The 72,089-nt window shown below is 43.0% G+C and overlaps 1 protein-coding gene across 1 annotated transcript; it reads right to left on the reverse strand.

Annotated features, from left to right (window-relative positions):
- Positions 1 to 11,574: 11,574 nt before the first annotated feature.
- CLDN18 (claudin 18) lies at positions 11,575 to 30,077 on the reverse strand. Its single transcript, XM_002923330.3, has 5 exons — positions 29,858 to 30,077; positions 20,009 to 20,173; positions 19,267 to 19,384; positions 14,948 to 15,058; positions 11,575 to 13,761 (listed from the first exon to the last, which is right to left on the reverse strand). The coding sequence occupies exons 1-5, from the start codon at positions 30,075 to 30,077 to the stop codon at positions 13,590 to 13,592; spliced, it is 786 nt and encodes a 261-aa protein (XP_002923376.1). The 3' UTR covers positions 11,575 to 13,589.
- Positions 30,078 to 72,089: the final 42,012 nt, after the last annotated feature.

Genomic DNA, 72,089 nt, shown 5'->3' on the forward strand with positions numbered 1-72,089 from the left:
TTGCCCATTGCTATTATACATAAACAGATATTTGCTTCTTAATGTGGCTCCATTGATACTCCCAGTTATGTGGGGGAGTGTGGATGCTGACAGCTGCCCAGACCTGCTGGGGTGGTTATAGTGGAAGACCAGATGCAGTGCTCTGACTGCTCAAATTCTCAGGCTTTGACTGGCATTATACCTAGTGATATGTAATGTTCTATTTAACAAGGTCTGTTTCTGATGCTCTTCATTTCTTCCTGAAGATCCTAGTTTCCATCTGGCATCATTCCCTTCAGCTTGAAGAAGCTTCTTCAACATTTTCTGTAGTGTGGATCTGCTGGCCATAAATTCTCATGGTTTCCTTTGATCAGAAATCCGTATTTTGCTTTCAGTCTGGAGGGATATAGAATTTTAGGCTGACGGTTTTTCTTTCAGCATCTTAATAGTATCACACCACTTTCCTCTGGTGTCCCTTGTTTCTTTTTAATATTATCCTATAAGTCCCTGAGGTTTTGTTAATGATGTACTATATGTTGGCTAATCGAATTTTAATGAAAAAAACAAAAAAACCCTTCTTTGTCTCTGTTCTTGGATATTTCTATTGATCTGTCTTCAAGTTAATTGATAATTTCCTGTCATCTCCATTTTGCTTTTAAGTTCACATAATATATTTTTAAAAATTTTAGATATTGTATTTTCAGTTCTGGAGTTCCTGTTTTTAAAAAGTAATTTCTACTTCTCTGCTGAGATTTCCTATCATAACGAAAATTCATTATGAGCATGTTTTCTTTTGTATGTGTGAGCATAGTTACAATAGCTGCTTTAAAATCCTTATCTGCTAATTCCAACGCTGGAGTTATTTTGAAGTTAGTCTCCCTGATTGCATTCTCTATGAAACATGGGGCATGTCATGTGCATGTCAAGTAATTTTTATTCTATTCTGGATGTTGTGAATGTTATGTTTTAGGAGACTCTGGATTCCATTATGTTCTTCCAAAGAGTGTTGACTTTCTTTGTTTGCGTAAACGGTTCACTTGCTTATACTCTTACTACAAACTCTGTGTCTTGGGGGCATCTCAAATCTCTGTTCATTTTTGAATTCTAAGCAAGCTGTTTGTAAGTCAGCCCTGTATTTGTATAGTTCAAAATTTAATCAGAGATTTAGGGGAAATTTTATGCACAAAATTTCAACATTACCTCTCTGGGTCTGTTTATTCCAAGATTCCGTTTTCATTTTACGGTGGCTATCATTGCCCCGAACCCTGTTCTTTGATTCCTCAGCCCACAAAGAATGCAGGTTTTCTAACAGGTTTTCTAACAGAATGCAGGTTTAGCTGCTCCCGCTCCATGCAGCCTGACTTTGGCCTTCATTTGGGCCAGAAGCCACCAAAACGGGAAACCTGTCTTATGCCTTTCTTTTCTTCTAAGTGTCACCTATCCTCCAGAATATGCCTGTCTTCGTTTGCACTTTGGTGGCTTCAGGTGGTTGTTTTTCATATATATATATATATATTTTAACAGAGTTTATATTTGTTATCTGCAGGAGGGTTAGTCTGGCAGGAACTTTCTAAGTCATACTAGAAGCTGAGCTCCCCAGACTACTTTTGGTAATAAATTCTGTGCCATGCAAAACCCCCAAGCCAGGAAAAACTGGGAGAAGCACAGATGGTAAACCACGAAGTCTTATACACAGCATGGAACGTGGGTTCATTTTCCTCCCAGGTGATTCCTCTTCCATCGTTCGTACACAATCAACGGCACATTCTGTTCAGTGTTTGGGGGCTACTGAGGCAGAATTTCTATCTCCTTTATGTAGTGAGCTCAGTTCTAATAGCTGCAGGCATGGGATCTGATGCTTCCCAAAGGAGGTCAAAATACAAAGCTCGTGATGCGTATCTAGTGGAAAACCCTGCGGGCCACGTGGCACCGGCTCCCACTCATCACTTCGGCTTTGGGTTCTTTCTTCATTTCCAGCACTTGGGGTTGCCATGCTCTAGTTTGGCTGAAGATTTTTTAAAAATTTTGTTCAGTTTTATCCAGCATTCCTGTGTGTTTGAACTGGCTGTGGGGCGGGGGTAGGCTTCCCCGGGTCAGCTCCCCTTGCTGTCTTGAGTGGCAGGCAACCACCGGGAATCCTGATGCTCCAGGTGTCAGTTTGCTTAGCTGCTTCTGTCTGAGACTGGGGGGAGGGGAGGCTCTCACCCATCATGTTCCAGACTCCGCCCAGAGTCTTGTCCGAAGCTCCCAGGGGCTGAGACAAGGGGCAGTTGAGGAATGCCACCCTGTGTTTGATTTTAAAATGTTCCGTGCTGAATATGCTGAACCAGTGTCCCAGGACCACGTTGGGGCCCTTGCCTCTCCTGCTTCGGACTGACTTTCTTCTATCCAAGTAGAGCCCCTCCCTTTTTACTTTTGGAAACAGACTTTGTTCTCTCTTGTTGCTAAAGACTTTTTTTTTTTTTAAGATTTTATTTATTTGTCAGAGAGAGAGAATGCAAGCAGGGAGGGGGGCAGAGGGAGAGGGAGAAGCCGACTCCTCCCTGTGCAGGGAGCCTGACATGGGGCTTGAACCCAGGACCCTGGGACCATTACCTGAGCCGAAAGCAGACGCTTAATGGAATGAGCCACCCAGATGCTCCCTCTTGTTGCTAAAGCCTAAACCTTGTGTGTCATGATCCAAGCGTCAGTTAGTTGCACAGGCATCTGCGATCTTCCTCCCAGATCTTTCTGCAAACAGATCTCCCTCATGGTGGTATGTTCTATTGTGTGAGAATTCCCAAGGTGGGTATATAGGCGCCATTTCTCCCGCCCCCCCCGCCCCCCCTTTATTTCTCCTAAGGCCCTATTTTCTCCTCTAGACACACAAAACGTGGTAATTAATTTTTTCCCTTCAAAGCTGTCTGAAATTTTACTTCCCTAAAGAGTTTGCTGTGGGATTGGCACATTTGCTGTAGCAAAAAGGTTAAAAGAAGGAATTTAATTTGCTCCTTTCCCATTCCTTCTGGCTGGTGGGCGGAGTATTCACCTGGGAGGAGCGTGTCAATGGGGAGAGAGCTGAGAGGGCCGCAGGTGCCAGCCCCAGCCTGGGAAGGGGAAGGGAGAGAAAGCCCGCTGATTCCATAGGGAGCCAGGTCCTGCTGGCTATTCACCATGGCCTTAGTACAACCTTGCTTCTCTCTGCTCAGTCTTCCTCCCTGTCCCCACTTTTTTTTTTTTAAACAGCAAAAGAGGAACCAAAAGGGGAATGTGTTAGAGAGAGAAACACTGCTTTAAACATAGTTAACTCTAGCTATTTCTGATGGCAGGGCTTCCCAAATTTCAATGAGCATACAAATTACTTGAGGATCTTGTTAAAGTGCAGTTTCTGATTCAATAGGTCTGGGATGGCATGGAGATTCTGCATTTCTATTTTTGGTTTTAAAGGTTTTTAAAAATTTTTTTAATTTTTATTTATTTATTGGACAGAGGGGGAGAGAGAGAGAGAGAGGGAGAGAGAGAGAGAGAAAGCGCACAAGCAGCGGGAGCAGCAGGCAGAGGGAGAGGGAGAAGCAGCCTCCCCGCTGAGCAAGGAGCGCACCTGGGATCATGACCTGAGCTGAAGGCAGACACTTAACCCACTGAGCCACCCAGGCGCCCCAAGATTCTGCATTTCAAACAAGCTCCCTGGGAATACCCAACCCACTGGTCCTTGAGTAGAAGTGTCCTATGGTTTAGAGGTATAGCCAGGTACTAACATCAAAAGGAGGGCGTCTGGGGCTGGGGTTAGAATGCCATGTGAGATTTTTGTGATGCTTCATGGTCTCTGCCGCAGGGGGGCAATACCAGCAGAGGCATAGAGGGAATGAAAGGGCGTGAGGTCTTAAGTTTGGGGTCTCTGTCTTGGCAACAAAACTGTACTTTTATATACTTTCATAAATCTGGTCTTTGCTCGGGTGTGATTTCAAAGGGGGAGAAGTCCACACTGAGCAACAGAAATATCTATGTGACTACTATGTGCTATGGAATTTTATCGGTTTCAAACTCATACACGTACACACCTAGGCCAGTCTTAAGAAACAGTACCATTGCACCAGTTAGGAATACACCCAACTTCCAGTAACAGAAAATCCAGTTAACGGTGGGATTGATTGGTTTCACATAACGGGAAGTCTGAAGCATTGAGTAGTGTGGTATTATTACTCTGACCTGCTTTTCTATATGCCTGCAGAATTGGGTTCTCGACCGTGGCCAAACCACCTGGGGAACTTTAAAAAATCCCAATGTCCTGTAGACCACCTAGACCAATTAAATAAAAATTGCCAGGATTAGGACCTGGGCATCAATATTGACAGAATCTGTCCACGTGACGGTAACAGCTGAGAACCTCTGCTCTTGGCCTTGCCGCCACACAGCTTCCTTCAGTACTTCTCATCATGGTCTTAACAACCTCAGCCGCGGGCGTTATTTCAGGGCCTGACAGTGTTACCACCAGCCTGTGATCCAGCTCGGTTCCCAGATGGCCGCTGTGGCCCCACTTGTTCCCTGTGTCTGCATTCTAGGCAGGAAGAAGGTGAAGGAGAGAGGCAAAGAGAAGGCAAAGACGGAGCTCAGACTTCACTCACATCTCATGGCTGGAACTGTGCCGTGTGGCTTCTGCTAGGACAAAGGGGGTTGGAAAAGTGGCCGTATGAGCTTTCCCAGCCTCTACAGCAGAAGCAGGCAAGAGCCAAGAGGGTGGGGAATGCTAGGAGGTAAGAGAACACGTGCAGGTCTTTCAAAACTTTTCCTGTCATTGCAAACGTAAGAACTACATGCCCCTTACAGAAAATTAAGAAAAACGAATAGAAGAATATAAACATACCCAAGTCTCAGCACTTAAAGACTGGGACTGTGAATAGTTTGATGCATTTCCTTCCAGATTCTTATCTGTTTCCCCCATGATTCAAATCATAGTGTACTTATAATGATGAATTTTACCCTTTCTTGTAACATGAAAGGATGAGATTTTCTCCATCTGTCATGACGATTTCTTAAACACAATTTTATCTTCTGCCTTATATTTCATTATGCTAATGTGCTATAGTTTAACTTTTCTCCTGCTGTTAGGATTTTTTTTTTTTACTTTTTCTGTTTTTACAGAATTAAAAACAACCCTGCACTGAACTTCTTCGTGCCTTTAGACTTTTGTCTCCTTTGTTCTATGTATATCTTTTTTTTGGTGGGGGAGGGGAAAAGGTAAAAAAAAGTTTGATGTTTGCCTCAAAGAGCTTTCCCTAATAGCAGTGATTCATTTATATTACACATCATTGCTGATGAACACTATACTCCAGGCTTTCGTGACAGTTTGAAATCAAGATAATGTGTGTAATATGTGTTTTTCTGAAATCTGCTGTACTCATTTACACCTAATGAGGCAGGTTGCTTGTGTTCTTGTTCTCAGATGAAAGGTATTGACATTTTGGTTTTAAGAACAAATTAAAAAAATAACAAATACAACCTGTATTTGGGTCTGGACTAATTACTAATCAGCAATAATAGTCTCAAATATTCAAATACTTAGTGAAAATGTAATGAATTGAGGGACTGTTGGTTGTAAGAACGAGGCAGCCACCAGGGACTGAGGGAAGGATTTTAAGTCCGAACACCAAGTTCAGAGCCAAATGTCAATAATCTCATTTTTGCAATATCTATAAGTAAGGTGGAGGGAAAGGATAATAAGAATTATCTGAATAATGTTAAGTAATAAATACATACAGACCAGGGGAATTTTTTTCCATTAAATTTGCCATTCGTTCCACTTCTATAAAATGCTTGTAAGGAGAACAACAATTTAAGGCAGAAGACTATATTGCTGTTGTTCAGAACTTCTTGAGAGCAAAAGAATGACTACTGATCAACTTTCTTGATTTAAACTTAACTTTATTTTTTTAAAACATGTTATTTTTGGGACACCTGGGTGGTTCATTGGTTAAGCGTCCGACTTTGGCTCAGGTCATGATCCCAGGGTCCTGGGATCGAGTCCCTGAGCAGCGAGCCTGCTTCTCTCTCTCCCTCTGCCTGCTTCTCCTCCTCCCCCAGCTTGTGCTCTCTCTCTCTCTCTGACAAATAAATAAATAAAATCTAAAAAAAAAATTATTTTGTGACTTGAACCTCTATGTTATGCCTTCAAAATCCCAGGAAGAAAGTAAAATCATATAGAAATCCAGAAACGTCACCAATACACCTAGACAGACATTTGTGGTAGTTTTTGGTATCTGAAACCTTTTCCCCCCACATCACACTGATGCCCCTTTTGTAGGTGCAGCCCTGGAGGGAATGGGAACCCAGGTGGTGCACAGAACTTTTACAAATTCTCCAAGTGGGGAACTTATTCTTTCCATGTGGATCAACTCCTGCTCTTTTGAAGTCAAGGCTTTATTTTTGTTCAACTTTCTTCTACCACTTTCTGTGGTATTCCTTGGACATGTCAAGACATGTCTGGAGTGATAGCAGTATCGTTTCTTTTCACTTTCTCCGCACCCCAGGCTTCCGCCGATGGCTCCCTCAGCAGCAGGACCACAGTCAGGCTGGCTTCCAGGAAGCAGATTCCCGGGAATGGAACTACTGGGTCCCAGAGAATGAGCCAGGTAGAGTCTTGTGTATGTTGCCAGAGAGGCTGTGAGGGTCATTCTGACATCAACTCTCCGCAAGCCTTCACCGGGTTCTCTCTGCTCTATCGGCTGTGCCCGTCTGCACCTGGATGGGACGGTCTGTCTGCGCGAAAGCTACCGGCAGGAGGGCTCTGCCAGTCCTGGTGAGAAGATGCTCACATGCATTCACCATTGACATTCAAAGTATCTCCACCCGTATTTTGACCTCCCACTCCCACATCCTGTTTGTTTGCACCTGGACATTTTTGCTTCTCTCTCTCTAAATTATGACTTAACTCCAGAGACTTGGGCAAACACTCCCAGTATCACAAGGGGCTGGCTGGTCGGGCAGTCTGTGCCCCGTTATGGTATTTTATTCACCCTTCAGCCTCACTCCATCGTCCTTACCAGAGCCATTGCCATGGCAACTGTCCTCTTTCAGCCATTAAGTGTGGGTGGCAAAGTCCCACATGCTTAACATGTTTGATATTTCATCTTTCAAAAAATTCTTTGGGGAAATTCAAGTTGGCTTGTCGAATAAAACAAATAAGATTTTTACAGTCAACAAAGACTGAGGGCGGCAGCTTTGATAACAGGGAAAGGCTGGACTGGCCAAAAACTTCTTGTCTCTCTTGAGACAAGAGAGGAATGGGAAGTCTCTAGAAGGTTGGGGGAGACTGACTCAGACCCTGGTGTTGGGGGCTTCAACCTAAGAGTAGTGCTGAGATGACATGAGCCTTGGCCCAAACCCAATGTCAAGGACCTATGGGTGGCTTAGCTACCACCGCTGGAGGAGTGCACTTAGAGACAGTGCACTTTGGGGACTCTGGGGTTTCCCTGCCCTTCGCACAGCATCACACCACAGTGCTGTCTAGCCCGGGAGCTCTTAAAAGCACACACACGTTGCATGGCCCCCTGAGAGCTTTGCTGAGGCGAATGCATCGGCTCGGAAGGGACCAGTTAGCCTGATGGCCTCCTCCATTCCCACCATCTGTCCACCATTTACAATGCATTTGCTCTTGTTCTACATATTTTTAAACTTGAGAATTAAAAATCGACTTTACAGGGGCGCCTGGGTGGCACAGTGGTTAAGCGTCTGCCTTCGGCTCAGGGCGTGATCCCGGCGTTCTGGGATCGAGCCCCACATCAGGCTCCTCTGCTAGGAGCCTGCTTCTTCCTCTCCCACTCCCCCTGCTTGTGTTCCCTCTCTCGCTGGCTATCTCTATCTCTGTCGAATAAATAAAAAATAAAATCTTTAAAAAAAATCGACTTTACAGTGTGTTGTTCTAAGTATTATGCTTCTTGGATTCATAGGCAAATACCTTTTTCTTTAAGGTAGATTTGTTCCTCCCCCCTCCCTCCCTCCCTCCCTGTCTTCCTTCCTACGTATGTATGTATTTTGCCTGTTTAGTGGGATTCACTCTGGTATAGTAGGAAGAGAATGAGATGTGGAGCCAGACAGACCCTGGTTGGAATCCTTTTCTGTTAGCTATGTAACCTTGGCATAGGGTGACCAGCTGTCCTGGTGTGCTGGGGGCCGAGGGGTTTCCTGGAATGCAGCACTCTCCGTCTAAATCCAGGCTTGTCTTGAGTAAACCAGGATAGGTGACAACCTTACTTGGGCAAGACACAACCTCACTGAGCCTTGATTTCTTTCTTTATCTATGAAACGGGCAGTGGCACCTGTCTCCTGGGTTACTCTGAGGATTGGGGCTAGTGTACAAAAGTGCCTGAAGCTCTGAGATCTCCTAGATCCAAGCAGATGATAGTGATGGTAAGGTTAACATTCATAATTATCTGTATTTTTTAGGCTCAAAGTGATCTTTCACCATCATGCAATGCTTTTTTCTTCAATTCTAATGTCTGTTCAGGAAAAGGGAGTTTATTCTGGGTATGGGTATAAAATGAAGATAGTCTTGGAAAGCACTGAAAAGTATAAAGAAAAAGTATCATTATTATATCCCAAACGAGAAGCAACCACTTTAAAAATACTTTGGATCCAGGTTTACTATTCTAAACAATAGATATATATCTTGGGGCATAAATATTTATGATTATTTCCTTAGGGGAAATTAAAAAAAGAGGATTATGATTATTTCCTTAGGGGAAATTAAAAAAAGAGGAATTGCCCAATTAAAGGACAAACATTTTTAACCTTCTTTTACAGTAGATATAACATTATCTTTACATTCCTCCAAAAATCTAAGTTGACAGAACAAAATAAGATGTTTTCTATGAAGGGAGTTACGTGTTTCTTGTCTCCACACAGGACCCAGCTCTCCCTGGAAGACTTTCTAAGGAAGAAGTCTGATTTCTTCCAGCAACCCCTATGGTAGTGGTGGCTAAGAGATTTCATCGTATTTAGTCATTAGGTAGTAGTTGCTTTTACTATTGAGTATTGTGGTGGTGTGCACACTAAAAACCATCACTGTCAGAGCTTTTTTTTGGATACCTAAATTAAATACTTTAGTAACATCTTGTCTCCATGAAACAGTATCTTGCACTCAATATTAAACCAAAAGGAAACTGTCTATCTTCAACTCTTAATACCTTTTAATGGTTATTTCATATTAATTTGAGCTACTATAAAGAGAAGAATCTCTTTCCTTTCTAACTGTGGATTCGTAGATATGAAAAACCAGCCTGGCTTCAGCTTGAGGAATGGAATAGTTCAAAAGCAGTTCAGAGGCACTGCAAATGCCTAAGAATTGAAAAAGCAAAGAAATTATGGTCCCTGTTGAGGATCCAGGGATATTAAACATGGCGTTTGAGTGTGTGTATCTGTGAGTGTGCATTTTTGTGTGTGAGTGGGCATGTGTGTGTGCGTGTGTGTTTGTGTGTGTGTGTGTGTGTGGTTGCTGACGAGTGTCTGTGAGCTTCCGGCTGCTTACTTAGACTGGGCATAGGTTGGAGGTTAGTGGGGTGAGATCAAGATTGTTGGAGGACTAGAGATGAAGTAGGTAAAGCATTAAATGGAGTGCTGATGATGACAAGGAATCAATAAGAAAATAATGAAACATGCTGGTGAGTTATTGTAAATGAACTTTCCGGTTCACAGTGCTGGTTGGTAGTGGAGTCAGGACCAGAAGTTCCAGTTTCCGATTCTGAGTCCAGTGTTCTTGCCGGCGGAAAGCATCAGCTTGGAGATGCCAGGTGCTTTGGCAAAAACTGGCTATTGCAGTGGTTGACTCTATGTAACGTCCTGTGGAGGCGGGGCAGGGCTGACTATTAATCTAGAAAAAGCTAAAAGAATTGGCCATCCCATGGAGACATGGATTAAGCCTCCTTTCTTTTGGACCTCCAGGTGGTGACAGAGGAGTATTCAGTGGTCAGTAGCTTGGCTGCTGGGATTTTTATGGATAATGGTGGTGAGTCGTATTTTGAGCACATTATGTTATGATTTGATTCCTTCATTTATGTCTTTGCACGGGAGTCTTCAAAATGCCCCTAATCTTAGGAAATCTAATTTGAATAGCTCAAAATTATATAACTGAGGGCAGTTTTCTACTAACAAGTTTTGTCATCCCATTTGTTTAAAATTGAATGTAAAGTTTTGGCCATTTTTAGGTTTTAATTATCCATTTTCTGTGAGAACCAGAGTAACCTCTCAGATCCTCCCTCTCTGTCCTATAAATACTATGTTGTTTGGTAACTGGACAGAGAGGTTCAGAGGTTGCACCTCTGTAGTTTTTCTCGGACATCAGGTTCAACCAAATGGGTAACAATGAGGCAAAACAATGAATTTGCCTGATTTCTAAGGACTCTGGGTCCTTTGTGGCATATAACAACTCTATTTTGACTGTGGGACCCAGGCTTGGCTAAGCTAAATACCACTGCTCTTGTTATATGAAGATGTGTAGGGGTGCCTACGTGACTCAAATAGTCCAATAAGTTTTATCAGAATTTTTTTCTCCTACAGATATCAGGAAAGAGATACTTGCTTTTGGCAAGGTACCCAAGCTGAAAGATGACATATGCCTAGAAATTTGAGCAGCCTGTGGGGACATCCTGCTTGAGAAGCAAACCAACAAAGAGGAAAGCAGAACTGAGGTATGGACGGAAAAAAAGTAGAATCTTGGTCATAGCCCTTGATCCAGCTATGCCTGAAGCCAATGCTGGCCTCAGATGTCCTAGTTACCTAAGTCAATGCCCTGTTTGTCTTAAAGTTATGCAAGTTGAGTCTTTGCCTCTTAAATAGGTCCTTTACTTGCATTATTCCATTATGCTTATTATCCCCATTCTATAGAAACTGAGACTCAGAAAGATTAAGTGCTTTACTCAAGCTAACACAGCTGGGAAGTGGGGAACCCTGGGTTTGAGGTTGGGCTGTTCTGACTCTATAGCTCATGTTGTTTTAAATTTTATTTATTTATGTGTCAGAGAGAGAGAGCACAAGTAGGGGGTGCGGTGGCAGAAGGAGAAGCAGGCTCCCCGCCAAACAGGGATCCCAATGTGGGGCTTGATCCCAGAACGCTGGGATCATGACCTGAGCTGAAGGCAGCTGCTTAACCCACTGAGCCCCCAGGTGCCCTGCTTATGTAGTGTCCATAGCTTGATTCTGCCTCAGTGAGTTCAGCTAATTGAGCTGGTGAAGCCAGCCTTTGACAGCATTACGAGGACAGGCACTGACTTTCCTGTTTTACTAGCTCTTGGGTAGGCCAGTGACATTAGACACTTTAGGCTGGTGCACTGAGGGTCAGACAGGCTAAATGTGGTCCCTGGATTCCATGCCATATGACTGCCTGCTCTGGAAATCCCTTTTGATTCAGGCTTCTCGACTTGCAGGAACCACTAAGTGCGCGGGATCAGACCTCATTGGCCTCCAGGCAGCCAGGCTACTGCTGAGCAGACAGATTCTGCAAGCAGAAACATTCCAGAAGATGCCCTCAGCTTTGAGGTGCTGCGACTCCAGCCCCCCTCCCCCCACATCCCAAAGCTTAGGACAAAAGAACAGGAGCTGTTTACATGTGAGATAATAGTAATTTTAATATTTAGTTCACAAAACACGCAGGTCAATAGTCAATGCATGTACAACAGGACAGAGCAATAACAAAAAAGTTACAAAGCACAATCTAACTACATGGAGGCTTTCAAACAACGAAGTGTTGGATAGAGAATGTGCTAATTAAAAACCCAGCTGAGCCACACCTCAGTGCCTCAGACCTGACCAGGGACTGTCTGGTGGTAGAAAAGAGAGCTCATTGTGCCCATGACCTTCACATCAAATCCTGAGAACCTTTACAATCTCCATGCCCTGGATCGCTCAGTTTTGTCTTCCCCCATCCCTGCTTTTTTTTTTTCTTTCTCTTCTTGAATTATCTATCCATCCCTTATCCCATCTCAGACAATGAGTTCCACGAATACTCTATCTGATGTAGCCTAGAACCGTTGCTGTCTCAGTGAGAAGGGTCTCTGAGTTTGCTTTGGCTGTTGGTGAACAAAATTCCTCTCTGTTTAATGGGCTGTGATCTGGTTTTCCCCAGACATCATCTGTGCAGCCTGAAGACCCCTAGGAATAGTCACCCATCTCCCTGGAGGCCACTTTCATATGCACTATTGGTGTAGGGACTTTTTTCCCCAAATAATAACCCGATAGTGAGATTCCAATGCTGCTCCCTGATTGGGTACTTTTGAGAGACTGCCCTTATTTTACTTCCCAGGGGGTCTATCCTGGCTCTGGTGCTGAGAAGGAATTCTGGTGGCCTGGAAGGAGTTTAGGTTTTCTGCAGCAGGGATGTGAACACAGGGAAGGTGTGTGGCTGCCAAGAACTTTCAGTTCTTGAACATCCAATGGTTCAACCACTGTAGCTGAAGTTAGTGAAGGGAAGAGCTCTCCGGGTAACAAAGCTGGCCACAGCGCCTAGTAAGCGCTCCTGTCAACTGACAGTGACCTCTAGCCATGCAAACGTGCACAGGCGTCACCTGCCATAACATTACATCCAGGCTCACCACTTTGTTGTTGCTGTTGTCTTTTGAAAGAACTGGTTTCAACTCACTCCCTCGGTTTCATCATTTGGTTTTTACAGGGTCACACTCTATCTGTCCTGTGTGGTCATAGTCCCAGAGAGCTCAAAGGGAAACAATTAGGATCAGTGAGCATTTCATGGGATTCAAATTTACATGTGATTTTACAAAGTCAATATAGACAATATCAAATATAGACAATATAGACAATATCAAAATCATTTTCATTTTCTTCTATTCATGTGCAAGGGTGAGGCTAATTCAGAGACAGTGTATCATTTCACTAACATATTATTTATTCTAACTATATGGAGAATACCATATATATTCAGATTACCCACAAATATCCTTTTCTCATTCTTCTAGGGACACTTTCTGGCCTGTGACAGAAAGAGGACCTGCAGTGGGGAGCCCAGGAGACCCCTGGGGGGGTCTTGCTGGAATTAGCAGATGCCAACAAAAGCAGAAAGCTTTCCTTAAACTGAAATCGCTTTGGTCCAGGTAATGTCAAGGTCACAGTGTAAGAAAACTCAGATAATGAGCTGGAGACATTACAAATATCTTTCCCCAACACTTCTTCAATCAGTGTTTATTAGCAGCCAAGTTGGCGGGGGAGGTTGAAATCAAATAGCAGGAAATGATGTCTTTTGATGGACTCTCCTTTTTTCCTTGCAGAATTGTTCTGGGGGACGAGTTGGGAAATAGATCATCGATGGGCTATTGTCTGATAGGGATTCAAACCACATTCTATCATCAGATTAGGAAGGTTAAATTAAAAAACGAAGAAATAGAGGATTGGAAACTGAACTGTAGCCTCTAATTCATATCTGATAACTCAGCTGTTTTTGTGATGGAACATTAGAGACATAGAGACATGTGGCCCAGACCATCTGGCCTCCTCACGGGTGAAATCAAGGTTTTTCTAACTTCCAACTGTGAGTCAAAAGCAATCAGGAGTCAAGGTAAAATTTCCTTGTTTTTCAGGTGAGCTCTAACCGGGGGGCTCTTGTGCCCATGCCGGAGTGTCTTGGAGCGCTACACGTAGTCGTACTTGGAAGGGTGAGATTGTACCTCGTCCTCTGTGCGGGCACCCCCATCGTATATCTTCTTGTTTTTGCTGTTGGGCCCAAAGCCAGTGCTGGCCTTGAAGCCTCCGGGCTTGTAGGCGACATTGTGGCCCGAGGCATGGTAAGACACAGCTTTGTAGCTGAGAGAAAAAAGAAACATTCCATGACTACGGGTGTACTTGGTAAGAGGGCAACCCATTCCATTTACCCTGGGATGTCTTGGTTTTAGCACTGAAAGTCCAGCATCCCAGGAAACCCTTAGTCCTGGGCAAACTGAGATGGTTGATCGCCCCCGGCTTCGAGACCCTGGATTTTCTGCCTCTGCACTGGAGCAGAATTTCTTGCCTTGTATTAGAGCTGGTCATTTATGACTAGTGATCTCCCTCTGTTAATCAGTTAAAATGAAGCTGAACCAGAAACAATGTCCAGGGGAATATGGTTATGCCAGAAAAATCACAGAATTTGTGAGCGGGAAGGCACATACACAGAGCCTATCTCCTCTAATCTGCTCAGTTTATGGATGAGCTAACGGAGGCCCAGAGAAGGCAAATGACTTGCTGGAAGTCACAGGACTAGTTAGCAGTAGCCCCGGCCCGGGATCCAGGTCTCCCAGCTCCAGGTCCATGTAGGGGGTACAGTCGGGTTTCTCTGCTGCAGGACTCCGGCATTTTGGAACAGGTGCCTCTTTGTCACGAGGGCCTCTCCTGTGCATCGCGGAAGGTTTAGCAGCATCCCTGGCCCCCACCCACTAGATCCCACTATCACCCCCACCCCACCCCAAAGCTGCAACAGTCAAGAGTCTTCAGCTGTTGCCAAACATCCCCTGGTGGGCGGAATTGCTTTCAGCTGAGAACCACTGAGTTACAGATTCCTGAAGTCAGAGGGAACCTAGGACGATAGTTTTTTCTCTCAAACAGGATCATTCCTAAATCTGCACAGCTGAAATATTCCTATTCTGTTCTTTAGGTTCCCCATAAAAGAGAAGGTTCAGGATCCTTTAGTTTTGTTTTTTTTTAAAGATTTTATTTATTTATTTGACACAGAGAGAGAGACAGCCAGTGAGAGAGGGAACACAAGCAAGGGGAGTGAGAGAGGAAGAAGCAAGCTCCCAGCAGAGGAGCCTGATGTGGGGCTCGATCTCAGAACGCCGGGATCACGCCCTGAGCCGAAGGCAGACGCTCAAGGACTGCGCTACCCAGGCGCCCCGTCAGGATCCTTTAGTTAATAAGTTCTTCCATAAACCTAGGCTGATCGTTCTGGCTGCAAATTATACTTTAAAATGGACTCAGAGTAAATGTCTGATTGCACTGGGATGGGGAGACTCACTTGGTTTCCTCGGGCACCAGGCCCCTGCAGGCGATGCACATCATCACACCCCCAATTAGTGTGAGGCCACCGGCGACCCAGCCCACGAACAGAGCCGAACCAAAGGTGTACCTGGGGGGAAATGAGGCGATGAATGTGGGCGACTCAACGCTCCAGGCTCTACCCACTGCACTTGGCCACGCCCATCCTCTCTGTCCGCTCTTTTGGGTTCCACACCCATCCCCGCCCATGCCACTGAACACACAGCCCTTTGGGTCACGGCCAACTGAATGAGGGCCCTAGAGAACAGAATTGGGACTGAAGCTTGTCAGCAAAAGAGCAGTGGGATTCTCGGGGCCCTAGCATCACTCAGGCATGGAATTAATCATAAGTCTCTAATCTCAGAGAAACAGCTCTGGAAATCCACCTCCCTCCCTGTTGGCATTGGGGAGTGTCTTAAAGGTTTGGCAAGAGGAATTTGAGAGATGTGGAATCAGCCTGAAGTTATTATTTCTGAAGGAATTTTGGCCCCTTGAGTTCTCCCTGTGGGCCAATAAGCTCTCATCTTAACTAATTCAGGTACCCGGGTAGCTGTCCATGCAGGTAGGAACGTTATCTTCAGAAAGAACCAATATGAAGTGACCATTCATTCTTTCATTCATTGTTTACACATTTGTTCAATAAGTATTTATTGAGCTCCTACTATGTGCCTGACACTGCCCTGGCACTGGGACACAGGGGGGAACAAGACAGACACAGACTCCACTTTCCCGGTGCTTCTGTTCCAGCCCACAGTGGAACTTGAACCTGTGGTCTTTTGACTCCAAAACTGGTATCCTTTCCCTATGCGGGATGCCTCCAAGGGACTCATTACCTCTGAGCAGGATTTCTGAGAACGAAGTGTCCTGAGAACAAAATAATTTTGATTCCAAATGGACCTGTGTGGGTGGTAGAGACCGTGACCAAAAACTGTTAGGACGTCAGGGTATGTCGGTAACTTTCCCTTTAACTCCAAGAGCCCTGCAGGAAAGGAGAACTCAGCACAGTGGACACCTGCCTGTGGAGGTTTTCTGCCGGGCTCATCAAGGAGCACGGGGCTGTTTGTGGAACACCATGAATCACTGGCATGTTTAAAAATCACAAATGAAGAACATTATGCCAGTAGTTGGAAGACAGAAATATGTGTGCAGACCTCTGCAACCTAAGAAATGAAGATACTTTAGACGTGCTTAAAAGGTACACACATTTTAGCAGGATCAAAGTAAGCAATATGAGCCCGATGACCAAGTGTGATGTAAAGGGCAAAGCTGCTTGACTGAGCTCAGGGCTTGAAAAAGTTCTGGGAGAAAATTTATCTGTAGGGTATTTTTATTTCCTTAGGACTAGGAAAAGACAGACACTTGGTTTGAGGGTTGTTGGCTTAGAATGAAAAACCCCATCCCACCCTCTTGGTTTTCCCCATTGTGGCTAGGGGTTTAACAGGGACCTCTTCCTCGGGCTCCTCCTCAGCCCCTGGGCGAATCTCCTGGGGGCAGCCCTGGTCCCTCTGCCCTGGCACAGACAGAACCCCTGTCCTTGATGCCCCTAGAGATGGCTGAGTGACCGCATAATGTTAATGATGACAACAATTGCTACCAGTTATTGAGCCCTTACTGATACTGTGATGGGCACTTTTATCATAACTTTATTTAATTCTTCCATCAGTCCCATTTAGCAGGATTTATCATTCCCATTTTATAGATGAGGAGACTGAGGCTCAGAGAGGCTAAGTAACTTTTCCGAAGACCCAGGAAGGAGTTGCTGGAATTCCAGTGCAGATCCCTCTGCCTCCAAAGCCCTCACTGTTAATCATGAAGCAAAGACTATCTGCTGTGCGTGGGGAATGAGGTCCTCCCTTAACTTAGATCCTTTTGGTCAAGGTTAGCAAACTTAAATACCTAACTGGGACAGCTATGTAATTTAAATGAGTGAAGCAGGCTGGGTATAAGAAAATATTTTCCTTTCTTAACTCTGTCATATGGGGAAAAAGCCCCACAAGCGTAATGATAAATGGCCTCAGAGTTGGGACATTTGATAAACTGGAGGGGGTGAGTCCTTGCTAAGAGGGCATCTGTCCCTCAGCTACAGAGATTGTTGCCATAGAGAATGAGGGTCCAGTACTGTCGGATCTGACTTTCTTTCTTTCTTTCTTTCTTTCTTTCTTTCTTTCTTTCTTTCTTTCTTTCTTTCTTTCTTTCTTTCTTTCTTTTCCTTTCTTCTTTCTTTCTTTCTTTCTTTCTTTCTTTCTTTCTTTCTTTCTTCTTTTTCTTTCTTTCTTTCTTCCTTTTTTTTTTTACAAGAAGCTGGGAAAACAGATTGTGCGTGTGTGTGCACTCCGCCCAGGTCCCCTACGTTCGTTTAACCATTGCCTCTTCAGCTCCTGTGGTCTTTGCCTTTGCCCACTGGCCCCCATGCGTCCCCCTGAGCTCTAGCTTTGGTACATGCATTGGTGCCATTTTGCTCACATGCCCAGAGGCTGAAGTGTGCTGGTCCTGAAGTGTGAAAGTTTAGAGTCAAGGCAGCTCTGAGGTGTGCTTCATGCCCCACAGCTCCCCAGAACTGGGTTGAGTCCCAGACTTCATTGCAATTACCCTCTTCTCTGTCCTGGGTGCCCCACCCCTACCCAGTCTCCCCTTCCTTAAAACATCACTTGCACAAGGTGCCTTGGGATCTGTGTCTCAGGATCTGTTTCTGAGTAACCCAACCTATGACACTTCTAATTTTTAAAAGTTGGCGATTAATTCAGATTATAAAATGAAATGTTTAGGCTGATATTAAACACCTCACAAGCTGCGTGTAGCAGGAAGGCAGAGAGTTTGCAGCTCAGGTACACTCAGTGCAGCAATAGCAGTGGAGGGGATACCAGAAAGCCAAATGGGCTACCAGAAAGCCCCTTCAACTGACTGTCAAGATCCTTCTTGGAAGCTGTGCTGTCCTGTGTGATTTCTGGGTAGACAGGATGAGAAGACAGAAAGAAGGGAAAAGTGCTGCCCATCCATGGAGGAAGGCATTCAGGAGCCCTCTCAAATCCTATAGTCTTGACCTCAGGACCGAAGTTGGCTTCCCAAGGGACGGGGCAGGTTCTAGGGAGATGGTGTGGGAGAATGATGGACGGCATTAGTCTGGGTGCCAGTTGGGTGGGTGACTCCTCAGGGCAGAGGCAGTGACTCTAGGCACCCAGATACTCCAGATAAGGTGGGCTCCTCTAAGTAGGCTGACCAACCATCCTGCTTTGCCCATGAAGGAAGAATTTCCCAGGATGTGGGACTTTCAGTGCTAAAACTGGTAAAGTCCCAGGAAAATCAAAATGAGTTGGTCAGCATACTTCTAAGTTGCCCTTGTAACCAAGAGACCAGAGGAAGCTCACAGAGGAGAATGAGGGGAGCATATGGGCATCATTTCCTTCTCATTCTTGAAACAAAGCAGGAACACAGAAGGGGACTGGAGCTCCAGGGAGCCAGAGAGTAATGGATTCATCGTATCCTCACGCCCTGTGTGTATCCCACGATGGTGTGGCGGGAGAAATACCAATTGTATCGACTCCAGGGATGATGGGTCACTTAGATATAATATTTACATCATTGTCTCAGAACCAGATCATTCTTCCTCAAGAATTTGCTGCTGCTTCTTGCTTTGAAATACATCCCTTTGAAGTGGCTAAATGAATACGGGTGTCAGAATTGCTCTTCCATCATTTAAAAGTTCTACCCTCCTTTAGACACCAGATTATCGTAGGGGTTCGTCTCCCTCAGTTAGACCATAAGCTCCATGAGGACGGGGACCTTGTCTTATCCCCAGCACTCAGCACAGTTCCTGCCCACAGCAGGTGGTCCATGGAGTTGTAGGATGAATGCATGTGCGAATGAGAGGAAGACACATCCCATTCCTCTTCTCACTTGTACTGCACCTTGCTCAGTTCTCCTCAAGCTTGCACCTGTCCCTAGCCAGGCTCTCGTCATGGCCTGGAGGTGCGGGTTGAGGCTCATTTACATGTCTGGGCTAATAGTGCCTGTTTCACTGCCACCACAATGGGGCCTGTGTAAGCGTGTTAGATAAATACTGTGAACTGTCGCTGTATTTCAATGCAAATGTCAGCTCAGCCTCAAGTCAGAGCACCAAGGATATTTCACTGAAATGAAGTTTATGAATTTACAGATCATTGTTGATTTACGATATGGCATGGTTGCCTCTGATAAGTTTTTGCTATTCCAGGCACTGACAGTCACATTAGGCATATGTGTTTAATAGGTTTTTTACAACAATATTCACCTTAGAATACTAAGACTACATTAGGAGGTTACCTGGTCTGAACGGTCTGCACCATCCCGCCCATGCCGGTGTACATGTTAGCTGTAGACATCCAGAAGTTAGTAACCAGCATGTTGGCAAATACAGATACACCAACGATTGCACAGAGACCTGTGGGCCAAGAACGAGAAAGCTCCAGAGTCAGCTTTAAAGGGATCACAATATTTCTGAGGCAATGTGTGCTTACATGCGTTTAGATGAGCAGGCTGTAGAATATTCCATTCCTATAACAGAATGGCTAATCCAAGCATTGATTACTGAATCCCTACTATGTGCTAGGCATTATGTTAGGTGCTTAGACTCTCTTATCTCTCTAATTGTGGAAGGATTTATAAGTGTGCAGGAAGATTTTCCATGCATCTTGGGACAAGGGATTAATAATATAAATATTTTGGGCCTGGTACTTTGATGATGTCAAGTGCTCTTCCCTTAAAATCATTTTTCTAGAGTCTTACCAACATAATGCCTTTAGGGACTGAGTCACATCACTACCTTAGGATTGAGACTCTCTTCTAATAAAGTGGGGTGGCAATGAAGGGGGACCTTAACACTCATGATAATTCTGTAAAGCATAATTGGGTCCTAATCTCAGATCTTGAACCCCAGCATGTCAAGCTCTGATCCATGCTCAAACCATGCTCATTAGAGAGAAGCCGTGTTTCTTCTGCCAGAATGATTTTGCTTTGACAGTCCCAGAAGCATGTTTGAAAGGGGGAACCTCAGCTCCTTGTTTACCTGAGATGATGAACATGATCCCAGAGGTCAGTGTCATGTTGGCTTTGGCGGAGTCCTCCATGCTGCCAATGCGGATGCACTTCAGGGCAAAGATGGACACCAGGAGGCTGATGGCACCCAGGACGATGCCCACAATCATCAGGGCTCGCACTGCCTGCAGCATGGCTGTAGGACATGGGAAAAGCTGACAGATAAGGCCACCTCCACATGATTGATTAGGCTTTTGTTCAACAAAATAAAGCAAGCACAATCAACCAGCACCAAATTCCTGAGAAATAGCAAGTCCATAAACTGTGAACTTTGTCATCACCGAGGGATGTGGAATTGTGAAAAATGCAAAACCACCACATACAATCCTCCGATTGCTGAAGGACAGCACACAGTTGTCTGTAGAATGAGAACACTGTGGAGCCAGGACAGCAACAGAATTTAGCTATTTCATTTCCTCATTTTAAAGCTTGATAATCTGAGGTCTTTGTAGAGGAAATGGCTTGACCAAAGTGACATGAGAAATTACTGATAGAGTTTACAGTGAAACTGTGTGGCTTTGACTTCTAACCCAAACATTTCTCTCCTCTAGTCTTCTCGTATGGGCTCAAAGCTTCATATTGTTGTGTCCACTTTAGAAAAACCCAATATTCATTTATAGCATGCAATGAGCAAGGTCACTAGGTGATATACCAAGGGTACTGTATTTTTGTCTCTTTCCAAAGGGACTACTACAGTCAGGGTGAGCTGCAGGTTTTGGGGTATACAGAAAGACTGCTATATCAATCACAGGCCTTTCAACACAACTAGTTTATCAGCAGTCCCCTTCTCAGGAAGCAAGGGAAACTGTAGGTCCTGCTGGGACTCTGCAGCAGTGACCTCCCTTCCAGATATATCCACGGTGGTTTCTAGTGTGTCCTTAATATGCAGTAACTCCTCTCAACAGTTGTTTTTGTTTTTTTTTCCTGAACCCCTATGACGAGGCACAGGGATGACAGTAATTAATAGGTCAGACATGGTCTCTGCACTCATGGATCTTATGCCAAAGTGGGGAAAGACAGTCATTAAACATGCCCACTACAAGCATGATGGACTTTACAAAAGAAAGACAAATGAGTCCTTGATGTTCTCCAGAGGGAAAGGCCCCGAGTATGAGTATTTCTGGTAGAGCAGAACTGAAAAATTGTGTGAAGCAAAGCAGAAAGCTCTGTCCTACCTTAGTTATCATAGCCAATTGCTACTTTTTGATTGAAAGCTATTAGTGGTTTTCAGACATTCAAAAATTTAATCCATAGTAAAAAAAAAAAAAAAACAACCTTGCAAGGTAGATGATACGATTACCTCCATTTTATAGTTGGAGAAACTGAGAGTCAGAGGTTAAGGAATTTGCCCAAGGACACATATCAAGGGACAGGCAAGAGCCGGGGGTCAAACCCAGAACTATCTCAAAATGGTTACTTTCCCCATCACAGTACATCACCTTGAGGTACATAATGCTGGAAAAGCAGGCTGCCATCAAGGTGAGGGGATCCGTAAGCACCTATGAGTATGTATCCTTCAGACTTGGAGACTCAGCTATGAAATATCATCCTCTAAAATGGATCCTGAAAATGTGTAAGGAAATACTCTCTAAAAATCATCTCAGGGAATAAGCTGTCCCAGGAGACTCTTTCTAAATGTGACTCTTAAGACAAGGAATTTCCTAGGAGGAATTTCTGTTTAATCTCATCAGGAAGATTTCCATCTCAAATATGGCCGATATCACTGGAGCTGCCAGCTTATTCACTCTAAGGTGTGTATCACAAAGTGGCTGGTCATGATGGAGGAAGAATCGGCAGTCGATGCAGTCTAGTGAAAAAAGAGATCACGCAGAACTCACTCAAGAGCCTTCTGCATTCAAGAAAAATGGAGGCCCAGGCAACTTTCTCACCAGGTGTCTCCCTGTGTGGAGGTGATGGTATCCAGCCATCTAGTTCTATGCCACTTGATTCTGATTCTCTTCTCCCTGAAGAAACTTCTGATGTTAACTTTGCTTCTCTGCTGAGAAGAGAGTTCTACACGCAGCCATCATCAGTCTTAGTCCTATTGGCAACTATATTAGCAGGGTAAATATGTTGGTTTATGGTGTGAGTCAATCCTGCAGGATCTGGCCATTCTTTCCTGGGAGAACTGAACTGATTAACATTGACATCTTGAGATTACAGCTGAGTTCTCATGCCAGAGCCACAGTGACCCCAGTACGGCAAAGTGAACTCAGGAGGGCCTTGGAGTGGCCCTTGGATCCACTCCTGATATAGGAGGGCTCTAGAGTGTTACCTGTGTTCCCTAACGCCTTGCTCAATGCTTTGCTGGCCCTACAAGAGACTGGGAACAAACACCCTGTTCCTTCCTTTAGTAACAAATGCACGCTTGTGTCATCTACTTGTTTATTCATTTACATTTTTGTGTTTGCATCCAGCACATGTTGGTATATGCTCATAGTCATACATTACATAACCATACAACTCATCCAGGAATATATTGAGTATTTTAAAGCTCAAATTCTCTACAAAACCCTTTGTCAGATGCCGTAGGAGGTATAAAGTTTCATGAAAAATAATCACTGCCTTCAAGCAGTTTATGACCTGGGAAGATCATATTTTTACTGGAAATCCTGAACCTCAAATTTCTTTTCACTTTGGGAGTACCTTGGCTAAGTAACAATAGACCCACTTTCTCATGGTGGCTCATGACGTGGTTCTAGCTCTCTTTAACACATACAATTACACTACAAGCCTGGTTCAGGACAGCTATGGAGAGGACATTTGGGTGGCAGCCCCAGACTTGAGGAAATATCCTCCAGGCTATATGAATATGTATGTTACTACCAGAGAACTGGACATATGGGAAGAGGAAGGGACTTGACTGTTCCTTCATCTTGTCCCCATGGGCCTCTTGTGAGCTTCAAATCCACCCAGAAACCTGCTGGAGGTTTTAAATACTGCTCTCATTCTGATATTTTAAGCCTTAAGCTATTCAGAGAACAAAATCATTTATCTTTTTGAGAACCACCTGGCAAGGCATCTGGTTAAAACAACCAAAAACCAATCAACAACCAACCAACCAAACAAAAACCAAATAAACAATATTAATGATGCAAGATAAAGGATGTGCCTTCCTCATTCTACAAAAACATTACATTTCTCCCAGACTCTTGGTGAGGGTGGAGTCATCGACTCTTTTGACCAAGTAGTTTTAATGTTTGTTCCTGAAAACATATCACCAGGGGGCTGTGGCTGAGGCACATGGTCTTGCTTGACATTGCTGGATTAGAAGGGCAGTGAGACTGGCAAGTGGGAAGTGAAAGGCCTGTGGACTTGCCTCCTGTGGGGAGTTGCTGCTGCTGTGCTGTGGGAGCCGTTGGGTATGGAGCCCCGGCCAGCCTGTCCTGGTTAGCCTTTGCCTCAGGCTCTCAGAGGCCCTCTTGCCTCTGCTGGGTCAGGTTTGCATGACAACGCCTCATTTCTTTTCTGCTATCTCTTGATCTCTGGGTTTCTGATGACTGCTGGCACCTGCTTTGAACCAACAGTCCACCTTCACCCTGAGTACCTTTTTATTTCTTAGAATCTGTTTCTAGCTTACCCCTACCCCTTTCTTTTAGCCTGTGGTCGGAAAAGACACAACATTGTTTTATATCATGTGGGACCACTGTCTGAGTCCCAACCCTGGGCCTGGATGGATGGACCAAGGTCTTCCTTGCTTTGGAGATTCCTTGAGGGGTTCTTCTGAGAGTGGGAGCTGTGATGGGGGCAGGTTCCAGGAAGTGGGAGGAAATGTTCTCCACCACTCACGGCTAGAAATCCTCTATGTCTAGTAATGACCATGGAGATGCATGGGGGTGACCTCAACTTCCTTTCCAGCTGGAAGATTCTACCATCTGGAGTTCCAATCCTTCATAGATGGGTAACCAGAGAAACTGCTCCGAAAGGAGGTAGGTTTCTCTTTTAGCCACTCTGTCTCTTATTTGCAATTCCAAGCAAGAGGCATATAGGCTTATCAGCTGATAACAGGTGAGTCAACGGCTCTACAGACTGATTCCCTGCACCAAAGGTGTGACTACAGCATTCTTTCCAATGAACAATGAGGCATTATCGGGCTTGAAGGGTGGGCAGGATTCAGGGCTGACAGAAGCAAACACAAAAAATGGGAACTCGGTGTTCCCTCCCTGTTGCAAAATATCTAAGTCCCCCAAACCAACTATGGACTGACAGGCAAGGTGCCTTTGGGTGTGGTTCCCAACCATGGTTGTACCTTAACATCTCTTGGGGGAACTTTTAAAGAAATGTTAATGTTTTGCCTCCACCCCTAGAGATTTTCATTTAATTGTTCAATAACGTAAAATTTCGAGGAATAACCCGGGAAAACAGCCCTTCAGAGGGTTCAGGAGGAGGTGCTCAGAGTGGTGAACTGAGAGGAGAGAGTTCCCAATGGCTGACATCCCTGAGCTAGCTGGGGTGTGGGGATGGGGCTTAGGAGACAAAGGCCTGACCTGGAGCTTTTGTTAGTGGCAGTTAGAGAGGACCCACACCTCAGGCTTCAGATCGGAGGCAGGGAGGGCTGATGGAGGAGTCCAAAGCAGGGGAGACCAGAGGAGGGAAGTCTGAGGCCAGACTTCTGAGAAAAGGTCCTTCAGCACAAGGTGGGAGGGCCTAGATTCTCCTGAGATCTCAGGGAACCAATATGGAAGTCCTTTGTATCTCGTGAAATCCTATAGAACAATGTGATGCCAGGTAGGTGTCGTTAGGCAAATCTTTTAACCTCACTGAAGCCAAGTTTCCTCAACCCTGGAGTGGGATAGAGCTATCTCTTACACAGAGATGCTGTGAGCACCAGGTGCTACTTGACACCAGCACAGAACTAAGCCAGGCTCAGCAAATATCAGAAAAGAGAAAAGAAGAGAAAAGAAGTTCTCTCTCTTCAGCCCCACATGGCTTTGGTTGGTACTAACTGCATAAACCTGGTCCTCTCATGTGCTGATAAAATACGGTTGAGAAAGCCATGCATGAGGGACTATGAGGGGCCACAGGGGAAGAAGATTTGACAAGAGTAGGAAGAAGAAGGTCTCGACCGAGACAGGGAAAGATCAGGAAAAATGGGCTCAAGATCTGGCTGGCAATGAGGAGGGGGGCAGGGGAGGGGTGAGGCTGTGGGGGTGGTGTCCGCCTTCACTGCCCTTCCTTTTCAATGCTCAGGTGGGGTCCAACTAGGTGACTCCGACCCCTGCGTCCCCAACAAGAAATGGTGCCCACCACTGACTGGCCCATGCTGGAGCGTGATACTTTGTGCGTGGCTGCCCCTGCTCCCCCAGCAGCAGCCTCCACAATCCCAAGCTGGGGAGGCGTTCTGATCCCTGGGTCTGCATCGGGCAGGCAGCCTCCGTTCACGCCTCAGGCACAGCTTCTCTCTGGCTCGGTGGATGCGTGCTCAGTTCTCTGCGGGACCTCCTTCAGACACACGTTAGTGTGTACACGTTTAGTTGTTTGTCCACGTATTTAAAAAAGCATGTTTGGGCTAAAATATGTTTCTTTTGGGAAGAAAGGGAAAGCAGCGTGAGCAAAAACCAAGAGGCTCCCCCAGATTTCATTTCAAGTTTATAACTAACTTAAACAACCACTCTCCGGAGCTCTTAGGGCCAGTTTCTTCCACCAGACGATGGGGAACAACGAGCTGCTTTCACAGGATCACAAACACTGGACTTAACGTGAAACAGTCAGCCAATAATAAGGAGAAATAAACCAGGTGGCTCCTTTAGAAACAGTGCTGAAAAGCAGGTTCATATTTTTCCTTTACGGATTTTTGCTTTAGGTGTTGTAGAATTGTTTTCTGGGTTAAATGTGACTTTGTGAAAACCCCACATTCCGATGTAAATATGATTAACACGTTGATGGGAAACTCCCTAGATTTCCAGTAGCTGTTTTTTTCACATTGCAGTAGAAAGGGGCAAATGTAGCCAGTTGCTTGAAAAAAGAAAAAATAAGACTCTCCGTGCCTGCGAAGGGGCTGGAAATTCAGTGATGTGCCCAGAGCACAGATGGAACGGGGGATGGAAAGGAGAAAAAGAGGACCTTAAATAATCTTTACTTTGGGTATTTGGATTCATAAAAGATGTTTGATTTTGGAGAAGAAAAAAACCCTTGAAGATCAAACATCCTGTTTGAGAGCTCTTGGTGGTGTAGACAGGGCAGCAATGATTTATTGACACCAAGAGCCAGATCTTGTAAATAGGTTGCAGAGCACTTTCATACAGGTGCCTTATTGTGAGGCATTTCACAGATGGGGAAAGCAAGGTCAAGAGATGTAGCTGGCCAAGCTATGCTATTGATCCCAACTCACCTGCCTCTAACCATAGGGCCCTGCCGCGGCACCAAATTCAATCCAAATGTTTGCAAACACGTTAGAAAAAACTACTTGGGGCACCTGGGTGGCTCAGTCGGTTGAGCGACTGGCTCTTCATTTTGACTCAGGTCATGATCTTGGGGTTGTGGGACCCATGTTGGGCTCTGTGCTCAGTGGGAAGTCTGCTTGGGATTCTCTCTCTCTCTCTCCCTCTGCCCCTCCCCCTGCTCTTTCTCTCTCTCTCAAATAAATAAATAAATATTAAAAAAATAAAAAAGAAAAGATTACTTGACCATGATGTCGTTATGGGACCAGGGACATGGTCTTTCTTTCCCAGGTCTTTGCTTCCTCTCCACCCTGCTCATTGACTGCCCTCCCTCCTCCCACCGTCTCCAGGGTCGGGGAAAGGGAATGACACACACAAGTCATCCGCTCTTTAAACCTGATACTCCTAATTGTGCAGAGTGATGATATGGCCAGAGAAGGGTCAAGGTGCTCGTGTAGTGTCTACTCTTACTGCGCTCAAGAGCAGACCAACCTTGTCAATTCTAAAGCTGGCCCCTTCCAGCTGCAGTGCAGAAACAGAGCGTGACCATGGGCCAGGGAAAAACGCAGACCTGAAGCTGTACGGCCTCAGGTTCATTTTCCACTTCTGCCATCTCTGTCCATGGGAGTTGGGCACCTTACTTTGTCTCCCTATCTGAGCCTATTGCTGTGAAGATTAAACTGGAGGGTCTATGTGCAGTCCAATAAACGGTAGCTGTTTTTATTTCCAGGCAATGTCCTTGGAGAACTACAGGCTGCGTCAACCATTTGAAATACAATGAGACGGAATCTTGGGCTATTCATTATACAGAGCTGGTCACATACAGGTAAACATTCCTGCTACTACCACCACTTACGTCACTAACTATCTGTAGGTTACGTAGTACAGCTAGTTGAATGGAATTCAATTATTCTATGGCTATAAGTTCCAACTAAATGTGATATATTTTTATCAGTTGAATGAAAGGTTATGTGAGATTTTGCAAGAAAAGAGCTTATCCTTAGGAAGAATTGAATAATGGGCAGTGATATTATGATCGTTAACTGAAGTATTACAATGGTATCTGCCCCATGCTTTTATCCTTTAAAAGCATAAAGTACTTTAAAGCTTACTTTTCTGCTAGAGGGTGGTACTTCCCTGAATTCTAGGTCAAAATTAAACTCTCTGCAACCTTCCATTTCCCAGGTCCTCTGCTCCAAGTCTCTCTTCCCTATGCCCCTCATCATGCCCAAGAAAGTGTTTTCAGCAGTTGTTCCTGATGGCCAGGTCCCCTCTAGGTGCTAGGTCCTCCTTTCTCAGGAGCCCCACAAATGTCCACCAGCCACCCACTGGACTCCTCTCTGGCTGCTCCATCTTCTTATATTTTAACCTCTAGTTTTTGGAGTGTCTTTTAGCCTTTTCCTTCTGGCAATCTTCCTGCCCATCCCTTACTTTACTCAGCCAAATATTTTATTTTATTTTATTTTATTTTATTTTATTTTATTTTTGAGAGAGAAAGAGTGCATGCGTGGGAGGGGGGAGAAGCAGGGGGAGAGAGAGAGACTCTTAAGCAGGCTCCACACCCAGCATGGAACCCAAAGGTGGGCTCTCAATCTCAGGACCCTGAGATCATGACCTGAGCCGAAATCAAGAGTCAGCCTGGGGGCAGAGGAATAGTAAGAGATAAGTCAGGAAAGGTGAGGGGTATAGGAGGGCATGGGTGTCAGCCTGTCATGTCTTCACCTAATTAAGCTGTGAAGGGGGAAACCATGGGAAGGTTTGGGTTTTAAAATATCTAGGGAGATGAGAATTGGGAACTGGAAGCTGGTGATTGGAAGGTTCTGCCCGACCATCTGCCACAGTCAAAGGAGTAAATACTCTAAAGAGAGGAAGGATGGAAAGCAGACTGAGAAAGACTAAGAGTGAGAGGCGGTAGTAAAATTTATTCTTTTAATTTGGTTGTCAGTGACCCAGGGAGAGACAGAATTTGAAAATGATCAGAATCATGAGATCTTCTAGAAGAGAATATAAGCCTAAGCGAGGAGAAGAAATGAAAGAGGCAAGAAGGACAGGGGCTGATCAGCAAGGATGACCAGAGAGGATGGTATGGGGCCCTGCGTGTGGAAAGAAACGGAAGGAGCGAAAGATTGGCAATGTGTGGTGGGGCCCTGGGCAGACGTTATTGGGCATGAAGTCATGGGATGTTATCCCTTAGTTTTGAGTATGAGGTCAATCCTTTTCCTTCACCGAATAGTTAAAATGAGTTGCGCTAGGAGCTCAACAATCCACGTTTGCACCTTCTGCCTTCTGACCAGAGCACAGTCCCTCCCCCACGGCTGTCTTCCCTGCGGCCAGGTCCTACCTATCTTGTTCCCCGAAGCGGGTCTCAGTCAGTGACCCCACTGGGCCTGCAATATAAGTGGCTTCCAAAAAGGTGGTGATTACCCTGATTCTACCTCTCTCACCCATCTTCTATCTCTTTCCAAAAATGAAGATCTATTAGTTGAACTGCTTTCCATAATTCAATTTCAAGTGCTGCCCAGGCTCTTACCAGTGTTGTGCAGATTTATTTCCACCTACCTGCTCACAGGTGCTTGTTTCAGAGTGGCAGACCTAATACTACTCCCTTCCTCACCAAACTTGTATCTTGGCCACTCCTTGGAGCCACTGATTAGACTGGCCTTTTAATTTATTTTTCCCCACCCTCTTTCTTTAAATAGAAATAGCTCCCAGAATTTCCAGAATGCGAAGTTCCTATGTGCATGTTTGAAATAATAATCTGTATTCAAAGCAGGGGTTCAATGTACTTCATCTTCAGGGGTGAAAAGATGTCACATTCATAATTATATTTTTATTGTGAGGTTATTACAATTATAACTTTATAATATTCTGGCATACATTGTTTTTTAGGAGTGCATACTAGAACTTCTCAACACAAAGCAAGAAAAGATATTTATAATTGAATGGCACTGTATATTTTCTGGCGCTTACAGAGACTCCAACTTTTCAATGAAAAATTGAATTGAATTGAAAATGAAATGAGCTCTCAATAAACGTTTTTGGCTAGAAGAAAATATTCATCATCCTATTCCTTACTCCCATGTATGTGCAGGCAAGAGCTGGTCACATGCGCATACACACACACGATTTTCTCCTTTGAGGAACATTAGTCTATTCCAGTGTCCCGAGCAGAGCACGCACGCCTTAACAATAGATCCCTTTTTCTTCAGGACCCGCACTTCCTTTGATTCGAGTGTGAATTCTCTGATTTTCTCCCGCACGACTACAGCCTTCTTTGTCACGGGACCAACTTCTCTTATTCCCACCTTTTATTCTGAGCCAACGCTGCCAGGGTCACACCCAGAGCTGGGGAGCGCCGCTCTGTCCCTGGTGCTGCGGGGAGCGCGGGCCAGCCCCTCCCGGGCCCTCACCCACTCGGTCCCCGGCCCTGCCCGGCCTACCTGGAAGGCCCAGGATGGTGAAGTAGGGCCGGCACTCGGTGAACCCTGAGCTCTGCCTCACGCAGCTCCGCCAGAGCCCCTCGTACTGGAACACGGAGGTGACGGGGTTGTCGTACAGGTCCTGGGTGCTCCACATGTCCATCCCCGTGGCGGCGATGCAGCCCGCCAGGCCCAGGAGGGACAGGAGGAAGCCCACCACTTGGCACGTGGTGGTGGACATGGCTTTAGCCCGCGCGCCCTGCGATCGCCGGCTCGGGCGGGCTGCGCTCGCTCCTGTGCGGGCGGTGGGTGGGCGGGCAGTGCTCCTGAGCCCGGCTGCCCTAATCAGATGGTTTCCCTCAGCTCTTGGTGTTTGCTCACAGTGTTTTCCTTAGATAGTTCAGTTTCACTCTCGGTTCAAGGGCATTATTTTTTCATTTGTTAGGGTAGCGGCCCCAAGAGGCACTTGTCCTGCCGAGCTGCGCAGGCCCAGTTGGTTTGAGAGCAGAGCACTCCGAATGGACACGCCGCCCAAAGGTTATGCCAGCCTCTCCCGGGCCCCTGGCTCTGGTTCGGGCCCCGGAGCTCGCCGGCCATCATCTGCGGAGAAAGCTGAGGAGTCCAGCACCCCCACCAGCTTTTCCTTTAGGCTCTGCTCATCACAGGAAACCACTTTGGCTGACCTCATCTAAAACAGAGGCCCCAGGAGTCTGCGTCTTAAACCAGACTTCCACATTTTCTCCTCACAACACATAAACTACATTTCATGTACATCTTTCCATTTTGCTCTCACAGAAATGGGTAGAGTAGGTATTATTATCCCACAGCCATATATTTTGAGGCAGGTGAGGTATGAATAGATTAAGGAACTTGTCCAAGTGCCCCGAATCACAGATGCATTAAAGTCAGCAACGGTGGAGCTCCAGTCCCCACTGCCGGTCTGGTGCTCTTTCTCTATTTCCATGTGGAGTGGCAGGGGCAGGCAAGGTGTCCCCGCTTTTGAGAACAGGAAGGCAAATCCTAGAGATCTGCTTTTGTTTTACAGGTATTGGAAATAGGAGGAGAAGAAGCGAGACATCCTGCTGTCCTGCATGCTGCCCTTTCACTCACACCAGAAGAACCACATGGAGACCATATGGCAGACACAGAAAGTTCTAGAAAGGCCAGAGAAGGACTCAGGGATGGCTGGGCCCAAGCCCCTGATCTGGTTACTCAGAGCCCTGGGACCTGCTCCTGACACTGTCGCTAACATGCGGCATGCTAGATGATGTCGGCCAACTTCTCCGCTCCTGCAGGTCACAGTTTCTGCATCTGTAACACTTGCACACTAAAATAGACTACTTTACTGTCCTTTCAGATCTCACACACTGCCTTCCATACTTTGCAGAAAAGTTTCACTACAATTGGTCAAAATATGAGGAATTATTAATCACGAAAAAGAGAGACCTGGCCAGAAATTAGCCATTGCATTTTGCCTATCCAGTTTGATTTTGTAAGAGAATTGATTGACCTGCCACTTCCTGGGGTTCATGTATGTCTGGCCTCTGAATTCAGAACCATCTTTTTAAAATTCATTAATTAGTTAATTTTTAAGTTGGCTCCACGCCCATCATGGAGCCCAACATGGGGCTTGAGCTCAATCCTCAGATCAAGACGTGAGCTGAAATCAAGAGTCGGACACTTAACACTGAGCCACACAGGTGCCCCGACAACCATTTTATTTTTTTATTTTTTAAAGATTTTATTTATTCACCTGACAGAGAGAGAGAGACAACCAGTGAGAGAGGGAACACAAGCAGGGGGAGTGGGAGAGGAAGAAGCAGGCTCCCAGCAGAGGAGCCCGATGTGGGGCTTGATGCCAGGACCCTGGGATCACGCCCTGAGCCGAAGGCAGACGCTGGGAACAATTTTAATTATAGCTTCCCCAACTCTGGATTTCCAAGCTTGGAACACATCCAACATACCTATCTCTAACCTGTACAGGTTCTCCAGGAAACCAGCCTTTGCATCTGGACATTTCAATGTTATCTTGAATGCACCCAGCCACTGCTTCCATTCGTTTTTTCCCCAGCAAACACAGAAAGCAAATATGGAAGGTCTCCCCCTAGTTTGAATGGATGCCACACTCCCCTCAAGTGCTTATCTTGTTTTAGTTTCTGTGATCAGTGTAGCGAGTGAATCATGAGCCAGATAACTCAAGAACAGAAGTAAGCAGGAGTTACATCACTTTCGGTGAAACAGCGTTGGTGTCTCTTCCCCGAGCTGAGTTACAAGGCCAAGTCCAAAAGGTGAGGAGGGAGCAACTAGAAAAAGAGCATCTGGTCTCTGCTGCTGGATGGGGATTGACCAATTAGGCTGGAAAATATTGGAATAGTTCAAGAATGATTCTGCCACTGTTTCTGTGGACAGAGTCCATTTTGCTCTTGTTTCAACCAAGACGCAGGGTTTTTATTCATAAAGAGTTTGGTTTCCAGCTGTTCATTTTACGACATTTGTCTAACACCCACCCCATACCTTGACTGTAATACCACTGAAATAGTAGGTGGAAAAAGTAAAAAAATAAAAGAAATAGGTTATTACAAGTTGTCTATTCTCACTCATGGCAGTTTCCCTCCCACTTCCCCAATGCAAATGTTTTATGCAAAATTTCAAGACCAGGAGAAAAAAGTTATTCAGGTAATAATGAATTAGCTTTCTTTCTTGTTTGAAATGGTGACCGTGACTTTATTTTTTGGAAGAAGGAAAAGTTAATTTTAAAGGATAAACTAAAACTACCTAGTAGAATACTGAACGAATAGTGAGAAAATGTAAGTCTATACTGTACTTTTTAAATGTGAAATAAATACTGATAGATTTTAAAACATCTAAAAGATGGAATCTGTCACTTCCTGGTGGATTTTCTCTGCTATAAAATGAATGCACCACTGTTTTAAGGGTCACTGCCAAAGAGTGAATGGGGGTCCACAGAGGAAAATCTGGCTTCCTCGTTCATGCAAGAGGCTTTGTTAAAATACATTACATGTATCTCTAGTAATAGTAGCAATTCATGGTCTGAGTATAATAATATGTACTAATAATAATTCATGGTCTGATTCTGTTTAACAATAATGGGGTTGGTATAACTTTGTTTAAAAATCTTTAAGATGGAGCAAAATTTTTTGCTGATTTCTTCAGGGAAATCATCCCTATATTCAGGTTTAAATATTGTCTGGTAGTGCCATTTCAGGTCATAAATGTTCAGCAGTTTATATTATTTTATTGATATTGGAGAAAAAATTTCTCCCACCTTTTCCTTACATCTTTTTAGGAATATTAATATGTAGAATGCCTTCTATAGTAATTAGGCAAAAATGGTGGTCAAATAGCAATATAAAATATCATAGTTAGGAATACAGAGGGAGCAAAATGAGTATACTAGCAAGACAGATCACTAATACTTCTGTTAATTTTTTTCTTTTAAAATAGTACCACATCATATATCCCTAATTTCTGTTGAGGGATAAGAATAGATCTTTTGGTGCTCATAATAGAAGATTTGGAAGCAGAGAAATTTTTAACATTTTAGATCCTAGAGAAAATATTTGGCTTATTTCCTTTTTATCCTTTCTCTGTATATATATTTTCACATGATTAAGAGATTATATGACTTGCTGTTTTGTTCTTTTAACTTAATTGCATACATAGACAATTAAAGCTCCTTGTAAACATCATTTAATATGTGTAATATTAAACATTTAATGCAATATGAGCAAATTAGTAATTAATACTAGCAGATTAGTATTCCATTACATAGAGGTGCTATTAGTCACCTAAACAGCACCTATTCTTATGCAGTTGGATTATACCCCTCCCCCAGTTTGTGTGTGTGTGAAATACGATGTTATAATGAACATTTTCGCATTAACTAGTTGCCGGCATTTCTGATTAGTTAGAATAGATTCCTAAGAGTAGAATTAAGATGTCAAAGGGTGTGAAGTTTTAAAAAATCTTTTTTATATAGAACCAGATTTTTTTCTATGAATTTTATTCCAGCAGCAGTATTTGAAAGATCTTGTCTCACTGCACCCTTATCTAATTTGTAAATTTGGTAAGTTATACATGATCATTTGTTTTAATTTGCATCATTTTGATTACTAATGAAACTTTTTTTATTTTTATTTTTTATCATTTTTTAAAAGATTTTATTTATTTATTCAACAAAGATAGAGACAGCCAGGAACACAAGCAGGGGGAGTGGGAGAGGAAGAAGCAGGCTCACAGTGGAGGAGCCTGATGGGGGGCTCGATCCCATAACGCCAGGATGACGCCCTGAGCTGAAGGCAGACGCTTAACCGCTGTGCCACCCAGGCGCCCCGAAACTTTTTTTTTTTTAAAACAAATACTTATCCAGATCTATTTTTTCCCTTTTCCTGAATTGTCAGTTTGTACTTCTTTCTCATTTATTTACTGGAATTTTAGTACTTTGTCTATTGATTTATTGAATAAATTATCTGTGTAAGATTTTAATATACTGTTATTTGTTTATATATTTATTATGTTCAATTAGCCAACATATGGTACTGTTATAATTACTAAAAAGATGTTTTCTCATTGATTATTTGCTTTTTTAATTTTTTCATGGTTTTACATATTCTATTTATTGTTTCATAGTATCTGGTACATAATACTTGCTTAATAAATATTTGTTGAATGATATAGTCAAATAAGTTTGCTTTTGTGTTTCCTCCATTTCTTTTTATTTTTTATTTTTTTATATTCAGTTAGCCACTGTATAGTACATCATTAGTTTTTGATGTAGTGTTCAATGATTCATTAGTTACGTATAACACCTAGTGCTCATCACAACGTGTCCCCTCCTTAATACCCATCACTGGGTCATGCCCTCCCCTCTGAAACCCTCAGTTTGTTTCTCAGGGTCCCGTCATTTCTCTGCTTAGGAGTTTATTTTCTATTTAGAGGAAGAAAACAATATTAGAATTATTTTAGAATTTTAGAAGATTTAAAAGTATTTTATGTATTTTTACATTACTTAATCTGGAATCTAGGTTGGTATATATGTTGGTTGCTACTATAATTCTTTTTTTCCCTCACAAAAGGTAATCAATAATTTCTACAGTTTCTGCAATTTCCTATTGAATAAACTGTCCTTTCCCCATTGCTTTGTAAATCCTCCTCTAGCTATATGAAATTCACATATATGTCTTTCTAATTTTGGATTTTGTTCCATTGACCTTTCTGTCCATCTTTGGGCCAAAACACACTTTTAATTACCACAGCTTTAGAATGTGATTAAATATCCAGTGGAGTTAGCCCACTCTTTTTATTTTATTCTGAGAGAAAACTTTTGAAAGTGAATTTCATCTGCCTCTTCTTTTTTTTTTTTGTTTTTAAAGATTTTATTTATTTATTCGACAGACATAGAGACAGCCAGCGAGAGAGGGAATACAAGCAGGGGGAGTGGGAGAGGAAGAAGCAGGCTCATAGCGGAGGAGCCTGATGTGGGACTCGATCGCATAATGCCAGGATCACGCCCTGAGCTGAAGGCAGATGCTTAACCGCTGTGCCACCCAGGCGCCCCTCATCTGCCTCTTCTATAGATAAACAACTCTGTCAAGTTCCTAAAGGAAAACTCTAGCTGGTATTTTGATTAGAATTCTTGGTATGCAGCTTAGGTTCTGGAGAAAGTTTGCCTGGGTTTGAGTTCTCCCCTAGCCAATTACAATGTCATCAGGCAAATTCTTTAATGTCTGTGCTTCAGTTTCTTCATCTATAAAATGGAGATAATATTACTACTCACCTCATAGGGTTGTTGTGAAAATTAAAGTATGCATAAGTAATTTATATAAATGTAAAATTTTGTAACTTATGCACATTAACATACGCTAATTTACTAAACAAATACCTAGCACATAGTAAGATGTCAATAAATAAATTAATAATAATAATAAAAATGATATAGGATTTATTATTATGAATTAATCAGGGACAAATTCACATCTTCATAAATTCGTATCTTTATAATATTATCTAGGAAACTGTAGCATATATTTCCACTTAATTAGGACTTAACTTTTTCTTAGTAAAGCTTCTTTTTCATTTTGATTCTCGCAAAATATTTAAAGTTATTATTCCTGAGTGTTAAACGCATGTCGTTGTACTGTATCACCCCCCTCTCCAGCTCATATCACACAAAACAAAACTAAGTTATTTTGTTTCTCTTGACACACTCTGCTCTCTCCTGCCACTGTCTTTTCCAGATGATGTTCTCTCTTTCTGGAAAACTCTTTACCTCTTTACCTTCTTGAGCAACTCATATGCATCCTTAGTAACTTAGCAATTTCCTTTAAGAAGCCTTCTTTTCCTCACGTCTGCACCCCGTACCATACAAGTTGCTTACTACACTTTATTGCAGTGATTCTTACTGGGTCTGATCCCCCCCCGGCCCCCCCCCCGGGGACAGGGGCAATGTCTGGAGAGACTTGATCGTCCCAGCTGGGTAGAGGGTGCTGCTACTCCCATCCCGTGGGTGGAGGCGAGGGATGCTGCTAACTGTCCTATAACGCACAGAAGAGCACCCCACAGAAAAGAATTATATGGCTCCAAAATGTCAATAATGCTGAGGCTGACAAACCTTACTTTGCAACGGTCTGTTTACTCTTTTTCTCTTTCTAGATTTGTGATATCTGTGTTCCCCAGGTGGAGACAGCCTGGAACATAGTAGGTGCTCAACAAATGTTTGTTGAATACGTAAAGATTCCTTCTAACGCCACAATTTCTGTTATTTATTTTCCTGGTATATCTGGGTGTGGGAGAGGACCAAAGGCCTTTGCTTTTCCTTCCATGTCCTGCCAAGAGGGGCGCTGGTCCAAACCCGATTAGCCCAGGACAGGTTGGCTGCCAGTTATGGGCCTAGTGAAATGATTTTATCTAGGAAGGTTGACTGCTAGTCCCATGCCTACAGTTTCTCTGGAAGCTTTGGTTGTGCCTGACTTCTTCCCTCTGAGCCTGAGAGTCTGTGCTTGCATTTTGGGGAGTGTGTGGCTTCTCAATGGAAATTTAACAATTCTGTACTTTCATCTCAGTGACAATGGAAAGGAAATTGAAACAAGTATGTTCCAGATCCTCAGGCTGGCTTCTCACGGTTCCTGTTTGTGTTGGTGTTAATGATCATGTTTATACCAGAAGACAGTTAAGTACTCTCAACTGCTACGTGAACAAAGGGTTCGTTGTTGCTCAAACAGCAAATGCAGTCATGGGAATTCTTCCCCCCTTGTGATACTGACACTCCAAGCTAGGACCCCTGTGGCTTGGGGTCAACACCACACTAGCTTCACCCACAAGTGTGCACTGTCCTGTCTTTGCACATACCCAATTACTACAATCAGCGGCGGTAAATATACGGCAGAGAACTTTCCCTCCCCAATTCCAGAAATAATTGGGTTGATAGTCTTAGAGCCACATTTCAACACAACCTTACTTCAAATGGACAAGATCACTGCAAAGAGCTATCGAGCCACAGAAACCTCATTACCACAGGAATGACGGGGTTGCGCCTGAGTGTGAGACGTGAGTACCTCAAACTTACTGACACCATTTTGTGAAGCAAACCTATGCAAGTAGAGAATACTTGTTAGTGATACTGACGTCAAAACACCGGAACAACTAAAATGCAAAATTGGCCTTGAGGCTCTATCTTTGTTAAACTCCAAATGCAAATGAACCCTATCCCTAGCACCACACTAATTTTGAAATTTAGATTGATTAGTTTTTCAGTGTTATTTGAATTACATTTGCAAATGCGCCTTTTGTACCGGTATAAGACTTACGTGCATTAGGAATTTAAATCTATTGCTATGCTTGAATACATTAAAGTAACACCAAAATAAGCATAATTTAAGAGAACATTGAGGGTCTACAAGAATTTTTTTCCTTTAAAAGGGGTTCCTAGAAAATTCTTTTTAAAAAATAGTTCTCTAAACTATCTAGTGACAGGATTTACACACATGCGCGTACACACACACACACACACACACAGTGCTAGAAGGTTCTGAGAGAAGGCCTAACGGGCAGTTTTGGTCTGGCCCAATTTTAGCTCTGGGAGCTTGGGCAAGTTGCTCTGCCTCTCTGGCTCCATCTGTAAAACACCCACGGGCATGTTGACAGCTGTTGTTAGTCCAGGAGAGCTGCCCAAGAAGTCTGTGTGGGGTTGGGCACCAGGCTTCCGCAGGAGGTGAGGCTGGGAAGGCCCTTCCACGCTGGGGGCTTTTGCTTTGGGTCGGAGAGATGTCTGTTTGGAGCCCGAGAGTCTCGGGGCTCCATACTAGGGCAGCCAACTGGGGCTTAGGTGGAGGCAGAACAGGGTCTGAGCCCTGGCTCCATCTGTATGTGACCTTGGGCCACTCAAACTTACTTTCCTTGTTTCTAAAAGGGTGATAATAACAGCACGAAACTCACAGGGCGGTTTGCAGAGGTTACACAAAATGTTGCAAGCCAATTGTTTACTCAAGTCCTAGTACGTGATCCACCGTTGTTATCCTCCCTTTGTGGAGCATATGAGCTCCTCCGTGTCACGGGGGTGCTCTGTGTGGCAAGAGGTCAGCTCCAGGCTGATTCCCTCCACCAAGGCCTCTAGCTCTGCATGGGCCCAGGTCCTAGTTTCTGGAGAGATCTTGGGCTTTTGCATTTGAGGTGAGGGAGAATGTCAAGGACAGATGGTTAGACTCAGAGCTAAGGCTGGGTCAGCAGCATACAAGGATGTGGGGGTGACTCGTCTTTGCTCCAGTCCCTAGTGGAGGGAGACCCCACTGAATCTGCAGCAGGTCACCCACGGATCTGACTCATGTCCCCGTGCTTATAGCCAGTCCCCACCTCTCTAAGAGGGCATTCACTGCCTTCCATGATCGTGCTCACACAAACCCACTCCGCCAGCCAAGGTCACTCTTTGATTTTCCCCCAGGTAAGACTCGGGTGGTACCATCCTCATGCCTTTGCTCGGGCTGCTTTTCCTTCTGCATCGCTGCCCTTTCCAAACCCGACCTGCCTTTCAAGGCTCCCTTGTGGTTTTTCCTCCTCGGTGGAGGCTTTCCTGAGCGGTTCCATACTCTTCTCATCTCTGTAGCACTGGCTCTCTGGCCTCACTTGGTGCCCTGTCATACCCAGCCTGGGGTGCACTTTCATAATTTTGAGGGTGCTAACCCCAAGAATCCTGAGGTTGCAGTGAGCTCTCCATCAGTAGGTGTGGCGTGTATAAAGTGTGACTTAAGTCTTTACTTGTCACTTTTTATATGTTTCTAAGTCTTGACCCTATAGTCAGATGGCAAGTTCCTGGAGGGGAAGGCCCCATTTTCTATTTCTGGAGCTCCCTACAATGCCCATCTTAGATCAGTGTCCCTCCCAAAACTTTGATGTGCATTTATGGAAGGAACAAAGAACTAAATAATAAAAGTGACAAGTTTATTCACTGTCTTACTCTGTTACATGTATGAAAGACACTTTTAACATTTCCTTTTTTTTTTTTTTTACACTTTTAACACCTACTCTTGAGACTTGAATTTTTTTCAAGTTAAAATGACCCATCTACTAAGCCAACAAACACACAATCCTTGTATGGTTAATACCAATCTGGGGAAGTGGGCATCACGGCCCACACACCTCGCCTGCATGGCAGAGATCCCTTGCCACAGAAGGCCTCTGTGCAGAGAGAGCACCCTGAATCTGATTCCACGTGGCCAATATTTTCTGATGGTCAGGAGCCTAGAGCCACAGAGAAGGGGCCCATCCAGCACCGCTCCGAGAAACACCGCACTCAGTTCTTTCTCTCTCTCTCTTCCCTCCACCCCTTTCTCTTGTTGCTGCGTGCTTAGGCTTCCTTGGAAGCTGGGCCTAGGCATCATAGGGCTAAAGGAAAGAGGGGGCTAAAGTTGGGTCTCTTGAGTCCTGTTCCTATGTGCGATTGAGTCTCAATGCCATTGTTCACATAGGAGTTGTTTAAAGGATGTCCCGGTTGGGAAAAATTGGGCACCATCCAGTGAGGGGAACAGGAGGCCTGAGAGCTCAGAAAGCCCCTCTCCCTAAGGTCCCCGCACTCCTGTTCTGACTCTGGTGGTGGTAGCTGCGGCTCCTCTTTCCCCAGCGGTCCCTCTGTGGCACCCCAGCCGGCGGCCTCCATCTCCCCCCAGCCGGCTGGCACCCCGCCCTTACCTGGCAGCCCCAGCAGCGTGAAGTAGCCTCGGCACTCGGTGAAGCCGGAGCTCTCTCGGACGCAGGAGCGCCACAGCCCTTGGTAGTTGAACACCGCTGTCACCGGGTTGTTGTACAAGTCCTGCGTGCTCCACTGATCCATGCAGGTGGCGGCGATGATGCCCGCAATCCCGAGCAGTGAAACCACGAACCCCAAGCCCTGGCAGGCGGTCACGGCCATGGTGGGGTGCAGCGTTGGCACAGAGCGCCACGCGACAGAGGGACAGCCTGGTTCTGAGCGTGCAGAGCGTAGGGATGGCGTTTTCTCGGGGAGGCTGGTGTACACGTCACCGATGGGCCAAGTAATGGAGGAGGGGACTCAACAGTGCCACCTGAGCTTGCCCTCCTCCTTTATCTACCCAAGCGAGATAATTTCCACAACATGGTACCAAGAGCCATTTGTTTTCTGCCATATGTACACTCTACTCACTGTTTACCTTCGGAGGGAGTTTCTTTCCTGATTAGCCAGGTTCCCCTCTGTAGAGGGTAAAGCAGGTTTAGAGGGCGCTGCCTGGAAGGGCCTGCAGGTTGGTTATGTCTCAAAAATACTTGGAGACGAAAGGGCTTTGTCTGTGAGGCCCTCCCAAAGTATCGCTGCTGCTCTATTTCAATAAATCAAATAGAACTAAAATATGGAACTGAGAAAATGACACAAAACATAAAGAGAAATAAAGGGATAGAAAACATGAAACAGCAGTAGGAAGCTTGGAGGATAGAATGAGAAGCTCCAACATATATCTGACAGGAGTTCCAGAACCAGAGAACAAAGAGACTGAGGGAAAGACCCTATTTGCTAAGTGACCGCCTAAGAATTTTCTAGAACTTGTGAAAAGCATTAATCCCATATTAAGGATGTCCAATAGTTCCATGAAAGGTGAATAAAAATAAATCAACATCTGGGTGCATTGTAGCATTGCAAAGTACAAAAGATAAAGGGAAAAACCTTTAAAAAACCCAAAAGAAAGGAATTATAGTCGTATATCAATTGTAGCAATAGAAACCAGAAGATGGCAGAATTATATCTGTAAAAATTGAGAATATCAAAACAATGAGAAGACAAGCCACAGACAGATAGAAAATATTTGCAAAAGGAAAATATTTTCAAAGAAATATTTTGTATCCCAAAACATACTTGGATAAAAGACTCTTACCCAAAGTCTACTAAGACCTTAAAACTCAACAATAAGAAAATGAAGAACCTGATGAAAAAATAAGCAAAATATCTGAACAGAACCTCATCAAAGAAGACATACAGATGACAAGCCTAGGAAAAAATGTCATTAGGAAATTACAAATTAGAACAACACGATACTACTCCATACCTACTAGAATGGCTAAACTCCAAAACACTAACCCCAAATTCTACGAGGATGTGGAGCAACCGGAGCTCTCGTTCGTTGGTGGGGGAAATGAGAAGGTACAGCCACTTTGGAAGACGGTTCGGCAGCTGCTTACAGAGATACATACTCTTAGCATAAGATCCAGCAGTTGTGCTCCTCGGTATTTGCCCAAAGGAGTTGAAAACTTACGTCCACACCAAAAAACCTGCATCAGCTGTTTATAAAAAGCTTTATTCATAATTGCCCAAACTTGACAGTACCAAGATGTCTTTCGTAGGTGAATGGATAAATAAACTGATATATCCAGACAATGGGCTATTATCCAATGCTCAAAGAAATAAGCTATCAAGCCACGGAAAGACATGGAGGAACTTTAAATGCATATTACTGAGTGAAAGAAGCCAATCTGAAAAGGCTTCTGTATGATTCCAACTATTTGACATTCTGGAAAAGGCAGAACTATGAGGGCAATAAAAAAGATCAGTGATTGCCAGGGGCTCAGGGCTCTGGGAGGATTAATCAAAGGAGTATGAGAGATTTTTAAGGTAGTGAAGCTATTCTGTATGAAACTACAATGGATGGACGCATGTCACTATATGCTTATCAGAGCCCATAAATGTACACCAAGAGTGCATGCTCATGTAAAAACTATGGACTCTGGGTGCTAATGATGTTACATTGGTTCACCGATTGTGAGGGATGTAGAACTCTGGTGTTGGACATTGGTAGTGGGGGAGGTGATGCATGTGTGGGGGCAGGGAGTATGCAGAACTCTCTGTGTTTTCCATTCAGTATTGCTGTGAACTTGAAATAACATCTGAGGGCTGAGCTCCGTATCTGGGTTGATACTTGAGTGCAGAGGGGAGAACAGCTCTGGAAGGGCAGGGCAGAGAACAAGTCTTCAGTATGGGCAGGGAGCTGGAATCAGCAGTGGGTGCGAAAATGTAAAATTCTGTGAAATCTGGGAGTGGGCAGTAGACTTTCCCAAAGTAGAATGAGGGCTCAAAACAATCTCATTTAGATCTTCAGGGAAAGGCAACTGCTTAGGAGAAATCTCATTACGTGAGTAGCAGAAAAAGAGGAGACCGTATCTTGGTGATGTGCTCTGCCATTGGGCAATTGTGAGTCCCCAACTGGGAAGAGAGAATTCTGACCCAAAATGCCTGTCAGTTGACTGTGAGGCTTATTCCTTTTTTTTTTTTTAAAGATTTTATTTATTTATTCGACAGAGATAGAGACAGCCAGCGAGAGAGGAAACACAAGCAGGGGAAGTGGGAGAGGAAGAAGCAGGCTCATAGCAGAGGAGACTGATGTGGGGCTCGATCCCATAACGCCGGGATCACGCCCTGAGCCGAAGGCAGATGCTTAACCGCTGTGCCACCCAGGCTCCCCGAGGCTTATTCCTTATAGCTCCGCCCTTCTGGTTGCCAGAACACCTTATTCCTGTAGTCAAGAGAACACTTATTTTTTTTTTAAGATTTTTATTTATTTATTAGAAAGAGAGATCACAAGCAAGTGGAGCAGCAGGCAGAGGGAGAGGGAGGGGGAGAAGCAGACGCCCCGCTGAGCAGGGAGCCTGACGCTGGACTCGATCCCAGGACCCCGGGATTATGACCCAAGTGGAAGGCAAATGCTTAACCAACTGAGCCACCCAGGTGCCCAAGCAAACACTTCTTATATCTAACTTTCTCTCCAGATGGTCAGTGGTCAAGGATTCTTGGAAACTTGTAGGATTTTTAAATTTATTATTATTATTATTTTTACCAAATCCGGGAATCAGAGGCAAAGCTATCTTGGTATGAATGATAACATGTGAAGAAATTTATATCTTAACTCTCACACTGTTTTACCATTTCACCAAAACTGGGTCTCTGTTTTCCAGAGAAATAAGGCATGTTTTTTGTCTACTGTATAGGAGTATTTTGAAAACACAGGCTGCCTGCCACTATGTCCAGAGTTCCTTAGCACTGAGTGTGGGCTCTGAAAAACAAATTAAAATTTCCAGAAGTGAGAGAACCAACCTACTCTTTCCAGGTGAAATGTCCATTCCAGAACCTGTAGGAGAAACTCAGCATGTTCTTGTCATGAGCTCATGCTGCCGAGTCAGATATGACTCAGAAAAATGACCACGGAGCCCTGAGTTTCAGTCAAATGTGGGTGTTCCAAGGACAGGACTCAGCCACTTGGTGACTCATTTCCACTTGGTTTGGTTTGTGGGAGTAACAAGATAATACTCCCCTGACTGTGGACAGGGGGTATAAATGGCCCAAGTGCCCCATGCCGTTTCAGTCTGGAGATTTGATTCTAAAGCCTATAAGCATGGCTATCCGTTACTGCCCATTTTTTGTTGGTTCTCTAGATCTTGCCATATTGTTGAGTCCCAGTTTGAGTGACTAATAGTATATGGATTTTTAATAAAAATACGCCTAGCTTATTTGGAAAAGAATTTGAACATTATGCATCGTCTCAGGCTAGACAAGAATTAGGTCCCTATTTGTTTGCTAAACAGTTTTAGCTGGGAAACCCAAACACTGCCGCCTTGGTGATAAAGCAAGATGCAGCAGGAATATGGACACGATCCACAATGCCCAGATTTTTCCTGTTGCCAGCCCAGGTCAATATCAAGGAGTACCCTGAAATATAAAAGGCCCCTTTAGAGCAAAAGTTTTAAGACAGAATCAGCCCTTGGCACTAGTGTGATGACATCACAGTTGAGCCTGACTGCCCTGCTCTCACCTGTCTTTCTCTGAGAGCATCCCTCCCTCATTGCGGCTCAGCGTTCCAGGAGCGTCATGCTCCCTGACCCCCCAGCTCTAAACGCTGCTATTAGGAAAGAGGTGGCTAAGGCCCAATGATTGAATGGCACGGCTCAGTTTGTAACCTCTTCTGAACTATTTGTATTTCACCCCATGAATCAACTTCCTTTCTCTCCACCTTAAAAACAAATCAAACGAAACCTTTTCTGTTTGCTGATGGTTTGGTAATCCCCAGACTTTTGAATTGTATGAATGAGAAAATTTTCATATAAAAGACTCCAGGACCCAAAGAGGACACTGGATTTTGATTTTGCCCAGTAAGGGAATAACTAATTATAACAATCACTCTCATTTATAAGAAAAAGAATATTTTAATAGAAAACCACAATCTGAGAATAAAGCATAGTCATGGCTATCTAGGACATATATATTTGTATTTATGTTCCACATTATCCTCCTCTTTCCCCTCATTTATTTTCAGATGGGAAAACCATTGCCATGGACCAGCATGGGTACAGAAGCCCAGAGCTGGGAGACTAGGAGTGGTCTTATAACCAGTGAGATGCTGGCCGCTGAGATTGTTGAAGGGGAGCAATGCCAGGATACAGGGGAAGAGACAAGGCTCTTGAGCTGAAGGTGACAGTGGGAATTTTGGTCATCCTGAGGGGCTGTGCTGACTTTGGGATGAGATGCAGATGGACAGAGATAGGAGATCTTGAGGACTCAGGATGATCTGGCTGAGAGGAGAGGGGCTGAGGTGGTTGGAAGGGGGTGTGGTGTGTTTGGTGAAAAATCATTTACCTCGGACATGGAAGACAAGGTAAGCAATGAAAAATCCCTAAGGACAGCGACCAAGACCTTACAAGGGACTCGTCTAGAATGTTTTGGGGACAGAGAATAAGAAACATCATTGATTGATTGATTTGATTCATTCATGGATGCCTTTGTCTAAAAAGCAATTGGTGAGCCAGGCAGTACACCCAGCACTGGGACTATGGAAATGAATAAGGCACCATCCTGGTCCCCAGATACGCTTAATCATAAGTGATCTATATGTGCTACTATGTTTCTGTGTTGCATTGTGAAACCTAGCCTAACATGGAAATGAAAGGAAGATAATACAAAAGTGATTGTAAATAGAAGTTCTAAAATTATCTCTCTGTACCCAGTGGATTGTTTGGTCCATCCCTGGGCTGTGCACATTCCCTGTTCGGAAATTATTGGCCAAGGCAATTGTAAGTTGAGAGAGACTGGCAAGTATGAGTGTTGTGGGAGGAACATTCATGTCAGGCTGAGGAATAGACATGGGCTCGGAGAGAGAGTGGCCTTCGTTTTTTAGGATCAAAGAGAAAAGAGGGAAAAAGTGAAGAGAAGTGAAATGAAGCAAGAGAAGAGAGGGGAATGTGCACATGGGCCTGGGGGAAGTACAGGGATCAAGAAACCCGGAGAGTGACCTTCAAGGCAGAGCTTCTCAACAGAAAGGGCACTTGAAACTCTGGTTTGAGTGGGTCAGGCTCCTTTGGATCTAGCTCAGTGAGCAGCCTGAGGCTGAGCCTGCCGTGTACCTATCTATCCCACGTTCTAATACAGTGACACTGACAGTGTATCCTCCACCACAGAGCACAGGCAGGAAGGGCGAGGGTGAAGCCATACATTTTCAGGGAGAATCTTGTACTCCTCCAGATATATAGGTTACAGGGCACTGGGGCTCAGTGTTAGCTGTTTGAATCATTTGGTAACCAGCATTAGGGTGACCAGACATCCTGTTTTGCTTGAGACCATCCCACTTATATCACTGAAAGTCATAGGACCTGGGAAACCCCCTCAATTTTAGGCAAACTGGGATAGTTGTCACCTAAGTTACACACCTTGCCCACTCTTTTGAGGAACAACCCTGTATCCTTCTCAGTCCACTAGGTTCTAGTGGTTTCCTCTCTGGAGGCAGACATGTGACTGGGTGCTGGCCAACCAGCATCTTTCACCTCCTTGGTTGCAGTGGTTGGATCACAGATGGGCACAAGAGACAAACCAGGTCAGTGAGACTTTTAATTCTGGATGTTTTGTCGGGACTGTTGGGAGAGAAGAAGGGCTTGTTTGCTGGGACTTCTGGCATGGAGTCTGAAGAATGCTTAGAGATGCTGGAGCCTCCTACTGGAATCTGGAATAAAGCCAATTTTAGAGAAAAATAAGGAGAGATGAAGAGATGCTAATTCTTTTTTTTGTTTGTTTGTTTGTTTTTAAGATTTTATTTATTTATTTGACAGAGAGAGAGCTGGAGCACAGGCAGCAGGCAGGGGGAGTAGCAGAGGGAGAAGCAGGCCCCTCACTGAGCAGGGAGCCTGATGTGGGGCTTGATCCCAGGACACTGGGATTATGACCTGAGCCAAAGGCAGTCACTTAACCGACTGAGCTACCCAGGCGTCCAAGAGATACTAATTCTTGATGATGTCTGAGCCCCTCTACTAGACCATGCCTGAAGAGAGTTTTACTCTTAAATTTTTTCAGTTATGTGAGCCAACAAACCTTCCTGCCCCGCTGTCCCACTTTACCCTTTGCTCAAGCAGGTTTGAATTGGGTTTTTCTACCTTTAACTGATGGAGTCCTGACAAATTCAGCTAGGGCTGATCAGATAGAGAGAAAGAAATACATGTTATCCTACCCAGAAGCCATCTTTCCTAGACGCAGCTTTCTGCATCTTGATGCCTGGGGACAGTCTCCCCTAAGATAAAGGAGATAATCGGTAGTTGTATGGAGTTTAATGGTCAGGAATAAAGCTGGAGAATTGATGTCTACTGGAACTTGGTTATTATTTCAGAGAGTGGTAAGGAGTGGTAATACAGAACTAATGCTATAAGAAAACTGGAAAACGTGAGATTTTTGTACTTCACTGTATTTATTCCTTTATTTTTATTTATTCCCTTGCCTAGAGTGATTAACAGCAAAATTTTGAAAAACTACATTAAAAGTGGATTTGTGAGCGTCTTTTGGGGAGCACCTAAGCTAGAGGAAGATGAAATCAAGAAACATCCAGGCAGACTAATAATTTAGAGCCCTCTGTCCAACCTAAAGTCTTTAAATATTTGTTCAGCACTCATTTAGAAGTGGCAAGAACAACTTATTTTTATGAATAATTCACTTCCATTGATTAAAGCTGCCCTAAAAATATTCCATAAAATGTCCTTCACTTTTTTGTAGTTTTCATTCTCACCCATAATTTTATTATTTTCTGAAGCAGACCTTTCCTTGGTAGGCTTATTAAAAAGTTAAACAATTTAAAAATAAATCTCAGGAAATGGCCCTATGCCATGCATGATTCATTTTTGTAATATCAATTCTCTGTAACAGAGAGCTTCAGCAACCATTAGCAGGCTGGCTCTGGGTTGGAGAAGTTCAGAGAAAAATATAGGTGCTGAAGAGATGTGTTTTAAAATTTTTTACCACAGGGCATATTCTGCTTTGGAGGGAGTAGGTCTATTTAACTTTTCACCAACAAGGTAAGGAGTTGTATAAGGAAACCTCAGTTAATTGACATCATATTTCCAATGTATTCAGTGATGGTTTAATATCCCATATGGACTATCACACTATCAGTTGCCTGGTTAGCCTGGCCCTAATCCAGCCCTGGAGAGAAAAAGTGGTAGCACTGAGAATCACTGAACAGAAGAAGCTGGATCTTTGAATCTTCAGGAAAGGATGCTTTGAGAAGTATAGGGAAAACTGGTCTATTAGCTTTAGGCTGGGCAGTAGAAATGGTAGAAATGTCAGCTAGGTGGGGAGGTTTCTTAATTTTAGGAATGGTGGGCTAGGTAATTTGATCAAACCTTCTACTAGGAACTATTTAAAAAGCTGAAAAAATTTAAGAAAAAGCTTCTTGAAAACATAATAAAGTGACAAGATAACAGAATTACCCCTCCAAAAGTGAAGGAAAAACAGAACCCTGAGATGTAAACGAGCATGGAAATCACTTTTAACTGAGGACATTGGCTGACTCTTCAAAATTAGGATCTTTGTTTTGACAACTTGGTAGGATATGCACAGAAGAGAAAAAAATCAAAGTTATTTCCATGAGAACTAGACATGGACAGACAAGACACTACCCTACATTAAGCTGGGACCCCAAAAGTGTAAATGCTCAAGATAAGGATGATTCGGAAGTCCAGAATTGCAGCTTTAAAAAAAAAATCCCTAGTGTTACAGATAATTTGGTTTAAGATAGTTTCATACTAGCAAAACCCTGAGCATTTGACGTAAAGGAAATTCAAATTCTCCCTTGAGCACTGTCTATTTATTGTGGGCCTCAAATTATTCCTTTAAATAATTTAAAAAATGTAATATACAACATACAGCCAAAGATAACTAGGCATACACCTAAATAAGTCTCCCTGAGAAAAAAACAACAAAAATCAAAACCCAACACAATAGCAGCTTATTCACACTCAAAGAAGGGGTTAATGAACTGATAGAACCATCAGAAGAAATTATCTACAGTATGGGGATAAATGAGAGAGGGGGTGGGAGGAAGAAAGGAAGGAAAGAAGGGAAGGAGGGAGAGAGGGACGGAGGGAGAAAGAAGAAAGAAAGAAAGAAAGAAGAAAGAAAGAAAGAAAGAAAGAAAGAAAGAAAGAAAGAAAGAAAGAAAAAGAAAGAAAAGGAGGTAAGAGTCATGGAAGATACAGTGATAAGATACAAACAAATGTTTAACGCAATCCATAAAGGAGGAGTGGGAAAGAATACAGCAGATGCTGTAGTCGAAGAGATGATCACTGAGAATTTTTCAGAACCGATGAAAGACACCAATGCACAGATTTAAGAGGCCCCAAATTCTCAAGCAAGATAAATCAAAAGAAATATAGTCCTAGACACATGATGACATTGCTGAAAATCAAAGACAAGGAGAATTTTTAATAGCAGCCAGTGAAACAGAGATGACTTTCACAGGAGCAGCGGGTGGAGGTCAGCGACAACGGAAGGCAAAAGACAGGGGGATGGTATCGTCAAGGTGCAATAAGGAAATAGCTGCCGACACACAATTTTATATATTTGGCAAATGCATCTTTCAAGAACGAAGGTAAAGAAAAAACATTAAAAATGATGAGTGAGTTTTTCATCAGCAGATGTGTAATAAAGAAAATTCTAAAGGATTTTCTTTAGAAATAAAAATATGACTCCAAATGTCCTAGATCTGATATGGGACATCCATGAAAACCTCACAAATAACAACTACCTAATGGTGAAAGACTAAATGCTTTCACCCTAAGATCAGGAACTAGACAAGGATGTCTATCTACTTTCATCATTCCTTCAACATTTTACTGGAGGTCTATGCAGAGCGATTAGGCAAGAACATGAAATAAAAGGCATCCAGATTGAAATGGAAAAAGGAAAACTATTGTTATTTGCAGATGGCATCATATTAAATATAGAAAATACTAATAATATTAAATTCATGAAAAAACGAATAGAGCTAACAATGAGGTGAGCAGGTTGCCGGAATATAAGGTCGATATACAAAAATTAATTGCATTTTATATTCTTGTAATGAAAAATCTGAAAATGACATTAAGAAAATAATTCCATCTAAAATAGCATCCAAAAGAACAAAATACTCAGGAATAAATTTAATGAAAGAAATATGAAACTTATATTCTGAAAACCATAAGACATTATTGAAATAAATTAAAGGAGATTGAAATAAATGGAAAAACATCTCCTGCTCATAGATTGGAAGACAGTATTGTTAAGATGATGATATTCCTCAAATTGATTTTCAGAATCAGTGCAATATCTATAAAAGTTCTAGCAAACTTCTTTGTAGAAATGATTAGCTTATCCTAAAATTCGTATGGAAATTGAAATGACCCAGACTAGCCAAAACAATCTTGAAAAAGAACAAATGGGAGGGCTCACAGTTTCCAATTTTGAAACTTACTACAAGTCTTAGTACAGGGTGATAGAGGCAAAAGAATAGACATATAGATCAATAGAATGGAACTGAGAATCCAGAAATAAAGGCTCACATTATGGTCAACTGATTTTTTTTTTAAAGATTTTATTTATTTATTTGACAGAGAGAGAGACAGCCAGCAAGAGAGGGAACACAGCAGGGGAGTGGGAGAGGAAGAAGCAGGCTCACAGTGGAGGAGCCTGATGTGGGGCTTGATCCCAGAACGCCGGGATCACGCCCTGAGCCGAAGGCAGATGCTTAATGGCTGAGCCACCCAAGTGCCCCCCTTTTTAAAAGATTTTATTTGTTTATTTGGGAGAGAAAGAGAGAGAGTGAGCATGGGCACTTAAAAGCAGGGGGAGGGGCAGAGGGAGAGAGAGAAGCACACTCCCCATGGGGGAGGGAGCCCAACGCAGGGCTCAATCTGGATGTCAGGACCCTGAGAGCATGACCTGAGCCGTAAGCAGATGCTTAACTGAATGAGCCACCCAGGTGCCTCCAAGAAATCATCTTATTTAAGAATTTGGAATCAAAATCTCACTTTGGAGAGTGGAGGTATGCTGAAGGAAAATACACTGCCAGCACTCCTGGGCTGATAAAAGCGAGGGCAGTGATGCTGTTTCCCTAAAGAGTTTGTGTACATGAACTGGGGAGGATTGTTTTCTTCCTGATTTTTGATTAATGGAAATAAAAAATAGTAAAATATAAAATTAAATCACGTTTAGTTGACGTATGCAATAAGCTCCTGTATGGGAAGTGGTTGGGGTGAGGATCACAGCAGTTTTCAATGACCCAGCAGCACACCCTTATCTGAGCCGACACTCAGAATCAGGAAGCCCTGGTACTTTGTGTCTCCTGCTCTCAGGAGAGAATGAGGCAAGAGAGCAAACAAGGTGGGGACGGCTGGTTTCTGTTTGAGGAGTTGTAGGTCCTCAAGCCTCCCTGCCTCCTCCTGAAACTCAACACACAAACTGCAGGTTCACCTTTGGGGCTTTTGTTCAGGGGAGCTGAACCGGCCCCCCCAAAGAGTTTCTGAGTCAAGGGGAAACTGAAAGCTTCAACTTGCATTTACCTTCACAAAAGGGTTTCTTTAAATGACAGTACTTGTTTTTTTTCTTATCTAGAAAATGTTAGAGGATGAAAAAGTTTAAAGATCCCGCAAAGGTATAAATAGGGGGTATAGATGGGATTTTTAGGGCGGTGAAACTACTCTGTCAGATACTGTGATGGTGGCTCCATGTTGCTATATATTTGTGTCAATCCCGCGAGTGTACAGCACCACGTATCCACGTAGGTTCATCATTTGTAACAAATGCACCCCTCTGGTGGGGACGCTGATAGTGGGGGAGGCTGTGTATGTGCGGGGCAGGAGGCACACGGACATTTCTGTACTTTTCCTTCAATTTTGCTGTGAACCTATAACTGCTCTAAAAAAGAGTCCAGGGGCGCCAGGGTGGCACAGCGGTTAAGCGTCTGCCTTCGGCTCAGGGCGTGATCCCGGCGTTATGGGATCGAGCCCTACATCAGGCTTCTCTGCTAGGAGCCTGCTTCTTCCTCTCCCACTCCCCCTGCATGTGTTCCCTCTCTCGCTGGCTGTCTCTCTCTGTCAAATAAATAAATAAAATCTTTTTAAAAAATAAATTTAAAAAATAAAAATAAAAGAGTCCAACAAAAATGTTTTTAAAAATAAAATAAAAGGAAAAATTTTTTGAAAATCAGAGAAACAAAATCATAGAGAATAAAATGATTAAACCATGATTCTACCTCTAAGAAATACCATGGCTAATATTTTGTCTTTATTTCCTCCTAGTCATCTTTCTTTGAATACGTATCTTTTTTACAAAGTTGAGATCATACTAAACACACAGTTTTTATCACTTTTTTCATTTAACTTTGTATTTATCAAAAAATATTTCCTCATCCAAAATTCACTGTAAGCATAAATTTTCACATCTGATTATATGTGGATATATCATGTCTGTTTAACCTTTCCTGTGCTGTCGAATATTTAGATTATTTGCAAGGTTTACTTTTTATGTGTAATTTGATTTTTGAGAAACCAGGACTTCTGATTTTTGAAAACTTGAAACTGCTGTGAGCAGTTTTCTATTTCATTAGAGGAAAGGGCTCTCCTACTCCTTCAAGACAGGCTGTACCTGGACCGAACACTACAGTCACACACATGTAAATTACCCGCTTACTATTCTTGGGGAAAATGTGGTGTCACCATCAACCATAATAGGGATGTTTGTAGATTGAGAATCCAAGTATCCTGATAGCGAAAATACATTGTTCTGGTGTATGTTTGAGTCAGAATTGGGTCTGTAGGTTTTTTTTTTTTTTTTTTTTGGAAGGAGAAGTGAATGAAGTTAAAAAAAAAAAAAAAAAGAAGAAGTTTTTTTCTCAGTTTGAAATGAAACTGCTTTTTGCCTAAGGCTTGTTCTCCTGGGCATGGATATGCATGTCTGTGTATATGCCCTCGTGGTTACCCGAACACTCAACCTCTTGAGATCTAAATAAGGCTAGTTTTATTATTCATTCTATAGCTCATGGGTCTCCGGAGCCCTGCTCAAGAGTTCTGCCATTTTCTGAGGGTCTTATGATCTCATCGATTTGCCTTTGGGATCCTGTGCCCCTGTAGCTGTTCCTGTCCGGTACCATCTACACCCAGATGTCAAACTCAGCTGCTTCCTCAATTTCCACAATACTAACTCACACAGAGCATCCCTAGGTGGAGAAATAATAATGACCCCTGGTGTTTATTGAGCACGTACACTGTACCAGGCGTGATTATAACAACTTCAGTGGTATTGCCCAATTTAATCTTTGTAACAACTCTGTGAGATAGGAACTTAAATATCCTAACTTTACAGATGCAGAAACTGAAACACTGAGAGATTAGGTACAATTTATGTGCAAGTGTGTTTACTAAAGCATTCACTTATTAAGAAAATTAGTAATCATCCTAATAATTCTGTGAAGTGCTAGGGATTCAATGGTGAATAACACAGACATAATCTTGGCCTTCAGACACCTGAGTCTAGAGGCAGGCAGGAAACAGACAACTAAGAAGTTACCAAAAACGCAAAGTAGATGAAATACAGAGTGATATTCCAGGGAATTTTTTTTGACCTCTGTATTTATGGAAATCTCCTGAAAAAACTGACAACAAATAAAGACCTGCAGGATAATTGGAAGTGAGCCATGAAAGGGTGTGCAGAATCTGGTAAAGAATATTCCAGGTAGAGAGCAGTTTGTGCAAAGCCTGGGAGGGAAGAAAGGATCAGGTGCCAGGGGAGGTTTGGAATGGCTGCAGCACAGAGTGAGGCAGGGTGGATGGGGAGAGAGGGGCTGGGGACTTGGGCAGAAGCCAGGACATGGAGATCTTATAGGTCATGGAGGGTCTTGAAGGCTCATTAGGAATTTTAGACTCCAACCCAAGGATAAAGGCAAACCAATGAAAGGTTTAAGGAGGGGAAGGACATGATCGTATCTGCATCTGAGAGGGTTACTTTGGTTGCATATGGAGAGTGCAATTGACCAGTGGGTGATGTACTAACAGCAGGAAATCCAGCAGGCTCTGGAGGGGGCCATGTGAGAACCCATGGTGGCCTGGACCCAAGGAGTAGCAATGCCAGTAGAGAGAAGCAAATGGATTTGAGATTTACTTAGAAGGTTGTATTAGTCTGGGTTCTTAGTTACAGAAAACAGAATCCGTTCCAGGTGATGTAAGCAGGAAGAGATTTATTATTGGCTATTTAGGATATTATAGTATATTTATAATGTGAAGGAAAAAATCAAGAAAGAAGTTACCATTTTGGAAAAAGAAATAATTAAAACCTAACCCACTTTACAAAATTAAAGGAAATCTAAAACATTTCCTGTGATTTTGGCTGTGCTCTGAGGGGACACCAGTTCGGTCACTTAGATCAGACCAGGAGCAAGGGGGGGCCTCCTGGGTGAGCAAGGGGTTATGAGTTTAGGTCCCACAAAAGTTCCAAGTCAGCTGGCTTGGAGAGAGAAGGAAGTGCTCCCCACCCTTCTTAGGCCACAGATGGTGGGTCTTGAGCCAGGAGGAGTGCACCTCCTTTCATGGGGTCATCCTGAATCAGGGAAGGGGTAGCCCTTTGGGTCACTTTTCTTTCTAAGCCATCTCCCTCCAAAGTCCAGAGTTCACTATGAATTTTGCCATTCAATCATCCCCGTTGCTCTGAGATTTATTCACTATGTCAAACATACACTCACTATTTATTCATTCCGGCCATTCATTCATTAATTAATTCACTCACTCACTCATATATTCACAATTCACTTGTTTACTCAACAGAAATTTTATGTGTTGTATATTGTGGGGATAGAGAAGAGAGGGGGGTGGGTTCAGAGTTTTGAAATCTAGGACTGGCCGCCTTGTCTGAGGGCACTGGGCAGACCCAACTTCCTTTTCCTGTACCCCCCACGTCGCTGGTGGCTCTCAAGCTCAGTGCTTCTAAAACACTGATGTCCTCATGAGTCACCTGCGATCTTGTTAAATTGGGAGATTCTGGTTCAGTAGCTATGTGTGAAGCCTACCATGCTGGATTTCGGACAAACTCCCAGGTAAGACCAATCCTGCTGGTCCTCAGACCACATTCTGAGTAGCAGGAGTCTAGACTGGTGCTGTCCAGTAGACGTACTAGGGGGGCCCATATATATATAAGACACCCAGTTTAATCTGAAGTTCAGATAATGAATTTGCATGCACAAATATTGCGTGGGACATATTTATACTAAACATTTACTAAATATACTAAAAATTTCATTTGTGCTTATCTGAAATTCAAACTTAACTGGGCATCCAGCATTTTCATTTGCTAAATTTGGCCATCTTACATGTGCTCGGAGCCACATGTATAATTTTACATTTTCTTGTAGCTACATTTTAAAGTAAAAAGAAGTAGGTGAATTAATTGAAATAGCATACTTTATTTAGCCCAATATATCCAAAATACCATTTTAACTTACAATTAATGTAAAATTATTAATGAGCTATTTCGCCTTCTCTTTTCTGTTCTAAGGGTGTGAAACGCAGGGTGTATTTTACACTTAAGTCTCAGTTCGAACTAGCCACGTTTCAAGTGCTCAGTAGCTGCGTGTAGGTAGTGGCCACTTTGTTGGACAGGGTAGGTCCAGGTCTCCCCGGATATTCTTACTTCATTGGCCTGGGGCATGGGTATATTCTAATTGCTTCCTGGGGATTCCAATACGCAGTCAGGTCACCACGGGCCCTCTACCAGGTTGCCTCGTCCCAGATCATTCAGTCATGAGCGGCAGCTGCCACAAGAGGGAGCCAGCTTCTTGGAATAAAGGCTTTTCCAAGCCACCTGGTCTTCAGTAGGCAGGGACTCGGGAGATGCTGGGCGAATTCACAGGCACAGCACCTGGACCTGTTCTTCAGTTTCCCTCCCACCTGCTTTCCCAGCCATGGTGTCCCCCAGTCTGGGTCACTACGGTAGGTCTCTCTGTTAAGTTGCTCTGTAATGATCCCTTTCATCTGCAGTTTCTCTCCTCCCTCCTCCCACCAACATAGGGTCTTCCCCACCATAGCAGGGTGGAAAGGCACAAAGACTGGGAATCAGGGGTCCGCAGATTGAGGTCTGCACCCCAACTCTGCTACTTACTGGTTAAGGGCTCTTTGGACATGTCACATAACCGCTCTCAGCCTCCTCGCAATCTCATCACCATGTCAAGGAAGGACAACGTGTGATCATATGCTTAAAGCAGTGCCCAGGAGATGCTCACAATAAGGTGAAGAAGCAGGTGCTCAGGAAATCCCCCTGCCCTACAGATACATATTGGAGGTGATACGATACACCTAATATGCTAGTTCCCCAACTCGGCAGCACCCCTAGATCACCTAAGGAGCTTATGACTATATCTTATTTCTTGATCGTCTCTCTCAGAGATTCAGATTCTGTAGGTCTGGCATGAAGCCAGGGATTATGGATTATGCATTTGAAAGAAGTTTTCCAGGTGATTCTGAGCAGCCAGTCTGATACTGATTTTGTGGGTTGTTTCGGGACCATTGACATGTGGAAGCAACAGGGGATTTCGAAACCAGGAGTCCTGGACTTCTTGCTTTGTTGTTGACTCAACTCTGAGCCCCAGTGATGCCATTTGTTCCAGGACAAATAAGACAGTCTGCTCAGGAGGTGATAATACACAGAAGGCAGACTGAGAGCTGGGTGGTATGGTCTTTCCCTTCCTCACAATCTGTCTATGCTCTCTCTTTCCTAACTCCCGGAGCTACCTACTCTTTCTTTTCTTTTTCTTTTTTTAAAATTTTTTATTATGTTATGTTAGTCACCATACTGTGCATCATTAGTTTTTGATGTAGTGTTCCATGATTCATTGTTTGCGTATAACACCTACTCTTTCTAGCACAGGTCATTCTTTCTCTTCTCTCAACCGCTGTCCATTCCTTTCTTGCCACTTGGGCTTTCCTCCGCTCCTTTTTCCCTTGTCCCTCCTCTGTCAGAGCTGGGCCAACTAAACCAACAGCCCCACACCCCCCGTGGACTTCAGATTAGATTCTCCTTGGTGTCCCATAGCTCTATTGTTTCTGATTCAATGTCTCTGACTGAGCAAGGAGTCCAATTGGCCCAGTTCAAATAAGGCCGTTCCCTATCCCCTCACCACTCCTCCCAACCTAGCCCAAGAAGCCAGACTTAGCTGACAGTTCTTCTTGGGAGAGAATGGGTGCTGGAGCGGTGGAGAGAGGGGAGAAATTCTGTGTGGGGAAGAGCAAAGAAGACAACACCACCCTCCTTTGCAACCATGGGCTTCTGACCTGAAATAGATTTACTTTATAGTAAAACATCAAGAGAAAAAGCTAAAAGACAAATGACTAAAATCTTAATAGGTGTCACACATAAATGATATTAAATCAAGTTTGGAGTTTTGATTAATACCATGGACCAACCATTGGCTTGAGACAGCAGTTATAACTTAAAGTGGTTGTAGATTTGTCTAAGCAAGTGTGAACAGAAATTTCAGGGGCCTGCTGGTGTTGTCATCTAGCCGAAGAGAAAATTTACACCCACTGACTGACCAAATTTTAAAGTGATAAGAAAAGACCCAAGATAAAATTGGATTATTATTATATCTACAGTGGTGCCCATTCAATATACTTGTCACATCCAGTATTCTGTAAGCTTTTTATTTTTAATTTAATATATCATGAAGTGATTTTTTATGTTATTACATAAAAATTTTCCTCAATCTTTTAAAAGACTGCATAGGATTCCATTGTGTGACTATATTATAATTTATTTAATCAATCCATATCAATATATGTTCGGTTGCCTATGTTTTTTATTATAAAGAATAATGATATCTTAGAACATTAATCTTTTCCCACTTGTGTCATTATTTCCTTAGGACAAGCTCCCTGAAGTGAAATATGTAGTATAAACATAAAAAAACCCGCATGTTTAAAATTTTGATCATACTGTTCTCTCAGAAAGTTAGATCAGCTTATACATTTGCTAAAACACATTATATTGAATGACAATTTTCCATATCTTTAAAACTAAGGATTATTAATATTTTTATTACTTTCAAGAAAGAACAGATAGACATGATGCCCATTTTAACCTGCAATGCTTTGATTATTGTCCCCCAATGAGTGCCTTTTCCTGTATTTGTGGACATTTTTATTTCTTCTCCTTTGATTTGCTTGTTCATGGTGGTGAGTAAAATTTTTATCAGATTAATAATACCATTATCTTCTTTTAGTGAAATTAATGTCAGATTGGTGGGCAGAGGTCTTTACCCCCCAATTATATATAGGATTAATGCCTCCAATTACCGTTTCAGGTGAGAGTACTTTTCAGATTCTTATCTTCTGTGCAACTTGAGGTTTTATGGTGTTTCTGGTTTTTGTTTTTGTTTTTTAAGAAGAGTTTGAGTGTAGCGTGAAGCTCATTCAGACAGAAATAAGTCTGTGAACGCGGCCTTTCGTGGGAGAAGGTGCTGCTTACCTAGTTCATCTCTCTGAAGGACCTGCTCATTGATTCTGGAAGTCAGGCCATTTGGATCTGTTTGAAACAACCTTGAGAGGTGTTTAGAAAGACTGAAAGGGGGTTTGTTGATGAGACTGAACTCAATTTTTTACTGGACTGTTAAATATAAGTGTTATTAAGCATATACAGATGGGTTCTATGATCAATTTCCATTTTCTCTTCACTAGGAAGCTTGTTGAAAGTTTTCATCTGGGATGACGACCAGAGCGGTGGTTTCTGGCCTATTGGCAGTGACCAGGTTTCTGGGACCAGCTCTGTGTGTCTCAGCAGCTCTTCTGTGTCCAGGCACATCTTACATGAGGGGTAATGGCGGCACCTGTTGTTGGCAGACATTTCCAGCTCTTCCCGTCATGTTTCAGTTCGGTGTAGGGGCCCAGTGTAATCACGAGGGTAAGGCTCAGGATTTCCCTTTCCTCCAGTATGTTTTGCAAAATACAGTGCAGGAGCTGAATCCGTAGGTGCTTTCTGAAGTTCACTTCTATGTAGAAAATGTTTATTGAAAGTGAAGTGATGAAAATGTGCTAATTTGAAGCGTATGTATGTATTATTAATACTCAAGAGTAACCACAACGATTGTTTAAACATTAAACCAACAAAAATATTTTTGGAGGAAAATTTTTCCATTGACATAAATTACATAGAATTGCTACATGATAATACTAAAAAACAGGCTGATTTTGAATAGATTTTATTATTGCTTTTAAATTCTCTGCAGACGGTGCTTCTCTCATGACTTGGTACCGTATACGTTCCCAAGTTTCACTTCAACCTTCAGGAGAACATAGGAATGAAGATCCAAATTTCTGTCGTTGAGTGACATGTGGCTTGAAGTAGAAATTATGCTCAGTTATTAAAGAATGGACAAACTTGCTTTCTTAAACATCTGAGTTCATGACTGGAAATTTGCACTCAGTAATGTGTTATTCCAGAAACTGCTTTTTGGTGTTGTGGTGTTCCTCTCTCTCATCTCCGAAGAACCCTGGATCTTCTTCCCATACGGTGCACTTTCTGTTGTATGGACAGAAGAGATTTTAAACTTTTGTTTTGGAGAGAAGAATCACTTTGTGAATGGGGTCCAAACTGAACGCGGATGCTCCCCCCCGCCTCCAGGGCCGAAGCGAAGCTGTGTATCCACGCTCAATGGCGAGTGGGTGTAGAGGTCCCTTTCACCCTCCCTTCCCTCCCCCACTCAGGGCACCCCACAGTCGCACCTGCTTTGGCACTTCCTGGCCTTAGCCTATTGTAGGAAGCTAAAATGGCGGGTAGGACACTGCCTGCCAAAGTCTTCTCTCTGAAAAGCACTGATCTGAATGTCTGTGACAGAGAAGGAGGGCCTGCAGCTGTAGAGAAGGGGCTCTCTTGTAGGGCACGGAAATTTTTCTGAATAGTGAAATCCAGTGTGGTTTTGCAAATGACCACTGGTGAGTGAGGCTTCAATCAGGATGCCTCTTTGGTGGTGTTTCAACTTGCAGTTATCTCCCAAGTCCTTAGGGCAAGGTACAATTAGTGTGGTCCCTCCTCGGGCCTGATAACTCTCCAAAGCCTCCCTGGGGATGCGATGCCCATGCCAAGAAGGCCCTGTAGCAATTAAAGAAGGTTTTCTCCCTGAGCTCTGGGGTGTATTTATCTTCAAGCTAATGGTACGGTTGGTGCTTCCTTTTGCCAAGCTTCCTAACAACTGGGCCTCCTACGCCTTCGCAGCCTCACGGTGAGAGGAGGTTCAAACAGCAAACCATCTTCTTCTGGTGAGCGGGGCAGAGCGCTCGTTGAATACCCATTAGCATCAGTGAGTCAGCCTCATTTCAAAGGTATCTTGTTGACCCATCTCTGGTCCTGCCGAAGCTGTGACCTAGAGGAGGCGCTGGGCCCTTTGTCCCCAAGAGCTGGCGGGAGGGAGGCTGGGCAGCCCGGAGGATGCCCTGCCGGACAATGGGGAGCATTGACGAAGTGCTCGCATTTATTGGTTGAGCGGCCATATCAGTCATTCATTCACAGGCACAAGGTCTAAATTGCAGAACCAATTAACAGCACTAATAGCCCTTGCCTGAATTAATCTTTGAGACAAAAGGGAGGAGAAGTGGAAGTGCTATTAGCAAATCAAGCTGTACCATCCCTGCTTTCTTGCGGAAATCTCAGTGTCTGTATGTGGCTATTGTGTGCTGACTGCAATTACAGCCCTCATTTAAAAATGATTAAGTGGTTATAATTATTTTTCAATTAAAATTTGTATCTTCCATTTATACAACATTTCAGACTTCAATTAAACTTCTTTTTAAAAGTGCCACCGAACCAAAAGATTCCTGTTTCCTCTTTTACCGGGAAACCCTAAACTCAACCCAGACAGGATTTTGATTTCCAGCCTTCAGGAATGGTTTCATGAAATTTAGACATCGTGTTGAGGGTTCCCAAGCAACACAAAGATGTGCGGTGCCTGCTGGCGGGGACCAGCACGACCATGGGTGGAGGGGGAGAGAGAGGCTCCGGGAAATTTGGGAGAGCTAGGAAGAGAAGTGTTCTGGCCAGTGGAAGGGGCGCCCCTGGAAGAGCCGACACCTGAGGCTATATATTTAGACCAACCCTCAGCTTTGCTCTTAGGACAGTCATGATTACTGTAAGAAAAACCTGAAGTTTGGGGCAATTTAATTCATTTAAAAATTAGAGCAGTTTCAGGGTTTTCCCTTTAAACCTATCTTATTTGCCTTTAATGTGGTTACACATAAACCACAGCCTATTTCATCTTGCTGCTGCTTCTGATCATGGAATCAGAGAATATTCTTGGAGGATGACCCTCATGGGTGCAGCAGTGGAAAACCGGGTAGGACCTCCAGGGTCTAAAGGTTCCAACCTGGATGGTTTCATAGGGCCCTGCTTACCATCTTTGGTGAGGACCAGAGCTATAGCAAGCAATTTTTGGCCTCCGAGAGGCAGGGGAAAGGGTTAGTTGTTGCCCAAATACTGGCCGATGCTGGCGTCCAATTTTAACTGGATATTCTGAGTTAACAACCTTGGCTTTCTTCTGTGCGCTTGAAGCCATGCATGCCCCGTGCGGGAACTTTTAACTCACACAATTAAAAAAAAATCATTTATAATTCTTGCTCCTTAGTAACAAAGTCCTGGTTTCTCTCACCTAATTCTGACTCTGGTGAGGAGGAAAACTATGTCTCAAGAAATGGAAGGCGATGGTAATGAAATCTGGGGCCTGGGGTGTAGACCAGACCCTGCCCATGAAACTCAGACAAACCTGATGGTCCCTTCCTGCAAGGAAGAAATGTACTACTGCAATATAATTTTTCCCTTTAAAAAAATCATCAGGTATTGTTGATACCTCCAAATATCCTAGATTTTTGTGCTTATAAAATAATATGTTAGTTGTAACAAATAGAGGATTTGGGAACCACATGCAGACAAAAAAAAAAAAAAAGAAAAATTAAATAAAATCAAACTACCTCTAACCACTGTGAAGAGTTTCATGCAATACCTTCTAGTGACACAGAAGTCATTTCTAGTTAAAGTTAGATAGCAATATCCCTATGACCCTGAACTCATTTTATTGGCCCATAGCTGCAGGGACAAGCTATGTGATCCCCCTCGGTGAAGGCTTTATTTCTGGGGTCCTGGGAGAGGACCAAGGATTTTACTGAGCCCTCTGTTTTTGTGCCCGATGCAAAGAAACCTCCGAGAACTTCTAGATTCAGAGGAGAACGAGGAGCTGTGGTTGGTGCAGACAGCATCAACCACAAGACCAGGTCTTGGGTCAAGACCTTGCAGCAAGTGGTAGCTGGCTTAGGAACTTCTAGATTTATTTATTTTTTTTAATACAGGACTAACAGTAGAGCAAAGAGGGACCACGAAGACTAGGCGAAGCCAGAACATTAGAAGGATAATTTTCCCAGTTAATGTTTTGTTACAGCTGAATTACTATTTTTTGGTTTTGGATGTTTATCTAAATACCCTTTAATATGTCCCTACTATTTCCTACTGAACTGACCACTTCCCATCAGTTATTTTATATAGTTTATATATATGGGGTGCCTGCGTGGCTCAGTCGGTTAAGTGTCTGCTTTCAGCTCAGGTCATGATGCCAGGGTCCTGGGATCAAGCCCCACATTGGGCTCCCTGCTCAGTGGGGAGCCTGCTTCTCCCTCTGCCTGTCATTCCCCCTGCTTGTGTGCTCTCTCTCTCTCTCTGACAAATAAATAAATACAATCTTTAGAAAATATATATAGTTTATATAACATACCTATGATGCAGATGTTATAAAACTTAATTTCCAGATGGGATTAAAGGAGTTGTTCAGAGAGGCTAAGAATTTTGCTCTTGGTCACATAGCTAATAAGTGGCAGAGCTGGATTTACTTGTCCATCTTGGCACCAGTACCACTCTTTCTTAATTATAATGGCTTTATGGAAAATCTGATATCTGGTAGGGCAAGGACCTCCCTCCTTTGCCCCTCTGCCATCCCACAGTCCCACCCTCTCCCCGCCCACCCACCTTGTTCCTCTTCTTCAAAAGAGTCATTGATTTTCTTGGCCCTTTACTCTTCCAAGTGAATTCAAGGATGAGCTTGTCACATTCCATAAATAATGCCCCTGTTGGGATATTGATTGGAATTACATTAAATTTATAGGTTACTTTGGGGAAGAGGTGACATCTTTATGAGATTAAGTCTTCCTATCTATGAACGTGGAGTATCTCTCTTTATTTGGGTCTCCTTTCATGTACTTCAATAATATTTTATAATTGTTTTCTCATAAAACACATCTACTTATTCCAAGATTCCTTATAGAGTTTAATATTTTGGTATGATGAATGGGAACTTTTCTTATTACCTTTTCTTTTGATTATTACAATTGTATGGAATTTCAATTGATTTTTGTACATAAATCTTGTGTCTGTCAAGCTCGCTGAAATCTCTTATTTGCAAATAAAGACAGCTTTGTTTCTTCTCTTTTTTTTTCCAAGATTTTACGTATTTGTCAGAGAGAGAGAGAGAGCACAAGTGGGGGAGGGACAGGCAGAGGAAGAAGCAGGCTCGCCACTGAGCAAGGAGCCTGATGTGGGACTCGATCACAGGACCATGACTTGAGCTGAAGGCAGACACTTAACTGACTGAGTCACCAAGGTGTCCCAAGACAGCTTTATTTCTTTTTCCCAATTCTTATGTTTGTGTTAGAATTGAATTGCTTATATTCAATACAATAGATGCATGATGTACCTGTTTGTTCCTTGTTCTTGATTTTAAAGGGACAACCTCTAATGTTTCACTAGTAAGAATATCATTTGTTTTAGGTTTTTTTTAAAAGATTTTATTTATTTATTTGACAGAGAGAGACAGCCAGCAAGAGACAGAACACAAGAAGGGGGAGTGGGAGAGGAAGAAGCAGGCTCCTAGCGGAGGAGCCTGACGTGGGGCTTGATCCCAGAACGCCGGGATCACGCCCTGAGCCAAAGGCAGACGCTTAACGACTGTGCCACCCAGGCGCCCCTTGTTTTAGGTTTCAATAAACACCCTGTCTCAGATTAAAGAAATCATTTTCTGTTTCTTTTTTAATCAGAAGTTATCGTTAACCCTGAATAAGTATTGAATGCCATCAAATCCTTTTTGCATTTACTGAGATGATTGCACAGTTTTTCATTCAATCTGGTCTTGTGGTATGTATATCATGTTAACAGATTTCCTTGCATTCCTGGGGTATACCCCATCTTATCATAATATACTGTTGTATTCAATTTAATGCTATTTTGCCTAAGAATTTTCCATCTGGTTTTATAAATGAGATTGATCTATAATCTCCTCCCTTCCTTCATACTGAGAGTATTCTTATCCTGCTCCATAATTTAACTTCCATTATTCCATGTTTTTTCCACTCTCTGAGACAGTTTGTGTCTGAGGAAGATTGTTTACGTAGTACATATTTTTGAATACTCACTATATGCCAGGCCCTCTTCTAGTCCCAGGGACGTGGTAACAGACAAGTTAAAGTCTCACTTTACCCATTCCTTAACGTTTGGACCAAGTGCCCCTGGCTCTGGGTTTTTGAGAGTAGGGAGGAGCCTATCAACTTCCAATTCAATTTCTTTCATGGGTTTTGGTTTATTCTCGCTTTCTATTCTTCAATTTTTTTTTTTAGTTTTTTCCTAGAAACTTTTCTAATTTATCTGTTTACCAATGTATTGAGTTGAATTATTTATAATACTAAATTGTAATTTTTAGCTGATTGTAGATGTAACTTTGTCTTTTTCCTCCCCCTTCACAATATAGCTTATTTTTGTCTTTTCATTCTTGCTCGGTCTGGCTAAGTTCTGGTTAAAAGTGTGTCTATTTTATTATTATTAAACTAATTTGCTTAGTTTTTGCAAGGAGCCATCTTTTAGTTCCTAATTTCTGCCCTTAACTTTACTGTTTTCTTCCATTTATTTCTAAATCACTTTTTGTTTCTAGCTTCTTGAAATAACCACGTAACTAATTTATTTCCAATCCGTCCATTAAAAAATGCATTTCTCTAAATATCATTCCCTCTGAAAGGAATCAGGGCTTCTTGAAGAATGGCTAAGTCCAGATCTGGGGCAGAAAAGGTACAAAATTAGCCTGGAACATCTGTCACAATAGATAACAAAGAAGCTATCAAAGACTACCAGGGTCATAACAATAGGACCCTGAAGCCTAATTAAAGGGGTTCATTCCTACTGGCCAAAGATGGGACAATATGACCATCAAAAAGAATAATATCTGCAGTGGATTGAAATACATCATGTATATTAAAATCCATGAACTCATAATGATGCTAAAAATATCCTTCATGGTAATCTTTGATGTTAGGATATCAATTCATTATTCTAAAAACCCTTTAAAAAAGGAAGGTATCAGTATTTATCCTGCCTTTCCTATACAAACTATTCTTCAGGGTAACTACATTGTTGATAAGGGAAAGTTCTTTTTATTTTTATTTTTTTATTTTTAAAATTTTTAAAAAAGATTTTATTTATTTATTTGACAGAGAGAGACAGCCAGCGAGAGAGGGAACACAAGCAGGGGGAGTGGGAGAGGAAGAAACAGGCTCCTAGCAGAGGAACCTGATGTGGGGCTCAATCCCAGAACGCCGGGATCATGCCCTGAGCCAAAGGCAGACACTTAACGACTGCGCCACCCAGGCGTCCCAGGGAAAGTTCTTTTTAGAATAGTTTTAGTTAATAAAGAGTGATATAATCTCAAAGGGGACCACCACTTTGCAGATATTAATGATCAATGATCCTCAGTGGCTTCTAAAATCTCCTGAATTGAAGCGTGGGGAGTACACATTTCCATCTATGATATATTTTTGCCCCAAATCCAAACCTTGATTGAATTAGATCTCAACATGTAACTAATAGTTTGTAGGAAGTATAAGGAACCAAGGAACATGGTAAACTACCCCATGTAGAGAGAATCAAAATCCAGACTGTGGGAAATTCTGCACAAAAAACACCAGGCTTCATTGAGAAATGATTAGCAAGAAGGGAGAGAGAGAGAGAGAGAGAGTTGAATTTATAGATTAAGATACCTAAGGGACACATAAATGTAATATAACATATGGACAAAATATAAAGACCTTGCTTAGAATCATGTTTCAAACAAACTAGCTAACTAACGCATTACATAATATATAATAATATAAAAGATTATTAAGGAATTATTATTAGTTTTCAGGGTGATGATGGAATTGCGGTTTGCTGAAAAGAGAGATGTATATCTTTTAGAGATACAGACTGAAGGATTTATGGATGGAATGAGATGATATATTTTGCTCCAAAATAATCAAGATGGTCAAATGCGAATAATGGTTAAAGTTGGATAATGGGCACACAGAGGTTCATTATACTCCTCTCTACTTGTGTTTGAAATTTTCACTAGTTAAAAATAATGCATCTCAAGTTTTAATTTTGCTGTCAAGTAATATTTCATCTTCTTCCTACTATTTTTCCAGGTAGCACTTTCATCGTTTTTAGTTCTAAACATTTCCCAGTTTCTGTTGTAATTTCCTCCTCAAACAATGAATTACTTACGGATGCATTTATATACATATATACATACATACGCATTTTATAGATATAATATTTATTTTATAATTTATCAACTTGTTATTATTTATTCCTAATTTAATTGTGTTGTTTCAAGAAATTGTTGCCTGTATTGGTTTTATTCTTTGAGATTATTTGAGACCTCTCTTATAACTGAATACAAGGTCAAGGTCAACTTAAAAAAAATTAGAAAAGAATGTTGCATTTGGATTTGTAAAGAGAATGTATTATTTCTTTTGTGGATTCAGAATTTTCCTTTTATCTATTAGATCAGCTTGCTAATTGGGTTGTTCTTTATTTTTACAATTTTTTTTAAAGATTTTATTTATTTATTTGACAGAGAGACAGCCAGTGAGAGAGGGAGCACAAGCAGGGGGAGTGGGAGAGGAAGAAGCAGGCTCCCAGCAGAGGAGCCCGATGTGGGACTCGATCCCAGAACGCCGGGATCATGCCCTGAGCCGAAGGCAGACGCTTAACGACTGCGCTACCCAGGCGTCCCTATTTTTACAATTTTAAAAATTTTCTCGATTTATTGTTTTTTGATGAAGTCATGTTAACATTTCCTACTGTAATTATGAATTCTTTAGTTTTCTTTGTAATTTTATAACTTTTTACTTTATACATATTGAGCCTATGTAGTTCATTTTTACTTGATTTAATCTTTGAGCTTGTTCTGGTTACTGATCACTGTAAAACAGAGCATGCTTAGTGGCATAACATAACAACCATTTTTATTACGCTCGTGGATTGTGTGTCAGGAATCTGAGCAGGGAACACTGGGGATGGTTCGTCTCTGCTCCACCGCCTGTGGAGCCTCAATAATGAGGACGCGGGGGGTGGCGCTGACTCCAGTGGCTGAACGCCGCAATCACCTGGAGACTTCTTCACTTGAATGTCTAGGGTCTGAGCGGTGGCAACTCAAAGGCTGTGGGTAATGTCTGAGGCTCCTACACGTGGCTCCTCCATGAGTGCGGCCTTCCCACAGCATGGCCTTCATTTGGGTTCTGAGAGGGAGCTCCCCAAGGGTGACTTTTTGGAGAGTGAACATTCCAAGAGACCAAGGTGAAAGCTACAAGGTTTCTTCTGACCTTGACCCTCAAAAGTCTCAGAGAGTCACTTCTGTTGAATCTTACTGGTTTCAACCCAGTGACTAAAGCCAACTCAGACTTACCTCTTGATGAGGAGTGCCAGGGTCATGCTGCAAAAGAGGGTGTGGGATGGGAGGTATTTTTGCAGCCAGCTTTGGAAAACACAATCTGCCTCAGAGCCCATATTGTTAGGTGCGTATTTGCTGCCTTTATTGTCACATATTTTTTGTTTGAATGTTCCTGTTATTATTACTTTGCTCTTCCTTACTTTTGTTAATCTTAAATCTTTTTTGATGCAATTAAAATTGCTTGCCTTGTTTTCTTTGTAATATTTTCATGCTATATCTTTTTTGATTCCTTAGTTTTCCATCTTTCTTGTGGTTTTACTTTATTTTGGTCTTTTAAAGTTTTTTTATGATCTCCACCAGCTAATTGGTAAATGTCATGATATAATTTGTTTACGTGTATTATGATTCCTAATATGCAGGAGTTAATTTCACTATCTTAGGAGAATGCCTGGCATTTAGTAGGCCCTCAATGTTGATTGCAACTACCTATTTCTGCGACTGTTATTTCGGAGTTCCGTTCCAGAGCTCTCAGTCATGAAACTAGAGAGAAACACTACCTATCTTCTACTGACTCACTTCTCCACTGAAAAGCGCTCTGTCGGCCTCTCTGTAAGGTGAGAATGTTCTTCCAAGACTTTCAGGGCTTCCTGGCATCTGTCTGGGGAAAGACAATTTCCTTTCTGGACCCACAACTATGGGGAATTTTCAGCACAGGCTGAAAATTTCAGACACTATGATTAAGGACATCAGTTTAGAATCACTTTCCCATTCACTAGCTGCTTGGTTTTGGACAAGTTAACCTTACAGAAGCTCGGTTTTTACATCTGGAAAATGACCGTGCTAAGTGCAGTGAGAATTAAATGAAGTAATGCAAAGTGCTCGACACAGTGAATTTAAGGGAAGACACAGTTGTTAGTCTCATTTCCAGGGATACTCTCTGAAGGCCAACTCCAAGTTAGGCCCTAAGCTGAGCCCCAGGTACTGCATGTAAGCACCCTTAGCGGGGAGGGGAGCAAGCGTCCGGTCCCGTCTCCCACATGGGGACACACACCTTGGCAGGGTTCCTCCTCACCTGGCCTGCAAGTAGACATTGCCATCTGAGTTTCATGGCACAAAGTTGATCCAAACAGCTTTTCCCAGCAGTGGATTCATTTAGGGTATGAGCTGCTCTTTGTGAGGTCTCTAATCACCTTCTTTGAAGATGGGGATGGTGGCTCAGCTGCATGTAAGGACCTCTATAGGTAATAGAAGAGCCAACATATTGCTTTAAAATTGCTGCTTTGTTCTTTGTGCCTCCAGATGCTAGTGAGTTTCTTGTCCTGGGCTGGGCACTGAGTTACCACCTCTGAGGGCCCCGCCTTAATGGAGGGAGGCCTTATGAAATGCTGGGTATATTGCAGGTGGTTAGAAATTCTTTGTTAGATGAACAAATGAATAAACGAATACAAATCCTCCCCCAGACACTCATGTCCCATGCTCTTTGGGCTTTGCCCTGTGTGATTTTATCTGTTGGTCCATTTCAACTTGAACCTTATGCTGTAGCCAGCCTGGTCTTTTTCCCTACCAGAATGTTCTTTTTCCTGCCATTATCCATGTTTCTTATGCTGTTAGCTCTGCTTGAGATACCCTCTACATTTTCCGCAAACGTAAATATATTTTCCCCACCGATGCTGATTGCCCCTCCAGCCCTCCCATAACATCTTCTTTGAATATTCAGGGCATCACAGACCACCAGCTTTCCTTTTTTTAAGGCTATTTATCTTTATTTGCCTTTCCAAGTAAAATGGCAACCTCCCTAATTAAGAACATGTAGTATTAGTTTTGTGCATTCCTCTCCAACCCATGCAGAGAATGGCTAATAATCGGCAAGTGATAAATGATGATTGAATGTACTTTGCAGGTTCTACCATCAGCAGCTGGGGGACCAGGTCATGCTGTGCAGTGTCTCCAAGGCTACATGCCTAACTACAAAACAGAGATAGTAACATCTACCTTGCAATATTTTGATGCTTAAATGAGATGAACTATGTAAAGAACTTAGCACCTTGACTGCATTTGTTACATTGGTTACTCAGGGACCAGGCTGACAGACGTTCATCTTGACATGTGCTTCCTTGATCACCTTAGAAGGGGGAAAAGAATGTAGTAAATTATGCATTGATTCTTAGAGCTTACGCCTGAAGTGACATATCACTTCCACTCACATTTCATTGGGCCAAGCAAGTCACAGGGTCATGCCTAACTTTAGGAGTAAGGGCAATCCTACTTGAAGCCTGCACGGGTTCCCCTATCTGTAAAGAGGTAATGATAATGACTGTACCTATGTCATAGAATTGTCATGAAAACTGAATAAGGAATGCATGTTAAGTGCTTACAAATGTGCCCAGGACACAGCTAAGAGGTTGTTGGATATTAGTGGTTAATATTCCGCCTATGGGATGAGCCATTTGATATATGCAATTATATGGACTCATTTACCCATTTCAAAGAACTTGACTGAGTGCTTCCTAAATATTAGATCATGTGTTAATAGTGGGGATTATGGAAATGGATGACATAAGCGCTGCCATAAAGTAAGGATATGTAAAAAACTATTTTAGTTCTGATTCAAATCTTGACTTATGCTAAGATGTACCAGATGGGATCCTGAAATATTACAAAGAACATAGGGTCTATCTACCAGTTGGGCTTATTTTATGTCACTAATGTATTTGAGGTATTATCAAGTTTTGATGGCAGTTGTGAGATTTATTTATTGTGTTTTAAATTAGCCAGGTATTTGTCTCCTGTTTTACCCACTGTCTGCACTTTTCTTGTGGCATCCTAACAGTATGTGACAATAAAGGTCTCTGGTTATGTGGTTGAGAGACCTGAAGACTGTATTGCTATGTCCCCACAAAGTAATCAGACCAAGGGCTACTCTTTTTTTGGGGGGGGGGGAGGAGGAAAACTAATCATCTTATAACCACTAGAGGGCAGTAGCAACTCATTGATGCAACAGGACAATCATACACCATGATCAAGTGGGATTTATCTCTGAGATGCAAGGAGAGTTTAGATTTGCAAATCAATATACGTGCTACACCAGTTACCAGAATGCGTGATAAAATCATGTGATCATCTCAGATGCAGAAAATACATTTGACAAAACTTAATATCCTTATATAATTGAAACTCTCAAAAAATTAGGTATAGAAGAAATGTACCTCAACATAATAAAGACCATATTTGATAAGGCCACAGCTAACATCATACTCAATGGTGAAAAGCTAAAATCTTTTCCTCTAAATAAGACAAAGATGCCCACTCTCACCACTCTTACTCATTGTAGTACCAGAAGTCCTAGCCAGAGCAATCAGGCAAGAAAAAGAAATAAGTCACCCAAATCATAAAGGAAGAAGTAAAATTTCTCTTGCTAGAAAGTGATGTTGTCTCAGGTCAGAATTTTAGGGGATAGCCTGCCCCTGATGACTGAGTAAAGCCAGGACATACAACTTAGCCACTTTGACCTGACATGGGCAGTAATGAACGGCATTATTTATTCTGGATCTCTTCACTGGGTTGGCTAGGGTTCTATTAGAGCTGCATATGAAGTTGACTTCTCCTTCTGCCAAATCCTACTTCCTCCCTTTTTTTTAAAAAAAAATTATTTATTTATTTATTTATTTATTTATTTATTTATTTATTTGACAGAGAGAGACAGCCAGTGAGAGAGGGAACACAAGCAGGGGGAGAAGCAGGCTCCTAGCGGAAAACCCGATGTGGGGCTCATTCCCAGAATGCTGGGATCACTCCCTGAGCCAAAGGCAGACGCTTAACGACTGAGCCACCCAGGCACTCCCTACTTCCCCCCTTTGAATCCCCTTATTTGGATTAAAAAACATTTTGTACCTCAACTCATCTCAGGTGTCTGTTTCTGGACAATCCAACTAGTAACATTTTGCCTCTCATCTTTAAATACACTAATGGTATTATAATTCCAGGCCTTACCACCATTTTGAGAAAAATTATTTCAGCAAATATCAAAATAATTGAAGATTTACAGAGAGTAAACGTAAGTATAGGGACCTTTTTGTCTTATTGCTTTTGCCCTTCTTTAAGCCTGTCTACTAGCGCCATTAACTTGGCCCCAGTTAGGAGTCTGGTCCCTGTCCTTGTACTCCAGATCTAAGTAACTAGGTTCTCATATCCACGAATGACTAAGCCCCCACTTTGCATCTTATTTCCAGTAACTGCTCAGTTTTGTGCCCCGTATGGGTTGTTTACCCCAAGAGGTCTGGGCTGCTGTGTTAAATCACTAAGCACAGAGAAGAATCCACCTGCTTCATATAGGTTTTCTTGTTTGCTGTCCCTGTTCTCTTCTATCTCTGCCTACATTGGCACGTAACTTTCCATAATGTGATACTCTGTTTTCATATAACCTGAAAGTGGTTCTATTTTTTCTTTGTGTCACCCCTTCTTTTCTTTTCCTCTTCCTCTCCCACCACCTCCTCCTCCTCTTCCTTTAATCTTCTTCCTTCTTCTCTTTTCTCTTCTTGCACTTAGTGATTCCTTCTCCATGTCAGGAGTACACGCTTAGGCAAAGAGATAAAAAACATGGTCCTTTTTTTTTTTTTTTTTGAGAACTTCCAGTCCACCAGGGGGAATCCAGGAAAATAAGCATGGGATCTCCAAGTGAATTAGTGCTCAGCACATGTTAG

This window comes from Ailuropoda melanoleuca, chromosome 6 (assembly GCF_002007445.2).
Source record: "Ailuropoda melanoleuca isolate Jingjing chromosome 6, ASM200744v2, whole genome shotgun sequence".
In the NCBI taxonomy this organism is placed as follows: domain Eukaryota; kingdom Metazoa; phylum Chordata; class Mammalia; order Carnivora; family Ursidae; genus Ailuropoda; species Ailuropoda melanoleuca.

Excerpts from the sequence above, each read along its gene's own strand:
- CLDN18 (XM_002923330.3), bottom strand. The coding sequence starts at position 30,077 with ATGTCCACCACCACGTGCCAAGTGGTGGGCTTCCTCCTGTCCCTCCTG. Across the intron at positions 19,385-20,008 it reads GATCATGTTCATCATCTCAG|GTCTCTGTGCAATCGTTGGT; the intron begins GTAAACAAGGAG and ends CTTGGCCCACAG. Across the intron at positions 13,762-14,947 it reads CTGGTGCCCGAGGAAACCAA|CTACAAAGCTGTGTCTTACC; the intron begins GTGAGTCTCCCC and ends TTTTTCTCTCAG.